This window comes from Cucumis sativus, unplaced genomic scaffold, assembly GCF_000004075.3.
Source record: "Cucumis sativus cultivar 9930 unplaced genomic scaffold, Cucumber_9930_V3 scaffold31, whole genome shotgun sequence".
Taxonomy (NCBI): Eukaryota; Viridiplantae; Streptophyta; class Magnoliopsida; order Cucurbitales; family Cucurbitaceae; genus Cucumis; species Cucumis sativus.
Window position 1 is genome coordinate 488098 of NW_022279546.1, and position 71713 is coordinate 559810.

The 71713-nt window shown below is 35.6% G+C and overlaps 3 protein-coding genes, 2 long non-coding RNA genes and 1 pseudogene across 17 annotated transcripts; 5 read left to right on the forward strand and 1 right to left on the reverse strand.

Moving 5' to 3' along the window:
* The first annotated feature begins 2907 nt into the window (after positions 1-2907).
* LOC116405817 (U11/U12 small nuclear ribonucleoprotein 31 kDa protein-like) lies at positions 2908-3763 on the forward strand. Its single transcript, XM_031889585.1, has one exon. It carries the CDS (start codon positions 2941-2943, stop codon positions 3724-3726), a length of 786 nt encoding a protein of 261 aa, XP_031745445.1. The 5' UTR covers positions 2908-2940; the 3' UTR covers positions 3727-3763.
* LOC116405818 (NAD-dependent malic enzyme 2, mitochondrial-like) lies at positions 3715-11457 on the forward strand. Of its 9 annotated transcripts, XM_031889592.1 has the most exons (12): positions 3860-3931; positions 6202-6298; positions 6374-6463; positions 6550-6692; positions 7300-7434; positions 7581-7641; positions 8171-8263; positions 8982-9143; positions 9233-9316; positions 9396-9502; positions 9743-9847; positions 11074-11321. In XM_031889592.1, exons 6-11 carry the CDS (start codon positions 7630-7632, stop codon positions 9834-9836), a joined length of 552 nt encoding a protein of 183 aa, XP_031745452.1. In that variant the 5' UTR covers positions 3860-3931; positions 6202-6298; positions 6374-6463; positions 6550-6692; positions 7300-7434; positions 7581-7629; the 3' UTR covers positions 9837-9847; positions 11074-11321. The 9 variants fall into 9 exon arrangements, with proteins under 9 accessions (XP_031745450.1, XP_031745447.1, XP_031745452.1 ...); XM_031889587.1 differs by lacking the exons at positions 3860-3931; positions 7581-7641 and adding an exon at positions 3732-3760; XM_031889586.1 differs by lacking the exon at positions 7581-7641.
* Positions 11458-15644: 4187 nt separating this feature from the next.
* On the forward strand, positions 15645-22273 carry LOC116405801 (annotated as a pseudogene).
* On the forward strand, positions 21853-26018 carry LOC116401640 (DNA topoisomerase 2-binding protein 1-A-like). 3 transcript variants are annotated; one of them, XM_031889582.1, is made up of 6 exons: positions 21853-21994; positions 22802-22966; positions 24521-24811; positions 24974-25059; positions 25787-25880; positions 25932-26018. In XM_031889582.1, the coding sequence occupies exons 1-6, from the start codon at positions 21902-21904 to the stop codon at positions 26010-26012; spliced, it is 810 nt and encodes a 269-aa protein (XP_031745442.1). In that variant the 5' UTR covers positions 21853-21901; the 3' UTR covers positions 26013-26018. The 3 variants fall into 3 exon arrangements, with proteins under 3 accessions (XP_031745442.1, XP_031745443.1, XP_031745444.1); XM_031889583.1 differs by having other exon boundaries at positions 24987-25059; positions 25775-25880; XM_031889584.1 differs by having other exon boundaries at positions 24987-25059.
* A 310-nt stretch (positions 26019-26328) lies between these two features.
* LOC116405809 lies at positions 26329-29197 on the forward strand. The gene is made up of 3 exons (XR_004218906.1): positions 26329-27025; positions 28376-28409; positions 28958-29197. It is a non-coding gene; the product is annotated as an uncharacterized LOC116405809 (long non-coding RNA).
* A 14437-nt stretch (positions 29198-43634) lies between these two features.
* Positions 43635-46937, reverse strand: LOC116405789. Of its 3 annotated transcripts, none has more exons than XR_004218889.1 (4): positions 46761-46937; positions 44893-44934; positions 44342-44495; positions 43635-43973 (listed from the first exon to the last, which is right to left on the reverse strand). It is a non-coding gene; the product is annotated as an uncharacterized LOC116405789 (long non-coding RNA). The 3 variants fall into 3 exon arrangements; XR_004218887.1 differs by lacking the exon at positions 43635-43973 and adding an exon at positions 44011-44026 and having other exon boundaries at positions 46761-46936; XR_004218888.1 differs by lacking the exon at positions 43635-43973 and adding an exon at positions 44012-44023 and having other exon boundaries at positions 46761-46936.
* Positions 46938-71713: the final 24776 nt, after the last annotated feature.

Genomic DNA, 71713 nt, shown 5'->3' on the forward strand with positions numbered 1-71713 from the left:
CATCTGCATCTTCGATATGTCGCTGTTGTCACCATCTGCATCTTCGACGTGTCGCAACCATTACCATCTGCATCTTCGACGTGTCGCAGTCGTCAGAATCTCCATCTGCATGTGTTGCAGTCATCATCATCTGCATCTCTGATGTGTTGCAACCGTCATCATCTGCATCTTCAATGTGTTGCAGGCGTCATCATCTGTATCTTCGATGTGGCTGTCACCATCAGAATCTTCGACGTGTCGCAGCCGTTAGAATCTTCATCTCCATGTATTGCAGTCATCACCATCTGCATCTTTGATGTGTTGCAGTTGTCATCATCTGCATCTTCGATGTGGCCGTCATTATCTTCGATGTGTCGCAGCCGTCACCATCTACATTTTCGATGTGTCGCAGCCATCAGAATCTCCATCTCCATGTGTTACAGTCATCATCATCTGCATCTCTGATGTGTCGCAGCCATCATCATCTGCATCTTCGATGCGGTCGTCATCATCTTTGATGTGCCGCAGTCGTCACCATCTGCATCTTCGACGTGTCGCAGTCATCAAAATCTCCATCTCCATCTTCGATGTACGAATTTTCATCTCCATCTTCGTCTTCCATGTGCTCCAGTTGGTCGAATCTCCATCTCCATTTTCGTCTTCGATGTGTCGCAGTCAATTGGATCTCCATCTTCGATGTGTTGCAGCCGATCGGATCTCCATCTCCATCTTCGATATGTGGATCTTCATCTCCATCTCGGTCTTTCATGTGCTGCCGTCGGTCGAATCTCCATCTCCATTTCTGTCTTTGATGTGCCGCAGTCGATTGGATCTATATTTACATTTTTGTCTTCGGTGTGTTGCAGTCGATCAGATCTCCATCTCCATTTTCGTCTTCGATGTGTCGCAGCCGATCGGATCTCCATCTCTATTTTCGTCTTCGATGTGTTACAGCCGATCGGATCTCCATCTCCATTTTTGTCTTCGATCAAGCTTGGTGTGCTCCACCATATAAATTGACCAAACTTCGTATAACATTTTAATCACACTTATGTCCAAATGCATAGTATGATTAAATTGACATATTAACTAGAACCAAATCCAAGAACAAATTCACTTATTTCAGCTTATCGTTTTCAAGATTCACCCATCATATAAACGTGCACAAATCTCTAAAAGGAGACATTTGTTGAGCAAGAAATTTTGACCAATTAAATTACGCCACATCATCACAATAAATATGATGATGATTATACTTTTGTTTGAGTTTGGATAATTAAGTTTACTCAACCCAACTCAATTCATATCCAACAGAAAAAATGGGCTCAAGCCCAAGTCGAATAAGCAGATGGGCCCAAGTTCAAACTCAACTCACAAATGGGCTCAAGTCCAAGCCCAACAATCAAATGGGCCCAAGTCCAAGTCTAGCAAGCAAATGAGCCCAAGTTCACCTAAAGCCCATGAAATTTCTCTATAAATAGAGACCATTGCCATTCATTTTAAAAGGGGTCTTTGGTTGAATAAAGAATTGAACCTCTGAAGTACTGAAGAATTGAAGATTCAAACTTCTACAAGCTCTCAAGACGTCAAAGTTCATATCAACCTGGAGATCAACAACTTCTGAAAGTTGGAAGATTAAACTTTCCTTGGGTTCCATAAGATCGAAGTTCAAATCAACTTGCAACTACAATATCCTAAAGATCGAAGATCAAAAAGTTATAAGTTTTAACTTGTATTCGAGAGAAAGCATCAAATGAGTAAATACTAGAGGTTGTATGCACAATATTCATCAATATATAAAGTTCAATTCCACGAAATACATTTATTCGAAATCTCGTGTGAACAGTGAGAATATGGTTAACCAAGTTTAAATATATAATGCAACAATACAAACGTAGTGACCATAATCACAAAATTTAAACCGAACTCAAACAACACATGAACATAAAATAAAAAGCAACATACCAACATTGTTTACTATCGAATAATAGTCCAAATCAAGTCATGGATTGGTCAAACATTATCTTTAGGAGAATATTACAAAGAAAAAAAAGTATGAAAAAGTGCATTTTATAAAATATTATTATAACTAAACTAAAAGTATTTTCTTGAATAACCTAAAAAATCTCATTTTTGTTTAACATTTTTTCTAAAAACTTCTTAAAATAAAAACACAATCGTGTTTTAAAATATATATTTTAAAAAATATTTATACGTACAAATTTCTTTTGTTTGTTATATATACTAAAAAATATTTTTATAAAAAATCTTCAAGACTAATCGATGACAACGGTCGTCGAAGTTGATTATCGGAAGTTCGTCGATGGAGTCACTAGAGATGATGGTGGGAGATTGGCCGACCATGATCATTGAAGATTAGCCTAAACCCAAAAGATAAATAATTTTTTTGTAATAAAAGTAAACTAACATTTGACTGAACAATTTTCTCTATTCCTTTTGACTTCTTTTGGATTTTTTTTCTTTTTCAAAATAAGAATGGTCACTTTGATTCTCAATTTTGTCGGATTATAATAATTTATACTCAAACACATAATATAATAACTCGTACTATAATAATTTACACATAAACACAAATTATAATAACTAATATTATAATATTATGTACCCTAAACACGACTATAACAACTTAAACTATAATACTATGCACCAAACTTCTCCTAAAAGAATTTGTTTATATGAATATGATGTCTCTCTAAAGATGAAGAAACAATTTATTTATAGAGAGTGATATTGCAAAAAGTTAGTGAAACTTAGGAGTGAGCATTGACTTTAAAAAAATCAATTCAAACAATCGAAATTAACCAAATCTATTTATTATTTAATATTAAATAAAACAAACCGCTCATAGTAATTGTCTCGTTCCTAGATTTGGTCGATTTCCTAAACCTTAAGTCTATATTTTCATTCTATAGGTTTTGTTTACGGCACTCGGGTGAAAAAATGGCGCCCAAGGGAAAGAAAACCAATAGCCCTACTAGCGACAGCGACGAGGACGAAACCTTCTATTACCGGTATCCCTCCGCCCCCTCTTCTGACCCGTCGCTGCCGTCGTCTTCACAGTCGCACTTCTCATCGCAATCGCACTCACACTCACACTCTTCCACTAAGTCTGGCGGTGGTTCTGGAGGTTTGGTTCCTTCGAAGTCTACTCTCTATGTTTCCAATTTCGACTATTCACTCACTAATTCCGACCTCCACACTCTCTTCTCCAACTTTGGTAAGATCGCTCGTGTTACGGTGTTGAAAGATCGACAGACTCGCAAGTCTCGCGGCGTTGCCTTCGTCCAGTTTATTTCTCAGGATGACGCGGTGAAGGCCGCGAAACAGATGCACGGGAAGATTTTGAATGGCCGTGTTCTTAAGGCTGCTATAGCGACTGATAATGGTCGTGCCGCTGAGTTTATAAGGAAGAGGGTTTATAAGGATAAGAGTAGGTGCTACGAGTGCGGCGCAATTGATGGGCATTTGTCTTATGAATGCCCTAAAAATCAATTGGGGCCAAGGGAGCGACCAGAACCGAAGCGGGTAAGAAGGGGTGGAGTTGGTGCTAGGCACGAGGAGGATTGGGGATCGGATGTTGGAGAAGGGTTTGAGGATGACAATTGGGCCTCGGTGGTGGACGGAGATGCAGACCAGAGACTCCTGACTGGCGGTGAGAACATTGTAGAGAAGAAAAAAGAGAAGAAAGCAAGTTATTTCAGTGACGAGAGCGACGAAGATGATTAACTGAGCCTGTCTCTTTGGGAAGAGTTTGTAAAAGGTGCGTGGTTTTTACTATTGTATTGTTTTTATCTGCCGTTCCATTATATTTTGAACCTCTATTTCTGGTTGATTTTGGTGCATGATTTTTGGGTGGCATTGTTAGATGAGATAAAGCTTACAGAGTTTAGATTTTGGGCTGCCGGGTGCGATAAGTAATAATGAGTTACAGGTATGTAGTCTACACTTCGTGGTAATGTCAGGAGTAGTCAGGATTGGAATACTAACTCTTAACCTATGGCACTTGCTCTCCACCAATAGGTTAGTAATTGAAACTAGAAATGTTATGTTGAATTCAAAGACTCTCTTTGGAGAGCTGAAATGTATGAGTTTAATTACAAATCGGCTCTAAAACGCTGAATCCAACCATTGGTTATTGATTACATTACATTACAATCTCATCCGATGACGGTCTACCGAATACCCCAAGGATTTAGGCACCGCTGTTAACAGTATATGAGCACTACACTGGAATTTGGAAGTGGTAATAAATACTCATCTTCCAATGCCTCCTGTTTTCTTTTAAGAGTTAAGGATTTCTGCAGTCAGAGAGTATAAGTTGCTTATTCAATCTCATGAGCATGAGCAATATTTGTATTTTTGTACATTTTGGAATTCCCATATCATGATCTCGGCGTTTAATGCCAAGGGCTTGATTTCCCAATGTGCCAAGACTTGTCCAAAGGATTCTTTGATCAAACATTATTGTTATTATTATTCTTTTTGAGGAGACATTTCTTTTATCAGAAACATATAAATAATTTCATTGATGGGATGAAATTACAAAAGAGCACATATGCTGCGAGAGATTACAAAGATTATTCCATTGTGATATAAGAGAAGTAAGATTGTAATAATGAAAGTGTGGGGTGAATTTACACCAAGTGAAGGTTGTATACAAAAGATGATCGAAAAGTGAGTGAAGTCGGATTCCTTATCTTTGAAAGTACGATGGTGGCATTTGTTTCAGATGAGCCAAAAGAGAACTCTTCACTAAGATTAGATGAAAAGCAAGGGTGGGGAACTCCAGAAAACCCAAGGGACTTGGGAGAAAAATCAATCCAATGACATCAATCGATAATGAGAGTGAAGTCATTACTTAAACCTTTAAAGTGGATACACGTTCACCAATTTTAAGGTTCATACCTTGTGGTTTGGATCAGTGTTAGGTGGTCTGCTCTCTTCTAGTTAGCATCATAGTTCAACATTTTAACCTAATATATTGTAATCCTCTTCTTCCTACTGACTATTTGTCCATTTAGGCACATTTTCTAATAATTTTGCTTTTAGTTTTGTTTGTTTTCTTCTGTTCAAAGACTAGGAAAGAAAAAGTAGTTTTCAAGAACATTTTTATCAATTGTTCAAAGAAGTTTAGTCATAAGTAATTTTCATAAGCATAATTTTGTGAAACAAAATTGTTGCCAAATAGAGGCTTAAGTTTTTTTAGCTTTCAACTTGACTTTGTGATCAATCTCTTCATGTTTGAAAGAAGAAGGCATTTGCCACATTTTAGCGAAGAAGGCATTTGCCACATTTTAGCTTTCTCCCCTTTACCACTTTGTTTTAGTGGAGCTACGTGAGGAAAAGGTGCCATGTCTCTGAACTATTTTGATTTATCATTCATATAATTTCTTACTTCTAAATCTCTGATGTACCGCAAAAAATATTGCTAATATATTTGAATCTATCTATTCTATAACTTATATTCTTGCACTTTCAATGCTTTGATCATAGTCACAAGATGTGTGTGGAAACAACAAAATGCAACCTTAAACATATTGGGTTAAAGAAATATTCGATATCACTGATTTCAACTTTTGATTATCACTGATTCATCTATAATTTTGGCTGGATCCATGATCTTCCTAACTCATAGTAGTATATGTTTATCATAACCAATACGTCTTACTGTCGTTACAACATCTTTGTGGGTTTTTGTTATTGTTTTGCTTTGTTTTAGCTGTTGGTTTATTTGACTAGTGACTTACATGAGATTTAGTCTACCTTGACATTTCTCATAACACGACCCGTCCTTGTCTTCTGAGCTAAGAGGATCAGGCTTAGTCAAGTCTACCGTCACATTTCAATTTAATGATCTATTATGTTTGATTTTTCGTGAATTTGTGTTACTTAATATGATCTATTTTGTTTCTCGCTTATCAAATAATTGGAATCAAGAGGAGATTTGTTTAACATTTGATGAGAATGGTGATGCGTTAAAGATTCGATTTTATTGCCAAGTGTCTTCGTGAGATTATGTCTTTCGGTAGTGTTGAAAGAGCTACTGTTTCTAATTTTGGTTCATTTCTTGTTATGGGAGATTGGTTTAAGATATGGAATAAATGTAGTTCATTTCAGGGTAATGATGTTGCAAAGCTTTTTAATATTCCTTCACACAACCATGGTTCCCTGTATTCAGTCACCTTTATTTTCTTGTGGCAGGCTACATTAAGATATATCAAGGTTGGAGACCAAAGTTGAGAGGCTAAAGTCGGTAGTACAAGTTAAAGATAGGGAGATTGCAACAGTTACACGAATAGTACAATCTCGAGACTTGTCTAAATTCCATGATTTCTCTCTATTTAACATTGAACAAGGAAGTTCTTTTCCACAGGAAGCCAAAGGTAAGGCTGCTTTTAAAGCTCAAATTGACAAGCTACAGTAGGAAAATGTTGAACTCCAGAGAAGGGTTATTGGCAATCAGGTTATGGTAGTTGGATGCTGTGAGATAGATACTAGTTTCTATGTAATAATTTTAGTACTAATGTTGTTTTCTGTTTGTGTGCAAAGCAAGTAAGAACTCAACAAATACATGAGATGAAGAAGAAAGAAAAGGAGTACATCAAATTGCAGGTGAGAACCTACAGGGTATAGGAATACCTACAGGAAAGCTGGATATGTATGTTGCTGCTGCTGGCATAAACCCTCAAAGAGTATGTTTTTCTTAGACAAGCTCAACGCCCTCCCTTCATCCAATGGTTGTTTATCCAACTTGATTTCAATCAGTTGTGGCTATTGTTTTAATTGTTTATAGGATTGCCTGCATTCAGATTGTTTTATCTTCTCATGTTGGGCTACTTCCAAGAAATTTTTTAAGCGAAGGGTGGATAATAGCTCGCTTGTTTAGTCTAAACTTGGGGGATTTCAAATTTTGCCCAAATTTCAAAATTTTTCAAAAGTTTTTCATTACAATAACGAGCATCATAACTTCTTAGATCTTGCATAAAAGGCATGACTGTCAACCCTTGAGCACTAAGCTCGGGTTTGTGACGTGAGATTCTGAATTTTGAGAATAAGCTTATGTCCTTTTTGTTTTTGCTAAGTTTCAACTAATACACTCGGTATTTATCTTTGTGCTTATGTGATAGATTTGTTATGCACTGTAGTGATGTGGGGTGTTTCCTTATTTTCTGCATCTTAACTACCTTATTTCCTGCATTTTAACTATCTTATTTCCTGCATCTTAAATACCTTATTTTCTGCATCTTAAATACCTTATTTTCTGAATCTTAGTTGGTACTGAAATTTGGTTTGTTTCAGTGAAAGAGGCACTATCAGCATTGACATGTACATGTGATTTTAGGCATGAACCAGGAGAGTGAGAGTTTTAGTGTGCCGTGTTTAGAATTTGCCGATATCTTTTTCCCGTTCCAGCAAGTATTCCTGATTGTGGGGGTAACTCTCAAGTCTGCAGTCTTTTCTTCATGAAATTTGTAGATTATCTAAGAATACTAATATCATTTAATGTTGACATTTTTTTAGCAACTTTTCTTAACCCCACTTTTTGAATTTCATTAAGTTTACTCTTGTTTAATTGACAGATTCTTCCAGTAATGCTAGATATTGGTACTAACAACGAGAAGTTACTTAATGATTCTCTTTGTAAGTGAAAGGGAAACCTTCATGTCGTTTATCTCCATATTTTCCATGTAATGTATTGTGCTTATATTGATCTGTTTCTGTTGTCAATGGCGATATATTTGGGTTTTTTGTTGTTGTTGTGGTGGTGGTGGTGAAATATTTTATTTAAGTCTCTAGTTAATATTTATGCTTACTTAACAGAAAATTTGTTGCTTGAGCTTGCTTCATTTGGTTCTTTTACTTGTTTAAGTCCTCCTCTAACTAATTATACATTTCGTCCTTTTACTTGTTTAAGTCCTCCAAAAAGTATTCATTACTTTAATAAATTCCCTCACCAGCATCATCACCTCTTATTCAACAAACTGTTTTTTCCCAAAAGCAAAAAAGGAAAAAAAAAAAAAAGATAAAGACAATCAAGAACAACCATCAACTACATGAAAAAAAAAAGAGAAGAAAAAGATAGCTACCGAAAAACATTACTACCCATTTTCATTATCATCATCCTCTACTATGCTTTTCCACCTTCTTCTAACCCATTTTTCCATTGCAGGATTTATTGGAGTTGAGGAGTCCCACAATCTTTATGTTCTGTTTGTTTTTCCATCACTTTTTCAAGGCTGTTCAATTGGAGTTCCATCTTCAGGTAATATTAATGTGTTTGTTTCTAAGATAATTTTGTTAAACACTTGTTTTTGTTGTCCCCATCCACCAGCTGTTTGGTGAAATGCCGCATTGAATAATTTTGTGGGTTCTTGGGAAGCGTGTGATCTATGTGTTGTGGAATTTGTATAATTAGTTAGAGTGATTTAGGAAAACTTTTGTATTTGTAGTTGAATAGATAATTCATTCCATATTTAGAGCATGATTAAGAGTTATTTTGAAATTGTTAAAATTACTTCAAAAGATATTTGGATAATTTAAATGACTTTCTATTGTATGTTGATCACGTTTGATAGATCGAAAACTTTTCTTCTTCTTCTTCTTCTTTGTTTCTTCCTGCTGCCTATTTGACCTGCAACTTTGAGTGTAGTTGCTTGGCTGTCTAATTGCCACCACTCAAAGTCACTCCTTCGCCTTCTTATCACTCTTAATTTTCTTGACAACAAAGTCAAACTGCTACAGAACAATCGAATTTTCGTTTGATTAATTTTCTATCCACAGGAGGCTTTTGTATGTTGATCACCCTTGTTTTCTTTGAAAAGTTTAAAATTCCATACACGATATATTGGGAAACTTTCACATTTCTCGGGACATTAAAAGCTCAAGAGCATTGATTTTGAGCAAAATAAAAATGAAAATCCCTTTTAATTTCCGGCAACACCATATTTGAAGTTCATTGTATTTTCTTCTTCCAACTACAGGTTGACGTGATTGTCTTGACAGATGGAAGTCGTATTCTTGGCCTCGGTGACCTTGGAGTTCAGGGAATAGGAATACCTAGATTGGAGGGAGAAGAGTATCTATCTATTGTTGATGAATTTATGGAAGTCGTGGATACATGTTGGCCTAAAGCTATTGTTCAGGTTTATTGGTTAAGATATCAAATTTTTAACTGTGTTCACTGCCAGTAATCAGTATCGTAATCTCGCAATTTGATTTTGAATGATGCCAGTTTGAGGACTTTCAAATGAAATGGGCTTTTGAAACATTACAACGTTATCGTAAGAGGTTCTGCATGTTCAACGATGACATACAAGTGAGTAGTTCATGTTGTATTCATGCAGTTGATAATTACTTAAAAGGACATTCATTTTCGTTTATTTCATTTCATAAAGGGAACTGCTGGTGTTGCTCTCGCTGGACTATTGGGAAATGTGAGAGCTCAAGGGCAGCCATTGAGTGATTTTGTTAACCAAAAGATAGTAGTGGTAGGGGCTGGAAGGTATTGTCAGCTGTTTAACTTTAACATTTTCTCCAAATAGCAATACTGCTAACTATTTAGGGATCGTAAGCCTTGTCCTCTTTGTTGAAACAAAAGTGGTTGTTTGAATGAGGAATTACTATTACTATTACTATTACGTGAATATAAGAGAAATGAAAACTTTGGAAACTATAGTTCAATCCTTTTGGTTTAACCTTCATTTGTTTCAACATGCTGTTTTTTCTCCTCTTTCAACTTCAGTGTTGGGCTCGGTGTTCTTAACATGGCTATTCAGGCTGTTTTGAGAATGGTAGGGAACAACGATTCTACTGCAAGAAATCGATTTTTTTTCTAATAGACAAAGATGTAAGAATCTTTTTCAAACTTTCATTTCTCAATTTATGCATCAGTCTGTCCAAGTTTTTCCTTCCATGAGAGTTACTGATTTCAGAAACCAATCGGATGGGGTTTGGAATTTGGGTAGCTTTATTATGGGTTAATTTGTATGACGCAGTTTCGTGTGAAAAGTATGAGGCAGTTGAAGAAGTTAAATGACTTGTGGTGGTAGTAATCAGTGTCAAACTCATGTGGTTTTTAACTTACAAAGAAAGAGGAAAAATATCAACTTAGTCCGATGCAGATTAGGGTTTTAAGTCTTCTATCTAATTGTTTGTGTGATAAATGCAGTTACTTTATCAAAAACAAAGAAGAAAAGGAAGGGACCACAAGATTCTTTAGTATTTTAATTTTATTGCATTACATTATATTCAATCTTCATTTTTCTTGGTTGTGCTGCAAATGGTGTTTCTTCTATTATGGATTTGCATTATACAACATTGCCATATTAAGTCATAAAGTTATGAAAATTAGAAACACACCCTTTGTAGGAGAGAACATGATCCTTCCTTTGAAGTAAATTGAGAGAATTTCCTCTACTGCCTCAATTTTAAGGCTTGAGGTTTGAAGAACAAGGATGAATAATCAACGAAAAAGGAATGAAGAGGTTTCTCGTTTAGGGAAAATAGCGATTTTTCGTTTTTCATACTTCCAAAACGACACAAGTATGAACTTATTGTGTATTAAATTGATCGAGAGGCCTTCCAATTGTTTGTTAATCTATAGTTTCTGTCTCTATTTTAATTAACTGCTACATGTAGAAGCCTAACTAACTTAGTTAGAGTTCTATCAAAAAAAGGAAAGAAAAAAAGGAAGAAGAAAGATCATGTGATAAATTTATAGAAATGCCATGCAATTATTTTCTAACTATTAATTTATGTTTCTGTGGTAAATTACTGCTACTAGAAATCTAATTGTGTTCGGTTAGTTAGACTTCATGGGTTTGATTTTTTTTTTTTTTTTTGTTAAAGAGGTTCCATAAGTATACCGATGGTTTTGAAATTTTGATTTGATGCATGTCTGAGAAATTTCAAGGCTAAATTATACAGAATACCCATAAACTTTGTACTTTATATAAAAATACCATTGAAAATACACCCAAAACATAAACTACCAAAAGTGTTAAAAATACAGTTAATATAATTATCCTAATTTTAGTAATAAATGAAATTGAGAGAACTTTCTTTGATTTTCAGGAACAAGGATGAATAATCAATGAAAAAGGAATGAAGAGGTTTATCCATGCAAGCTTCAAACCAAAGCCAAGGATGTCGATCCTTCCAGGGGAGTCCAAAGTTCTCCCTTATTTTTCTCCCTTTATTTTGATTTTCAAAAGTTTGCAATTTTTTAAGTGGGGGTGGGCAATTGCTTGCATGTTTAGTCTAAACTTGGAGGTTCAAATTTTGCCCAAATTTCAAAATTTCTAAAAAAAATTTCCTTACAATAATGAGCACTATACCTTCTTAGATTACTTAGATCTTGCATAAAAAGCATGACTAGCAACCCTTGATCACTGAGCTTGGGTTTGTGATGTAAAATTCTGAATGTTGATGAGTATATGTGCTGAAATTTGAGAATAAGCTGCCAGTGTTTTTTGGTTTAAGCCCATTTTTAGCGATATCTTATGGAGATGTGAATGCATGATTGAGAAAATGGTACGTGTGTTGTGAATGCTTGATTGCATGCATATAATAAATAAGTGCATGGATACTTTTCTAGCTTTGTCTTCCTTTGTTTCTTTGCCATGACTTACCTATGATGCGCTTAGTCCAAACCTAGCCTAGATAGAGTTAAAAAAGGATAGGAGGTACTCTTTAGAAATTGAGATGGTTTTAACAAATTTGTCTTGTCAAACATGAGTTTGGAGCCTCTTGTCTAGCCACAATGAACTAAATCCCTTTAGAAAGGGTGGGCATTAACAAATCTTGTTGTCACTTCGAAGGGAGCAGTCAAACTTAGAAACTAAGTGTAGAACCATAGAAAGGTTACCCCATCGGTTATTGTGTGCGTACCAAAGAAAGAAAAGAGAGACTTGCAAATGTAAAACTTAAGACAGCGAGACAATTAAGAGCTAAAAAAAACAAAGAACATATGCATTATACATCAGAAAAATCCCATAAAAAAATGAAGGGAAACTTCACTTTTGGCCTAACCAAAAGCAGACCACCTACTCTTAGCGTTCTAGACATAGCATTGAGTTTGATGAGGGCTTTGAAAATAGGAGGAATCCTCCCCGTTCCACACTAGGGGAAAAACGAGACTTGTCACTCCGAAGGGAGCAGTCAAACTTAGCATTGAGTTCAAGGTATCCTTCTTAGATTCTTGAATCATGACTACATTAGGACTACAATAGTTGATGAATTTTTTAAGTGCACGTTTAGAGGGGTCGTTCAAACTCCTAGTGCTCCAGGAGACAACCTTCATAATGACTGGGAGGAGGAAAAGGCAGTTGCACATCTAATTTAAGCCATAATGATTCCACAATCACCGACTATAGACACTAAATCATTAGGCAAATCCAGGGGAATTTTAATAGGGAGAATATCTTCATCATTGAACAAGACATTCAGATCCATCCCATTAATTTCTTGGACTAATTTAGGGTCAACTTCAGTGTTGGGGACTGCCAATTTAACTGATCTCCACAGTAAGTTGATTAAGTTGGGGAACACGAGACAAGGCATCTGCTGCTTTGTTTTCTAGTCCCGGTTTATACACGACATCAAAATTGTAGCCAAGAAGCCTAGCAATCCACCTCTGATGTCGAGGTTGGATAACCCTTTGTTCCAATAAAAGTTTCAATGATCGTTGATCAATTTTCACTACAAACCTCCTGCCCAAAAGATAAGGTCTACAACATTGCACAGCCAAAACTACAGCCATAAATTCCCGTTCATAAACTGGTTTAGCACGACCCCTCATAGCTAATGTCAGGCTAAAATAAGCAATTGGCCGATGATTTTGAATTAAGACAGCATCTACCCCGTATCCAGAAGCATCGGTCTCTATTTCAAATGGTAAGGAAAAATCTGGCAGTGCTAAGATTGGGAGAGTCATCATAGCCATCTTTAAATTCTCAAAAGTTTCAGCAGCTACAACAGTCCATTCATAAGCTCCTTTCTTCAATAATTGAGTCAAAGGAGCAGCCTAATTCATTACAAATCTTCGATAATATCCTGTCAACCCAAGAAATCCACGAACTTCACGGACATTTGTGGGCACGGGCCATTCTTTGATAGATCTAATTTTCTCGGGATCGACCTCTACACCCTTGCCCGAAATTATATGGCCAAGATACTCCACTTTCATTTTGGCAAACCCACACTTGTGCATATTAGCATATAATTTATTCTCTCGCAGCACCTCTAACACCCATTCTAAATGTTGAAGATTTTCATCCAAACTTCTGCTGTAAATTAAAATATCATCAAAAAAGACTAAGACAAACCTGCGTAGGTAAGGTTTAAAGATACTATTCATCAAAGCTTGAAATGTTGATGGTGCATTGGTGAGCCTAAAAGGCATGACAAGAAACTCATAATGCCCCTCGTGAGTTCTAAAAGCTGTTTTCTCCACATCCTTTTTACACATTCTAATTTGATGATATCCCACCTTGAGATCAATCTTCGAAAATATATTAGCCCCATTAAGTCATCAAAAAATTCCTCTACTACTGGAATAGAAAACTTGTCTGGAACGGTCACACTATTCAACGCACGATAATCTACACAAAACCGCCAACTACCATTTTTTTTCACCAACAAGACCAGGCTCGAATATGGACTAGTACTAGGTTTTTATGCCAGATGCCATCATTTCATCAACTAATCTTTCCATCTCATCCTTTTGCTGGTATGCATATCTATAAGGTCGAACATTGACTGGATTAGTCCCCTTCTTAAGATGTATATGATCTTCAATGGTACGTTGTGGTGGCAACTCTCCAGGCCAATCAAAAACATCTTCATACTTAGCTAACACGGCTGGAATAGACTCATGAATGGTAGACACTTCATCAACCCCATACAACGCTGCAAATGCCATTCCACCTTCCAAAGATCTACACTCAATCACAAATCCCTAATCAAGTTCTGTCCATGTCTTCATCATGTGCTTCAAACTCACCCTAGCCTTCGTAAGACTCGGATCTCCCCTTAATACAACCTTCTTCCCATTTTGTATGAATGTCAAGGTAAGTTTTCGCCAATCTACTTCAGTTACTCCTAATGTATGTAGCCATTGCATATCAAGAATGACATCCCCCCCCCCCCCCCCCAATTCCAATGGCAGAAAATTATCCACAACCTTCCATTCACCCAATAGCAGTTCCACTTGTTTACAAATTCCCTTCCCTTTTACAGCAGATTCAGACCCCAAAATAACCCCATAATCAGAAGTTTCCTGCGACTGCAACAACAATTGAGTTACTAACTTTTCAGATATAAAATTATTGGTCGCGTCGCAATCTATCGATACTACTACTGACCAAGCAGAAACCTGGAATTTTCCATCCGCTGCACGTTTGAAACTTGATTCTCCCATTATCACTTCTCGGTTCTCAATCTTTTGGGCCAACTTCATCATTTGAGCAAGCCCCATAGGTTCCCAACATTCCATGTCTACCTTAATCCATGGTTTCAAACCATTCATAAATGTTTCTTCTAAGACAGCCTTTTGTAGAAAAGGCAATGGTGCTACTGATTTATCAAATAAATTCCAATATTCTTCCACTGTAATTTCTTTCTTGATCTTTAAAAATCTTCCCAGAATTAATCCCTCACGACTCGATCGAAATCAAACAATAAGTCTCTTCTTTAAATCGTCCCAATTAACAAACGGTTCACGATCTTCATGAGATCTATACCAATTCAAAGCTGCTCCATCAAAACTAATAATGGACACAGTCATTTTCTCTGACTCACTCAGTTTGTGTATCTGAAAGTATCTCTCAGCCCTAAAAAACCAAGAATCAGGATCATTTCCCACAAAAACTGGCATTTCAATTTTTTTAAATTTGCTTTGGTCGCCTGCAGAATCTTCACCCTCCAACTTGGTATGTTTTTCCTCAGATTTTCCTCCCATCATCGTCCAATCACTGACATCAACCATGCTGTCAACTCACTTGATGGTCCTTCTAGTACTTCTTCCATCGTTGTCTTCCCTTTGATCATTCCTTCAATATATTTCAACAGTGTTTCTGGTTGCTGTTGTTGCTTCTCAGCCTGTACTCCTAACCTCTCAATACTCTTCGCCAAAGATGACATGTTTTCCTTGATTGTTGGCAGATCATGTAATTCTGCTCGAATGCCGGATATTTCTTGATCTACCATTTCCAACTTTTCCTCAATTCGCTTTTGAGCCATGATATAGAACTTCATAGATTCGATTTCTCCGATACCAAAATGATAGAACACCAAATAGTGTGTTCTACTAATTTATTAATCAGCCAAACATTTACAGAAAACAGGTTCTAACACAGTCTTGAAAACAAAGTACTCGACAATTTGGAAGACAGAAAGCCCTAGAAGAGTGAATATCACGCTTTGGAGAATGCGAAATGGACTATGAACTGTGCAGAAGTTTTGCAAATGAAACCTCCCTTTCTCATACAAATATGATGAGATAAACTGTGAGAGGAAGGTTTCATTTGCAAAACTTCTGCACAGTTCATAGTCCATTTCGCTTTCTCCAAAGCGTGATATTCACTCTTCTAGGGATTTTTGTCTTCCAAATTGTCGAGTATAAATGTTTTTCAATTGGGGAGGCAATGGAGAGATGGTTGACTAATGAATGAACCAAAAACTTCCCATTTGATTCTGATTTCTAGGTTCTTTTATTTTGGGAGACTTGAAATTCATATATTTCTTCAACTTTTAGAAGTCTCCTGAAATTTAGAGCCCATGAAGTAGTGGAAGAGTCCCAAAACTCCTTTACATCTCTATTATTAGAGTTCAAAGACAATCTAAATGATCTTGAAAAGAAACAACATCTGCCCAAAAATCATTCCAAAATGCTATTCTTCAACCATCACCGAACTTGAACAATGCCTAGGAATCCACTTGAAGCTAGCATCTCGAAATGCTAATCCAGGGACTATGGAGACTGCAAGTGACAATTCCTTTAGTATGCCATCCAAATTAACTTTCTCCATGGATACTCTTCACCACTTTAGCCCAAAGGGAATTCTTTTCATTTATAAATCTCCATCCCCATTTAGCAAGAAGGTTGCATTTTTTTAACGTTGCACCATCGACGCTGAGTCCACCATCCTCTTGCGAACAAGACACCACCTTCCAATTAATCACTTTATGAATCATCTTTTCTGGCATTAAGAATATAGACATATAGTGTGTAGGTATATGTGAAAAAACCGACTTAGGATTTGCTAGGTCGTTTTGAAAACTCAAGTAATACCTAGACACGTTTTGAGCACGTTTTAGGTTGGTTTGAACTAAGTTTGCTGCAATTACACACCTGGTTGCCATTTAGGGGCTTGTAGTGCTTTTTTCACAATATTTGAACTTTTTTCGTAGGGCATGAGTTACGAACCTACACGTAAGCTGTTTTAGGACATTTTGAAAGTTCAAGTGATACTTAGACACGTTTTTAACTCGGTTTAGGTTGGTTTGAAACTAAGTTTGTTGACCTTATCCAATTGGTTGCCATTTTCGGTCTTGAAGTGCCCTTTTCACACTTTTTGAACTTTTTGGTAGGCTATGGGTTACCAATTTACACTTAAACTTTGTTTAGTTGTTTTGAAAGTCCAAGTGATACTTAGACACGCCTTGACCACTTTTTAGGTTGGTTTGGAACTAAGTTTGTTGCACTTGCGCACTTGGTTGCCATTTTGGGTCCTGTAGTGTTTCCTTTTTTTCCATACTTCTTGAACTTTTTGGTAGGTTATGAGTGACAAACTTACAAATAAACATTATTAGGTCGTTCTGAAAGTTCAAGTGATACTTAAACACGGTTTGAAATTTTTTTAGATTTGTTTAAAACTAAGTTTGTTTCACTCGCATACTTGGTTGCCATTTTAGGTCTCAAAGTGCATTTTTTACGCATTTTGAACTTTTTGTTAGTTTGTGAGTTACGAATTTACACTTAAGGATTGTTAGGTCGTTTTAAACACATTTTGCGTTGGTTTGAAACTAAGTTTGTTGCACTTACACATTTGATTGAAATGTTGGGTCTTGAAGTACTTTTTTTCACACTTTTTGAAATTTTTTTAGGTTGTGAGTTACGAACTTACGCTTGAGTATTGTTTGGTCGGTTTGAAATCTTAGACACGTTTTGCACTCTTTTTAGGATGGCTTGAAACTAAGTCCGTTGCACTTACATACTTCGTTGCCGTTTTGGGTCTTGAAGTGCTTTTTTTACACTTTTTGAAATTTTGGTAGGTTGTGAGTTACAAACTTACACTTAAGCATTGTTTGGTCGTTTTGAAAGTTGAAGTGATACACACACGTTTTGAATACATTTTAGGTTAGATTGAGTTTGTTGCACTTGGTTGTCATTTTTGCTCTTGAAATTCTTTTTTCAACCTTTTTGGTAGATTATGAGTTACGAACCTACATTTAGGATTTGCTAAGGTCGTTTTGAAAACTCAAGTAATACCTAGACACGTTTTGAGCACGTTTTAGGTTGGTTTGAACTAAGTTTGTTACACTTACACACTTGGTAGCCATTTTGGGTCTTGTAGTCATTTTTTCACACTGTTGGAACTTTTTTCGTAGGTTATGAGTTACGAACCTACACGTAAGCTGTTTTAGGTCGTTTTGAAAGTTCAAGTGATACTTAGACACATTTTTTTCAAGTGATACTGTTTTAGGTCGTTTTCAAGTGAACTTTTTTCTTCTTGTATTGACTGTTTTACTATTTCTTCATGGTTTGTATTCATGGTATTTATTTTCGTAATGAATCTTTCATGTTCTGGTAAACATTGCAGAAACACATAATTTCAGCAATCTGTCAAAGAGTTGAAGGAGAAGACAGAAGTACTTAAAGGTCACATGAAGACCTAAAAGTTAGGTAATTTTTTGAAAACTTTTTTCTTCGTCTTGCTTAGTTTTAGTGGTATTTGTTAACAGGCTGAGACACACTCTTGTATGCCAAGGCTGGGTGGCCAATTCAATGGATGGCCTGAGACGGTGAAATGACGAGTGTAGAACAAAGTAGACAATCGAGCAGATTTACAAGTAGGAGGATGGTGTTTGGTCTTACTGTAAAGCTACTGCTAGAAAGGTGATTCTCCCTTTATTTACACATGTTATCTATATTTAATTACTGTTTTTATGTGATGGTGAATAAATATTTAAGTCGTTTCAAGTTTTTACATCATGCTTGAGTTAATACATTTCCCAACTCGCACTAATTTTAAAGTTGAGACTAAGTTTGTTGCACTTACACACTTGGTTTCCATTTTGGATTTTGGAGTGCTTTTTCTACATTTTTTGAACTTTTTGGTAGGTTATGAGTTATGAAGTAACACTAAAGCATTATTAGGTCGTTTTTAAAGTTCGAGTGATACTTAAACATTTTTTAACACCTTTTAGGTTGTTACAAACTAAGTTAGTTTTACATACAGCCATGGTTGCCATTTTGAGTCTTGAAAGATTTTTTTTCACACTTTTTGAAATTTTTGGTAAGTTATGAGTTATAAACTTACACTTAAGCGTTGTTAAGGTGTTTGAAAACTTATACGTGTTTTCAATACTTGTTAGGTTTGTATAGAACTAAGTTCGTTGCACTTACACACTTGACATTTTGGGTTTTGGAGTGTCTTTTTAAAAAATTTGGAACTTTTTGCTAGGTTATGACTTATGAACTTGTATTGAATATTTGTTAGGTCGTTTTGAAAGTTCAAGTGAAACTTAGACACGTTTTGAACTCGTTTTAGGTTGGTTTGAAACTAAGTTTTACACACATTTGATTGACATGTTGGGTCTTGAAGTACTTTTTTCATACTTTTTGAAATTTTGGTAGGTTGTGAGTTACAAACTTACACTTAACCATTTCTGGGTCGTTTTGAAAATTCAAGTGATACTTACACACGTTTTGAATACATTTTAGGTTAGATTGAGTTTGTTGCACTTGGTTGTCATTTTTGGTCTTGAAATGCTTTTTTCAACCTTTTTGGTAGATTATGAGTTACGAACTTACACTTAGGATTTGCTAGGTCGTTTTGAAAACTCAAGTAATACCTAGACACGTTTTGAGCACGTTTTAGGTTGGTTTGAACTAAGTTTGTTGCACTTAGACACTTGGTTGCCATTTTGGGTCTTGTAGTGCTTTTTTCACACTATTTGAACTTTTTTCATAAATTATGAGTTATGAATCTACATGTAAGCTGTTTTAGGTCGTTTTGAAAGTTCAAGTGAAACTTAGACACGTTTTGAACTCGTTTTAGGTTGGTTTGAAACTAAGTTTAAAACACATTTGATTGACATGTTGGGTCTTGAAGTACTTTTTTCACACATTTGGAAATTTTGGTAGGTTGTGAGTTACAAACTTACACTTAAGCATTGCTTGGTCGTTTTGAAAATTCAAGTGATGTACACGCGTTTTGAATTCATTTTAGGTTAGATTGAGTTTGTTGCACTTACACACATGGTTGTCATTTTTGGTCTTGAAATGCTTTTTTCAACCTTCTTGGTAGATTATGAGTTACGAACTTACACTTAGGATTTCCTAGGTCGTTTTGAAAACTCAAGTAATACCTAGACACGTTTTGAGCATGTTTTAGGTTGGTTTGAATTAATTTTGTTGCACTTACACACTTGGTTGCCATTTTGGGTCTTGTAGTGCTTTTTTCACAATATTTGAACTTTTTTCGTAGGTTATGAGTTACGAACCTACACGTAAGCTGTTTTAGGTCGTTTTGAAAGTTCAAGTGAAACCTAGACACGTTTTGAGCATGTTTTAGGTCGTTTTGAGTAAATGGTATGTATGTTGTGATTGTTTGATTGCATGTATAATACCTTATTGAGATGTGAATGCTTGATTGAGAAGCTGATAGAACACCAGGTAATGGTTCTTATTTGTTCATTAAGCAACCAAACTATTACAGAATACAATACTCAAACTAGTCTTGAAAACACAGAACAAACAAGTACTATTACAGACAATAACCATGTACAAAATAAAACATTCAAACATCAAAAGTAGTTTACGATAATGGAAAACACTTTCTAAGATTAAAGTAACTGAACAACTTCTGAAATTCTGCTCTCCAGAAAATACAGCCCTTCCACTTCCAGAAACTGATTAACCAACCCCCATCTTTCCTTCCAAAATAAAACATTCAAACATCAAAAGTATGTAGGAAGGCTAACCAGAACTGAGTTGCATAAGGTTTGTCTTCCGCCTCTAGAGATGTTATATCTTTTCATCTAAGAACAAAATTGATCACTTTTTTTCCCTTGACAATCTCTCTAGTTTCTAGGTTAGGTTAAGTGATGGGAATGACTAACCACACTCACAAACGTTTATCTGTATGGCTATTGCAAGCATGCTACTTGCATAGACAATCCATTTCTAAATAGTTGCATAGAATGTTTACTTATTGGTATTAAATATTCTTGTTTGAATAAGAGGTTTTCTTTAATGGTTAAGTAAGCTCCTGAAGGTGACAAGTACAAGGTTGCACGAACGTGGGGCCGTATCAATATTGTTACTCGGAAATGGTTTGATCAGTCCATGGCCAGAAAAGGTAGTAGTTCGGGTTGTATATTTGAAAACCGATATGATATTTGAATTGTTGGCAGTTATTTGTCTAATAATTTTATTAGTTTCTAACTTGTTTCAAATCCTTTTATTCTCATTTTTAATTGATAGGATGTTTTAATGAGGAGCTGTACCCTGTTGGTAGCGTTTCTGGAACTTCAAATAAATTGACAAGGGGTTGCTTGACTGCTCACAATAGCCAAGAAAAGGATATTGGGAACTTGGAAGCTGTACCGTCCTCATTTCTTACCGATTCAAAATTCACAGCAGTTGCTGGTCCTGGGTTTTCAGACATGGATGTTAAAGTTACTCTTTCACAGAGCACGTCTATGTTTTCAGATGCTTCTAATTTTATAAATGAGGTTGATGTTGAAGTGCCAGTCACGATGGGAAGGAATGAAGAAAACACTGTTAATTGTCTTGCAAATGACTTTTAGTCTGAAGAAAACGACCTATATTTGTCAGCATGTAGAATAAAAGTTGTTGGGTTTGAAGCTTCTGAGATGCGGAAGATTGTAAATATGATTCTCAGAGGTGGAGGCTCCCGATACATGGTTTTCAATGACAAATTAACACACATAATAGTTGGAGATTCGTCAGAAATGTAATTATCCTTTTACTTTAATCGCAACATAGGTTTTGTGAACTTTATTGCTTGAATTTGTGAGCTCGCCTGTGCTGTGAGCTTTTTGATTTCATTTGAATGGTCTATCCACCCAATTGAAAATTAGTTTTATCATATTTCAAATGGCAGGGAGAAAAAGGAGGTTAGAGATATTGCTACTTCAGGAGTTGTTCATGTGGTTAGATCCAACTGGCTTGAAGAGTGTGACCGTCAGAAGAAGGAGATCCCTATTCTTGGTAGACACATGGCATATGATGAACTTATTCCTAAAGGTTTGATATGCAGGACTCGTATTCTAAGCTATCTGTCTTTTGAATAGCAACCTTAAACTACCATCATGCAGAATAACTGCACATTTCATTTGGATGCATGACTAATATTTGTTTGGAGATCCCTAGCCTGTTTGTCTTGTTCTAAATTTTCTGGCTGTTTACTTTGCAGCATCTAGTAAAATGAGCACCATTGTTATGGATCAAAATAAAGTTCCAAATGTTCATCCAATCGTGCCATCAAATGTGTCAGAAGGAAATATTCATGTTAGCATTGGAAAGACGTCAATAGCAGTGGAAAGAATTGAAGAAAAAAGTGAAACAAAAGTGAATGGAGACAGGAAAATGAAATTATCCCAGAAAAGCCAACAATGTGTAGCAAATGGTACAAACAAGAGTTGAGAAAAGATGGGGCGTGATTTCATGGTTTCAAATGGGAAGTCATCATGTGTATTTAAGGGGAAAATATTTTGTTTTTCTAGTTCCTTTCCAGAAGATCGGGTATGTTGTAAAGATTCTTTCCTCTTATTTCAAACAGCATGATTAATGTACACTATGCACTTTAGGTTTTAGATGTATTATTGTGGTAAATAGCATCCATTTTTTTAAAAAAATAACAAAGTAGAAGCCCTGTATTCAATATCAATTGACTTGAGTAAAGAGTAGTTCATTACTGCTCCAACTCCATGATTTTAAAAGCAAGTCAATGGTGCAGATAGGATTCTAGATCTACTGTTTCTTTAACACTCCGATCCTGTTAAGAGAATGATATAAAAAAAATGGAAAAATTACCTTTTTAGTCCCCAATTTTATAGAAATAGGTTTATTGGTCCTTGAGTTTTCAAAATGTACTCTTTTAATCCTTGAGTGCTTAATGTTATACTGGAGACTCTCAAAACCAATTTTTAGAAGAAGTTATTCTACCTTAAAAATGTATAAAGTTATATTGGGGACTTTCTAAACCAATTTTTATAAACTTAGAGACTAAAAAGGTGCATGACCAAATGGGTCTATTTTTCTAAACCTGGAGACTAAAAATGTACATTTTTAAAACTCAAGAACCAAACACACGTGTTCTTCAAAACCAAAACTTGGGGAGTAATTTTCCTAAAAAATTTAAGATAGTGCCAAATGTCATTTAGCATGTGAAATAATTACGATTTTCATTTTTCATTTGAGGAATATGCCTTCAAATTTTTTTTACATTTTATTTTTGAACACTAACAAACATGCATCAACTTTTGACTTCCATAATCCCAAATATTTTTTATGTATATTTTGAGATCATATTTGAAATTCTCCTACTAGAGAGCTGAAATTGTTGAATGGATAAATCAAGGGGGAGGCGAGGTTGTTGAAGATCACATGAAGCAGAAAGTGCACTTCACTGTTGAATGTCATGGTGGGATACCAAGGAGTACAGACGTTCATAGTACTTATGTGTCAAGTCATCGGGTTCGATCATGTTTAGAGGTAAGCGATAATTAATTGTCTTATTTGTGATTTCCGTTTTAGAGCTCTACTATTGGGTTTTGTTTGTGTTTCCCTTTTTGGACATAAAAGTCCACACAAGGTTGAATAGCATATTTTGTTTCATTTAGCCACTGCAAGTTTGGATTGTGTTTGGGTTGGAGCTTTGAATTTTGAGGGACTTTAGTTTTGTGTTGAGCCACGCTCTTATAATATGAAGGATGGATACTGTTTTTTCCAAAACCAAACGCACATCAGTTTTCTAAGATTACAACAACTGTCCTCCCAGTGTAAAAAAAGGTATCCTCAAACCAACCAAAAGAAGGGGAATATGTGAGCAAGATTTATAGTTAATAAATCATCAAAAGTAAATTAGAGTTGGACTCGAGAACTCTTGCTGATGTATAGGAAAAGCAGACAAGGTATGGGAATATAAATTAAAACAGCCTTTAGATGAAAAGGGCTGCTACAACTGATCCTACCTCAAATGGCGGTACCAAAATATAGGACTTGAACCTCAGTCTTCTCCCTCGCCCGTTGTTCTTGGCAATGTTAAAGTATCTCAATTCGTACACATTCATCTCCTTGTTTGAAGCAATAACTCAAAGCCAATCTCTAATGTTGTGTTTCTTGAAATTCTTCTTAGCCAAGTATTTAAGATTCCTCTTGGAGAAGTAGCTATTGGAGTTGATGTTGATCTTGTTCTTGTCCTGAGTGATAGTGACTGAGTCATCAAGTGTCTCTGCCACCCCAGCTTTGTTGGTCTGATGAGGTGATGGCCGTGATCTTGTCCTCAACTGGCATCACACAATCAAATGGTCACATCCTTATTTTTTCCCTTTGGGCCACCAGATGCGGCTGGTCGATGACTCATTCTGCTTCTGCTCTGCTACTTGTTTCCCTAACTCTGCATCTGTATAGAACAATTGGCATAAATGGTGGATACTATTAAATTGGAAAATGGAGATTCAATCAGTTCTATCATTTTGACCTTTTGATGTTTAGGGGAAGGTGGTAACATAAATTTACCTTCTCAGACTATCCATTAAGGTTGGTCTGAAAAGAAAAGGGTGGTCTATCTTGGAAAACATATTTGGTTGTTCTCTTTTTTCTTCACTCTGTCTACATTTTGGAAATATGAGTGCTATCATTGTGTGAGAGGTTTCTTTATTGACAAAATTAATTGGAGTTCAACATTTGAAGAAGTCTTTCTATGACTGTCCCTTGAACTCCAAAGGTTTGCACTCCATCCCTGTGCCAAACAAATAGATGCTTCTTATATATTTTTCTCTGGAATTGAGAAAGTATTGATGCACACTTCTGTTAAATGCGTTAAATTACGGCTTTGAAGCCAATTTTGAATGGATAGCTGGCGTAGAAACTGCCATTATTGATGAAATTTGATACTACTGATGATTTTTAATTTTAATTTTATATTATTATTAATTTCGTAGCCTAATTATGTTCAATATCTTAAACTGATATTTGAAATGAGAATTGAATTTTTATCTTGTTTTTATTTGTTTACTGACTATTTCAAATAAACTCGTTATGAAGGATGGATGTTTGTGGGATACCAATGGGCACATTTTCTATTCTCCTCTTCCTTGCTGTGTCCCTTTGCCTGGATTTGAAAACATACGGTTTTGTGTTTCACAATATGATGACAAAGACAGAGTATTGTTAAGAAATCTGTGTTTTGTACTTGGGGCCAAGTTTGTGGAGAAGCTGACAAAGAAGGTAACCCATCTAATATGCAAGTTCACCGATGGGACAAATTATGAGGCTGCTTGTAAATGGGGGAAACAATGCATTACAGCTGAATGGATATATGAGTGTGTCAGCCAGGTACCTTTGCGATTTTGTTGCTTTTCAATTATATATGTTCACGTACATGCATATCCTGGTAGAATTCTAGACCCATTGGTGTATCCTTCTATTAGGATTGATGTTTTTTATGTTTAAACTTTTGGTTTCCTTTGCATTTGGTTTAATCCTTAATCGTACCAGATTTTCCCGCCAGACTGTTCGCTTGTTGGTCAAGACCATTCAGAAACTTCTCCAATTGGTGCTTTATCTAACCAGTGGTCAAAAAGGTAATTTTTGCCGTTGTCTCCTTGATCTTCTTATGGAAAGACCATGCTGAATTGAAGTGTTTAACAAGAACGGTCGCTGCCTGGAAATATAGTGAGACCATTCAACGAAGTCGTTATGAAAGAGTTTATTTTCACTATAAGAGAAATATTTTTTTTTATATTCTTTTAGTCTCTACTGATGAATTGCTTCCTAGAACAATATAATTTATAATTTCTTTCAAAATAGGTTCGTTTGAGTAATAGTGTTAATTATAAAACTCAAATCACACCGTTTGCAATGCTTGAAAACCAGTATTCACAAATAAATGCTATCCTTGAGCATTAACTTTTTTCATGGGACATTTGCAAAAATGGTAAAACAAGTTATAACTTTATTATTTGTGAAAATGATCAAATAAAGTCCAGCCCACCCATATAAAAGCCTGGATTTGATTATTTTTGCTATATTTTCAAAATCACAAACCTTAAAGACATTTTTACAAAATACCTAAACTAATTTGCCACCCAATATAGTTTTCCTTTTTCATTTTAGAAAAACCAGGTTTGGAAATAAAGGCAGTAGGTTATTTCTTTAAAAACTAGCCATTAAATATCCCTGTATTCTAAGTGGATCTTAGCATAATGCAAGCTTTAGTGTTTTTTCGAGAAAGACTATTATGTTCAAACACAATTCAATTTTGCCTTTGTAACTTGGTTTTTGAGACCTTTGTGTCTTGTATTTTCTCAGAGCTGAAAGAAAAGAAGATGTCGGCAATTCTACTACTGAAGATGGGACTGTGGGCATATGTGATGGCTTTAGTGAAACACAAACAGAGTCTCAGGTGTGTGCTATGCAATCCAGAAGGGGGAATGCAACTATACCCAACTCACAGGTTGATGACGGTGAATGGGAGCTGTATCCACAAGTAACTGCTCTATGCATTGGAAATGCTAAATACTTTGGCGTGGTATGAAAATTGTGCAAATGCCGATCCTTCCAACAGGAGTCTAGAGGTATAATTCGTTTCTGTGGGATTTTATTTGATCACTTTTTCCTTCCTTGTCTTCTTAACTATGTGATGCTTTTCTTTGCAGGTAGTAATTCTTCAGGATTTCAAGTGGTATGACTTTATTCTGAATTTACACAAAATATACAATGGGACATATTTGACGGTGAAAAACGTAACATCAAGAAGGTTAGTCATCTCTTTAAAAATTATAATGTGCCTAGATTTTCCATTTTGTATTTCAATTTTTCTCTCTCCAACGGTCTGTTTTATGTTCGAGACTTGTGGAAGCAGAGGTGAAGAAACTATAATTGAACTGGATTTGCATGGAGCATTGTGATTTTCATTTCTGTCAAGTTTTTGCTTGAGAAAAACTTACACTCAAACTTATATGGAGATGCTTTATTTACCTAGCAGAGAAGCCCTAAGAAAAGTAATATTGTTAAACCTTCTTACTTCTGGCATTCTGATGTATCCTCAACCAAAATTAGAAAGTTATATGATTATCCTTTTTTCCTTGTTAAATCTTTGTCAACGTTGATGAACTCAATTAATCGATATCAATGTAACTCATCCATGGTTGAACATATGATTGAGCATGATTTCACATTTCAGCTCCACCTCATTAAAATTCATTGTTTGGCAATGATGCCCTTTTCTCAATCAAAACTTCCTATTTCTGCTTCTGAGCTTGTTCGTCTGCAATGCAACTATCATCAGTTTATTGTTTTGTTGTTCAAGCAGCGTTCGTTTGATCGAAGTGGAAGAAGTTTCTTGCAGCGGCAGCATATATGTTCAATCTGATGGGGAACACTTGGGGTTTCTCCAAGGAAATTCCATATTCTACCAGCTGCCATTGAAATGATATGCTGAACATGAGCTCCCTTTTGCGGAGAGAGAAAAACAATAAGCAAAAGTTTCGTAGCCGTAGGACCCTTTTTTTCTAACGTGGACTCCTCTCTCAAATTAGAGTAGACAAAGTAAGTTGTTATTTTACTTTTTTTTGTATCGAAACCTTCTTTATACAAAAGTTTCATACTTTCATCCATGGCCAAATTAGAAAATAATGTTCACAATTTCTTGTCTTGTTAAATGAAATTTCACATTTTTTGAAAATTTTGGATTATAATTATTTGAAAAAACAAATTTTTTTTTGCTAACTTTACTGAAAATTTTGTTGCTTTACGGGTTACCCTTTTAGTTAACGGTTCTTATTAGACAATTTTTTTACCTAAGTTTTTCTCTTTGAAATTTGATTTTTTTTAGTCTAATTTTTTTTAAAAAAATATTTGTTTTAGTTCTAATTTTTTTTTTTTTTTTTGCGTTTTAAATGGGCTTTATGACAAATAATTCAAATGTTTCTTAAATGGCCTTTTCTTCTCTAACTCCTTTCTACTTTTTCCCTCCTCCCCCCTTCTCTCTCTCTCATTTCAAATTTCTTCCCCCACTTCTTCTCTAACGGGCTTTATGAAAATAAGCTTGGCTTGTCTTAGATATACGAGAGATAAAGTAATGTTTTTAACTAAAAATGCCTTAAACCATCAATGGTCTCAACTCCTCCCAAGACCTCTCAAAACCCTTACTCTCTTCTGGTCACATGTTCCATTAAAAAAAAATCTAGTGAGATATTTCACAACCTTGATCACATAAGACTACAATCGCTATTTCAAACCAAACTAACTCTAAAGGGCTCGACAAAAGTTGGAAATCAAGGTAGCAAACTGCCATCTCTAAAGGATGCGATGTGATCTAATTCCTTAAATGCTCCCGTGCTATAAATGCATGGGTGCAGTCCAAACACAAAGGAAGATTGTCCCTATATATAATCATTTTTTATAGGAAGCATATCTGATATAATCTATAATGTTAACTCCCTAACGCAAAGTCCTTGCTTCTAATTATGCCACTCTAGAAACTTGACATTCTTGGAAGTTTCTTCGTTTACCGTGAAGTGGAGTTGATAGTAATAATATTGATGGTGTTGGTTGTGTAGAAACCAACCTAAACTGTAACGAACGAAACCACCTCAAAGTCATGAATCATGGATGTTGGAATTTAATCAGTTGCTTTCCTTGTTATTAGTACAACTTCCCATGCTAATAAACCTTTTTGGTTGTTTGGATGTGATAAATTGCAGTTTTAAGTATCAAACTCCCCATGAGTGTCGAGCATTATGAACTAGCTAGTGCAACAATCTTGATGACATCAATATTAGATCAAAGTTCTCTCTCTATATATTTTTCTTTCTATGTTTTGATCTGAATTTTGAAGTATGTAGTATGTGTTGGCTGAGGATTCTAGAACTAACAGATTTCTTTTTCTTTTTCTAGGTGCTGTTTATGGTATGAGGCCATTAGATTTAAGGTAATACTATCTCCCATAAATTCAACCATGGCTCTCTAACTCTGTTATGACAATCTAAAGTTTCTCATCAAATTATCATGAATAGTTAATCTTTTTCAAGTTAACTAGTGTTTTATCTAAGCATCTTGAAACTAATATGAGATTTCGGCACTGCCTTGCTAGGAATTCTATTATCATGGGAGATTACCAAAGTTATGTTTTATTAGCATGGGATCGAAATTCGCACTCAACCAACTTTGAAGTGAAAAATAAAATACTACAGATTTTGTCCTTGTCGAAACAAATTTCATAATCTTTTCTCATATTTTTATATTCTTCTTCATGTCATTCTAAATGACTTTGAGGAGAGGAAAACTCATAGATTATAGGAAATTATTCGTATTCCTGAATATTTCTACGTTTGGTTCAATTATTCCATTCTTATTATGTTAAGTTTTAGTTTTAAAAGCCCAAAGGTTTACAAAAAAGAAAAAAAAAAGACTTGAAACAGTTTTTGATGATGATAGATGAGAATGAATTATTGACTAAACTTGTATCTATTGTTGCAGGTGTTAGGACTATTGAAAATTAGATATATTGGATAAAAGACAACACTTGGAAGTACTGCCATATTTGGCCTTTTCTTAGGGGCTGGGAGTTTGATACATTGTGGAAAGTCATATTAAATCACAAGGTCCTGTATTACAAGTTATGTTTATGTGATTATTACCTTAATCTTACTTTTAGCCAGCAAACAAGAACATTTATTGAAGTCGTGGATCATTGATGCACAACTAGGTTCGACATTATGTTTGGCTTGGCGTGCATTCCATTGATACACTTCGTCTCGTGCATTTTATGAATACTTTATGCATTCATCAATAGTAGGTATCTTGAAATCATTAGAGCAATAAACATGTTGCAACCAGAATTTGACCGCTTATGTTATGATGCGAGCTAAATTATTTGTACAGGATGGCCAAATTCTTTTTATTACCTTTCTATGTATAGTACCCGTCGTGTATTTAAATTCCAGAAATGAGAAACAAGAGTTTCACGGAGAAAATGAATGCACTGGGACATAGAAAATGAAAAGCCAACCAAAGGAGTCCAAACTACTACAAGAGATAATTAGGCCAAATAGACTAGTACAGAACGTGTTAGTGGTCGAGTCCCTCACAAAGGTGTTATATTAATGACCTCTCAAAATCTCTCTAAAAAGTCTATTGTCTCTATGTCACGTTTGACCTTGGATTGGAGACCACCAAGGATTGAACCTTTTAGAGACCCTCAATCTCTCATACCTCTATCATGTGGCTATTGAAACCTTTAATGGTCTTTAGAAAATGTATTTTTGTTGATTAGGGAGGATCGCTGTAAGGACTTTTTTTCTTTTTCCTCCCTAATTTGGGATAATGTTGTTCTCTTTAACTCTTTTTACTCCATTTGTTTCATTTGATTTTTCAAATATTGGTACAAGTTGGATTTTGTTTCTCCCTTATTAAACATAATTGATTTTTTTTTCTTCAATTCTTGACCTATACCTTTCTGGTTGCTTAAGCTCATATGTAAGTTTGTTTTTTGTTGTATGATTGAGTTTTTCTTTTACTGTACTTTTGATGTCTATGCCAATGAGCGTTCAATTCTACTTGTACCATGATTTGCAGGGTTGACATGCAAAAATTTCTTAAATGCTAAGCAACCCCTCACAGTGAGTGAAAGAGTTGAGAGTGAAGGTGAAAATACATCTTTCACTTCTAAATCAAGTACTTCGATATCCATGTTTTTTTTTTTATAGAAAAACCAACTCAAAATTTGACAACTAAAATTTTGGAATTTTGACTAATTCCTACAAACACAATATTCTTATGCTTAAAAGATCAACAAAACATAGTAAAAAAATGGAAGAAAGTAAGTTTAATTTTTTTAAAAAAAGAAATTAAAATAATTACTAAGCAGATGAAATCTTACCTTTCAAAAACATAATTAAGAGAGCTTACCTTTCAATATCATGGTAAAAGATATATGAATGGATGTGTTATTATTATACTTTAGTCTCTTGATGGTATAATTTAGTCAATAATTTGATGTAGAAAATTGATAGTAAATAGAAATTTGTAGAAATAGAGAAAAAAGAACATATTGTCTTTAACTATAACTATCCCACAAAGAAACACAGAAACAAGGTTTATGAAGAAAACAAAAATTCCACTTTAATCACATTTATCCATTTTTTTTACAATAAACTCCATTTTAGACTTTTGGCAGATCCCCACACCTTCACCACAACATTACAAATTAGTAATAATAATAATAGAGAAAGAAAGAAAAAGCTAAATTTTTTATAAAAAAAATTCTACCCAACCAAAACATGCAAGAAGTTGGTTATATAAAGAGAGTGATTTTAGAGGAAAGCTCCCAAGTACAAAAGACCACTGAAAAGAGTGGCTCTCAATTTATTTTGTTTTAATTTATGAAGTCGAAAGCTCAAATATGTGCTTAGTGAAATATAAATATATAAAGTTTCATATAACACTTGTAATTAAACTTAGGACAATACAAACCAAACCAAGATAACAAGTTCACAAAATAAAAGTAGAAAGTCATCAAATCGACAACTGGTCCAACATTATCTTTTAAGAGAACCTTGCAATACTCCAATTTAAGTTTTACCTCTATGGCATCCACCCTATGGAATATGATTTGCATAAGCTTTACCTTGTCTCGATTCCATAGTTCAGGGATATCTTGCAGTTCTTTCACGACTTTAGCACGCAATTCAACCTCTGTTACACACTTTTCTTTAAGTCAATTTGCAATTGCTTTTAATTGTCATTTCTAACTTCCATTGCATTACTTATCACATCTATCCCTTCATATTGTTGGCCACTCTTTTTTCTCTTACTTTCACTTCAATAATTTCTTCTTTCATCTGATCAACCTGCACGTATTTCTAACATCTCATCTGGTGACATATCAAGTCATTGGCTATACATTGTCGGGATGTCTTGATCATGTGAATCACCCAAGGGAACACCATCATTAAAATTGTAATGCACATTACATCCCACATCAGCAAAGGTCTCTGAACATGCTCATGTTGCCCGATCTTTGCCGAAGACATAGGACAGATCATCATAATGTGGAAATGATTTGTGTAGAAGGCTTTTGGCTCCAGGATGACTCTATACAAACATAATTCAGACATATTAGATGATGATTGGGATTATAAAAGTACATAAAATTGTACTGTGAAATTAATACCTTGACCCAACTATCAAACAACTCTCGCTCTACAACGATGCATTGATACTCTTCGTTCCATCCAAAGCTACACTTTAGAAAATGTGCAAAACTTTATTCCAAACTTTATTCCATGTACACTTTAGAAAATTTGACTTTGCAATTTCATTACAAATTATTTGTTCCGCATATCAACTATGTAGAATTAAGTTAGGAAATAATTTTCAAACACACATGATTTAGTATTGCACAATTTCCGTGGATAATAATAAGTTACAAATAATAAATGCGAAATCATTCCAGGAAAGTAATGAATTACAAATATGGTCGTTAGAAAAAAAAATATTAAAAATAATTTGTAATGCATTTTAGGGGGTGTTTTTCAAATATTTGAAAATGAGAATAACACTTTCAATTCAATAATTTACTTTCAAATTTGAACAATTAGACTATGTGATAAATTTAAAATTAATTTAAGTATTTGAACTAAAATTGTCATTTGAAAGTATAACACACAAACTATTTTTTTCAACGATGATTAATTACAAAAAAAAAATTAATTAGAAAACTTTACTACACATTTTTATCACACATTATAGAGTCTACCTTTTTAAAAGGGTAATTCATAGGTTTAGGCAATGTAATTCTTTAGATCAACCACACATAAACTTACTTTGATTACACAAACTATTCTAATCTTGGGCTATTATAATTTGGTATAAAAACCATGAATAACACACAAACTATAGAGTGTTTAAGAAGTTTGGCTAAATTAGATTATATTACTGCTAAATTTATAAATTTACTAATAAATTCCCATAGCAATATTATTATAAGCAAATGGCCAAGTAAAATAAACATATTTTTTCTTGTTTGTCGTCTTGCGATCTGTCTTTGATGTGTAAGGTCATCAGTTGTCACCACATAATGGATCCACAATAACTAGTTATGATACTTACCGTATTTACAACTTCCAAACATGAGTTACTTATGACACTTTAATTATTATTGGATGATCATAAGATGATAGAACATACATCATTTGATAGTAGACAATTATCATATTTTCGACTAATCCATGAGTATGATCTTTCCTGTTGTCAAAGTACAATAATGAATAGAATATGTTTTGCCATTTTATGCCATTTACTTAGGACGACTGCTAGATTAGTTGGAACATAAGTTATAGATGTAGAAGAGATGATTGTCATGTTCTTGCATATATTAGCTAATGACTTGAAAAATCTAATAATACAAAGGGAATTTGTACGGTCTGGTGAGACTATTTCTTTTGAATTTTCTGATGGCATTACTGCTTCCGTCCCCTGTTCGTACATCAAGTTTGTCGAATATTCGTTACTGCCTTAGTATAAAGGTAACCAAAACAAAAAATTGAGATCATTGAACTTTTAAAAATTGAGAAGAATAGAAAAAAGAACATCATATTCCAAACTTGTACAGGTGAAGGAGTATCACATAAGGGATGAGTTTGAAGTAGGGATTGTTGTGAGCATCTTTGAAAGTACATCCAAACAACAACAAATGGAAAATGGTTGAAGCCAAATTGCTACAAATAGAAGGACAATTAGAGGTTTAAATGCGATGTGGAAGTAGGAATTCCACACCCTTTAAAATAATTTCCAATTTGAATAATTGGTGCAAATCTAATTAGTGTGTCTGATTGTCAATTCTATCTATACTTAGATATATGTATATATAGCTGAAACACTTACTAATATAATATCGAATATATCTAACCTCCTCCCTAGAATGTTCACCGAAGTTGGGCATCGTTTTTTTTTTTTTTACAAGCGGCATCATTAGTAGTTGATGTATCAAATTTGAGAATATATGCAATTAAATATTGTGATATCAAGGAAGAAATGTCCAAAAGAGAAAAGCCCAACTGAAGAAGCATGTAATATTTTTTTTCCACGTTTACTAACAATCTCCTCAAAACATTCCTAACTTAATTATTACATGTGCAATATCTTGGCTTCACATGAACCTTGTCCTTTCCTCAAGGTTGTACCATGAAAATTGGGGGCAAAAATCATCTATGTTCGTTCATATGGTTTCATGCTCCAAGAGCCCTTGCAACTTACCAATAGTTCTTTGGTGTCGGATTGGGGGTATCCGACTATGTTGGCTGGTTTTGCTATCTATTCAAAATATTTAGTTAGGATTTTGTTTCTTTAGGGGATGATTTTGAAACAAATGACACCAACAACATCAAATAGGGGCAAACACAATTAGATCAAGAAAATAGCCTCATAGGAAAGAGCTTTACTGTCAAGATTCAAACCAATGTACCACTTAAAAGGTGGAGCCTAGAAAAATAACTAATTGTATTTATTAGATAAAAACTTATGGGGTAAAAATTAGATCAATTATATCTATAAATATATTATTATAGCTTCATAGAACGAGAGTCATTCTCCACTTGTGATCTCTTCACTTGTTGCATTTAATTATTTTTTGGCTTGAGCTCGTGAATTCAGTCCTTGCTTCCAATCTTTTTAGACTTATTTGACAACTAATCACTTTCTGCATTTTCAAATTTAAAGAAAATTTATAAAATTTGGATTGAACTTCATAAACTATGGTTGGATTTGGAACTCATTGATTGACTTCAACGTTTAAGAGTCATAAAAGACACAACTTACTTTCTCACCTGTCACCACTAAGCCTACGACAACATCTTTTTATAAGATATTCAGTTAATCTTTAGATTGTTTACCGAATAATCGTCTATTGTTTTGTAATTGATCCCACCAAGCGCTTGCGCCACCTTGAAGTTTGAGAGCAACTAATCGGACCTTCTTGTGTTCGGGTGTATTGGCATAGTCGAAAAAAATTTCTACGTTCTTGATCCAATCAAGAAACTTCTCCACGTCCATTCGACCATTGAAGGTAGGGAGATCCACTTTCATACGTATTTCTTGATCTTCTTGAAAGTATGGTCGAAGTCCAAGCCTTTGTTGAGGTTCTTGATGAATGTTCAGCAAGTTGTCTTCATCGGAAGAGTCAGAATCGTTTAAGAAATGTCCAGGTACGTTGTTTCCATACAATCGATTATTGTGGATGTGAATAGATTGATTTCTTAGTAGTTCTTGGTTTACAGCAGGGTTTCTTGGTCTTTCTTGTCTTTCTTGGTTTGCTGCAATTGGGTTTCTTGATCTTTCTTGTCTTTCTTGGTTTGCTGCAATTGGGTTTCTTGGGGGCTGAATTGCTTCTTCTAAACGTTGGACATGAAATCGGGTAAAAAGGTTTGTTAATTCTACTAACGATTGTTGTATATCTGACTGCCCTTTTCGAAGTTCTTCAACAACTTGTTCTACCAACTGCAAGCGTTGGTTGAAGGAGGCTTCCGCGTCCATGGATAAGAGTGGTAGGATCCAAGTTTTTTGAGGGAAGAGTGAGCTAGGATCACGCTCCGATACCAATTGATGCAGTAATTGCAAAGCTAGAAACCTTTATGTATAATGCCTCTTTTTTTTTTATGTCTTATTAATGAAAATGAGAAGCCTTTTTATAGGCTGGAGATTACAAGAGTTGTTAAACTAACTTGGGGTTGAGTTAGTTTAACTTGGAGTTGAGTTAGTTATAACTAACTCAAGATACAAAATTGGTAATTCAAATAACTAATCCTAAACTATAAAAATGGTAATTCAAACCCCTCCTCTAGGATAAAACTCAAGAAACATCAAGAAGGGAGATGTTCTACATCAAAGTGTAGAGAACGATTCAGAATCCTTGGTGAAAGGAATGAATGATAACTAATGTGTGTTTATGTGAAATTGTTATGTTATGAGTATGTTAAGGATAAAGAAAGGTTTATGCGAGATAAAATTATTTGATGCTGTTTATGCGAAATAATGTTTATGAAAAGGTATTGCGAAAAGGATTTCATAAAACCTTAGTCTTTTAGACATTCTTTCAAAAATTCATCTTCCAAGATGAGGTGTTTAGGCCAAGTAGAGAAGAAGGCTGAAGGATTTGCAGCGAGATGACCAGACGTTTTGAAAATAGTTAAGCATTGGTTGTTTGGTCAAAGTGTTGTAATTATGTATCAAACACATGTTATTAATAAACATCTTGGTAGGTATTTATTATACTTGCTGTTTAGGTTGACCACCGTTGCGTTTTGAGTTTTGTTAATAGTATAAAAGGAGTTGAGAATAATATTTTGCGATAAGAAAATTTCAAACTTGTAACAAACTCACATCCTATTCCTAATACTTTGACATTTTCGTTGCAGTACGGTTTGGGATGTGACATGTACACATGACTGCCTAGCTTAAGTCATCTCGTTGAGTAAAGCCATCTCGCCTAAGCTCAAATGGCCACTCATGACAACTCTTTATATAGAGGTTTTCTTGCCTACACCTACAAATCTTCATGCTTGGCGCCTTGACATGTTCTTGGAGGTTCTTACCTTACTACTTGGCCACATAATTGAATCCTTAGAGATTCTTTTGCCTTTCCTTTGGCCGCCTATTATGTCCATCTTGCCTAGCGTTCCTTGTGTGCTTAGAGGTTACCTTGGCAACACCACACCTCTCAGCCACACACACACACACACACAACCTTGGCCATCCAATACCTTTCTTTAGAGGTTCTCATGCTTTTCTTAGTCGCCTAGAAGTCTTGCACGCCTACTCTCACATTTAGCCATATGTTGTACTTTGTTTTCCACCTTGACTTTTAATGACACACAAACCAACTTTCCAAGGAATTCCCTTTCATTTTCCTATTAACTCATATTCTCTTTTTTTTTATCAAGTCCTTGCTAGAGAAAGTGGACTTTGAGTTGTTGGACTTTAGTATTGCATGGACATTCAATTTTGAATGAAAAATCCTTATAAATGGGGCATTTGAACTAATTTGATGGGTTAACTATTGAATTTGGGCTTTCACACCAAATGGAATTTCTTTTTCTTATTTACTTTTTTAAAACAAAGAAAATTAACCACGCCCATTTTTTTTCATCTATTTCTCTCGTCCGGTTCTTTCATCCAATGGGTCCCACAACTCGATTATGAGTCTAGAGGATACTAAGTCAAACTTAGTGGTTGTTTGAATAAAATGCAGCTTCGAATGTAAGTATTCTAAAAACCTTTTTTTTGGTTTAGTCTTGTTAATTAAGCCCAATTAGGGTAGAATTTCGATTCTTTTTCTGTTGTGCATGTCTTAGTTCTATCAGTAACTCCCTTCAGGGTGATAGCTCTCATCAGCAGACTTTCCATTGTTGGTTTCTTCCTGAGTCATCACTGTATTGTTGTTTTCCACAATAGGTAGGGTGAGTTGCAGTTTTACATGAAACGCATTGCTCAACCCACACTCTTTTCTCACTAGTTCCTTATTCTCAATCTTCAACGCAAATTTCATCATCTGGGCCAACCCAATCGGTTCCACGGTTTCCACTTCCATTTTTATTCATGGGCTAAGCCCATTCATCAAAGTCTCCTCTAACACTACCGTTTGAAGAAATTCTACCAGAGCTAAATAGCGATCAAATCGGTTACGGTATCCTTCTACATTCGTTTTCTGTTTGATTGAGAAAAATCTTCCAACCAAAGTTCCTTCTCGAATTGATCGAAACTGTACAAGCATTCGTTCTTTCAGGGCTGCCCAATTCTTAAAAACTTCCAACTCTTCTTGTGCTTGGTACCAATCCAATGCCAGATCATCAAAACTAATAACGCCTGTGGTTAATTTCTCTGAATCGGTAAGATCATGTATCTTAAAGAAGCGATAGGCTCTAAATGTGAGACCCATTTCTAATTTGAGTAATGAAGTAAAATTTGGCTAGGTATTAAGAACTTGGCATTTGAATAAATCCATGAAAAGGATTAAGTGATAAAAAATTTTATGGTTAAGTATACGTTATTGCGATTCAGTGGGTAGTTCGCGAAGGAAGTTGTGCGACTCATTTCTAATTCGAGTAAGGAAGTAAAATTCGGCTAAGAATTAAGAAGTTGGTGTTCGAATAAATCCATGGAAAGATTAAGTGATATGATCTTTTACGGTTAAGTATACTTTTTTGCGATAAGTGGGTAGTTCGCGAAAGAAGTTGTGCGATAAGAAGCGAAAAAGTCTTTGCGTAAGTTAAGAAATGAAAGTTTTGAGTGTTAGACTAGGAGTTTTGGGTGGTCTTCGTGAGAAGAACCAAGTGTTTCGTGGAGAAGAAGTCTACGAGGAAGCCTTGGAGTTTAAGTTCACGATAAGAGTTCTATGCGAGTAAAAGTTGGTTAGTTCACGTGGAACGTTTCTTATAATAAAAATATAATCAAGAGATAAGGTTATTCACGAGAAATGTTAAGTGGTTGAATTTATTCACGGTTTGGGTTAGGCGGGAAGCAAGGTCTGTAAAGAAAATGTCAAATCTGATTTGACATGGGTTAACATGTAAGATAAAGGATTTGAGCATGACTAGGTTAAATATTAAGGATTTGCATGACTAAGTTAGTATAAGGGATCTATAAAATAAGAGAATTTAGGTAACTAAGGAGGGGATGACGAGAGTTTTGTTGAAATGTTAAAGTGTTGTTGGTTTAGCCATGCAAAAAGATGGTTGTGAGAAGGACTTCTTTAGTAAAGTTTGGTGAGTGCTTTTCAGTCAAAAGAATTTATGTTAAGAAACTTTATTACGATTTCTCTTTACTCATTTGAAAGAAGAATTCATATAGGAATGTTTCAGAAAGATTTCTATGAAAAGTTATGTTTTCAAGCATTATTTATAATGTTAAAGCTTGATTTGATGACTATGATTTCAATATTATGTTTCTTTGAGATGATGCTAACTTTTATGTGCACATAAAGAGTGAAGGCCACTATGGAGTGTACGAACTACATGGTAATAAGAAGCTGACTTATGCATTGAAATGAGCGTATAAAGCTTAGCGGTATGAGCAACAAAGACGAATTTGTATGTTCTCAGATGTTGTTGATACAGTAGTCTAAACGTGAGGTAATGAGACCAAGCGTAGAGAACGATTCGGGATCCTTGACAAAATGAAATGATTTTTTAAGCATAAAGAAAGGTTTATGCGAAATGAAATAATTTTTCGGTATATTTAAATGATTTGATATTATTTTTACAAAATGATTATGAAAAGGTATTTATTGTGAAAGGTTTTCATAAAACCTTAAAGGATTTTTAAAAAAAAGTGGACCATTCAACTTAGTTCCCATCCACTATCCTTTTCTCCAACATGAAACTTTATCTTAGTAAAACTTCTTGATCCACTATTTTACAAAAATATTCAAAACAATACCATACTACACCAAATGTGATATTTTGGTAACACTTAAAATGGTCAGAAATACCATTTTCCTGACTTTTTTTTCGTCGATCATTAAAGAAAAAGTATAGATGATGTTTCACAAAAACTTCCAAACCATTGTGTTAGTTATCGTTTTGGATGAGGGTTGGGGTAGAGCATCAATACTCAAAGGTTGTTAAGAATTAAGAACTAAGACTTGAAGACGAAACCGCCTGCCTGGTTGACAACAACACCATCCCACTAGAGTGCACAATGATGATTTATTGCATTAAGAAGAAGATGGTAGTTAACCTTAGTGCCATAATAAGAACCTCAATCCTCCCTTTGATGAAAGCACCTAAAGGTGTCATGCCTTTCCCCTCGACCACATTGAAGCTCTCTGTCTAACACTACAAGAAACGAGGGCTCTCTCGATGCATAAAATCATTGAGAGATATATAAAAAGCGTCAGAAAAGGCTTTTCTGACGCATAAATATACGTCGGAACACAAGTCAGGAAAAATTTATCGGGAGTGCGTCGAGAGTTTCTAGAGTTAGTAGATAGGTTGTTGAGGAAAAATTTATTGTGATGGTCATGGAGGTGCTTTCTCGCATGTTGAATAGCCCGCCTCAAAATTTTCAATTCCACCAGTTTTGTGAGAAGGTCAGATTAACTCATCTTACTTTTGCAGATGACCTGATGATCTTTTGTGCTGCTGATAATCATTCTATGAGTTTCATAAAAGAGACTATTAAGAGGTTTGGTGAGCTTTCGAGACTGTTTGCTAATCTTGCTAAAAGCTCAATTTTTCTTGTGGGGGTTAATAGTTTGGAAGCTTCTCGGCTTGCTGCTAACATGGATTTTTCCATTGGTCATCTCCATGTTCGTTATCTTGGGCTTCCTCTCCTCTCTGGAAGATTTCGGAGCTCCCCTTATTCAGCGTATTACGAGTCGTATTCGGTCTTGGTCTGCTAGAGTGTTATCTTTTGCAGGTAGACTTCAGCTTGTTCGCTCAGTCCTTAGGAGCCTTCAGGTTTATTGGGCTAGTGTGTTCATGCTTCCTATGAAAGTCCACAGAGACGTTGATAAGAGCTTGAGGGCTTATCTGTGGAGAGGTAAGGAGGAGGGAAGAGGTGGTGCTAAAGTTGTCTGGGATGAGGTTTGTCTTCCTTTTGATGAAGGAGGTCTTGCTATTCGCGATGGATCTTCTTGGAATATAGCAAGCACGTTGAAGATATTGTGGTTGCTACTTGTTAAATCTGGTAGTTGTGGGTTGCTTGGGTGGAATCATATATCCTTAAAGGGAGATCGCTGTGGGAGATCGATGCTGGGGTGGGTCGATCTTAGTACTTTAGGGCAATCTTGCATAAGTGGGATATCCTTAAAGCTCATGTTAAGATGGAGGTGGGCAATGGAAGGAAGTGTAGAGTGTGGTTGGATCCATGGATTCAGGGTGGGCCGATTATCCAGCAGTTTGGGGAGAGGGTGAACTATGATGCGGGTAGTCGGCGGGATGCGTGTTGGAATTTTTTGTCCTAAAACTCGTAGTTTGTAATCATATTCTGTTTCAATAAAGTTGTTATTGAGAAATTAAATATTATAATCCTAAATCCAATAAATCAAGTTCCAAGGCTATTTTTTGAATAAACTTGAACTTTATGTGTAAACATAAACGTGGATCAAGTTCGAGTATATATAGCCTAAATAGTCTATAGTATATGAATTAAGGTTGGGCGCCTTATTTAGAGAAACTATGGATGCGGCCCACTTTGTAGTACAAACGAGGTGATCCTGAATCGTTCATGTAGAGACATGAAAGTGGAGGCATCCTATGTAAAGTGTTTACATAAGACTGAACCATGAATTAGTCTTTTTTTTAAGTTATAACACTGTTTACTGTTTAAAACTGATTATCTCGATTATTGATGACCTAGGTAACTTAATCTTAATCCTGAGTTAACTATGAACTCCTGTTCACACGAGATTATCCTCAGATCTGCATAGGTGAGGGCAGCCCATCAGCGTTGGCCCAATAAGCCTCCCATTTCAGGGGTAAGATCGGGTGGATAGTTGAGAGCATAGGGTACAAGGTGGAATTCACTCCTGCCCGCTTTAGGGTTAGTAGATAGGTTGTTCTCTTAAGCACTGAATCCAAGTCTTGAACAAGGGGCCCACCCTCTCATTGGCCCGAGAGGGATTAAGTTTATAGGTTGAACCTTAAACCAATTGTTCAATAGTGGATTAGTGGGACTTAAGGAGCAAGATGTAATCTTGGGGGTAAAACGGTATTTTGACCCAGCCAAGGTTACGAGCAACCTGTGAAGGATTAACTTACTGATTATGGTTTTATCAAATGGACACAAATATATCTATAGTGAGGGGAGTGTAACTACGAGACTTTAGTGGAATGACCCGTTAGTTAACGAATGTTGATTAACTCGGTCTAAAAGAGTTTAGCTAGTTAATCTTGAATCGTTGGAGTCCATGATCTATAGGTTCATTAGGTTCCCCTGCTAGCTCATATGGATTAAACTTAGAACAGTGTGATGAAATAAGTCGAATTGTTCGAATTGGGAGAAGAAAGAGAAACCGACAAATATAGTGATATAGTCGTCGGTCTTCTAATTAGAAATAGAGCTTTATGTTTTACATACTATAAGTATGAATCCGGATTCATACTAAGAAGCTCGGAATTGATGGAATTGGTCAAAAATAGTAAAAAGTCAAAATGTTGACTTTTGACTTTGAAAAGTCAAACTTTGACCGGCCTTATATTCAAATGTGATTTGAATTTTGGAAAAATGAATGCGGATTCATGCTCGGGAGGTTGGAATTAGTCAAGACGGACAAAATGGTAAAAAGTCAAAATATTGACTTTTGACTAAGAAAAGTCAAAGTATGACTTTTGACTTGAAATATCTAATGACCATTTTACCCTTGGACTAAGTTAGTGGAAAAATCCAACATTTTGTTGGATAATCCCACTAACTCTTAGTGGGATATGTGGCTATATGAGATGTAGACACCTAGCCCACTAAGTTCCACTAATAGTTAGTGGAACATTAGGTGTTGAGATTTGGCAAATTAATTACATGCATTTTTGCATGTAATTAGGTTATAAATAGGGGAATTTTCAAATGGTTGAAGACTTTTGCCTTTTTTATTATCCTCCAACATCTCAACAAAAGAAAAAAATTCTCTACCATCCAATCCCATTTTATCTCCATTTCTTTCTACACCAAATTGGGTCCCACAACCCAGTTCTTTGTCCAAGAGGATAGTAGTTGAGTACTAGTGGTGGTCTCGGTTTGAATTGACAAGAAGGTATCAAAGTTTTTTGAAAGCTTCAAAGGCAATATTTCCTAAAACCCTAACTTGATTAGTTTAGGGTTACATGTTAATTGTGGCAATTAGGGTAGAAATTCGATTCCTTTTTCCGCTGTGCATGTCTTAGTTCTATCAATGCGAGGCTGGTGGATTTCATGGGTCAGGATGGTGATTGGAGGTGGCCGTTTGTTTCTTTGGATTTGATGGACATTTGGGATAGGATTCAGGGAGTGAGGCCGAGTCCGAGTGTTGAGGATAGGTGGGTTTGGGTGCTGGGGAGTCATGATAGTTTTTCGGTCGCCAGTGCGTGGGAGACTATTCGTCCTCATAATAGTAGGGTTGGCTGGTCGAGTTTACTATGGGGTGGGGAAATATTCCTAAGCACTCCTTCTGTGCTTGGTTGGCCATCAGGGATAGGTTGGGTACTAGAGATAGGTTAAGTCGGTGGGATAGGTCGATTCCTTTATCGTGTTTGCTTTGTGGAGGGAACTATGAGTCTCGTGATCATTTGTTTTTTTCTTGTCATTTTGGGTGGGAGATTTGGTCGAGGATCCTTTTGCTTATGTCATCTTCTCAAAGAATTGGTTATTGGGGGTTGAGTTATCTTGGATTTGTAATCAGGGTATTGGGAAGAGTGTGAGGAGAAAACTGTGGCACCTTCTCTGGTGTGCTACAATTTATTTCATTTGGCAGGAGCGAAATCATCGTCTTCATGGAGGTGCTGTTCGAGAGCCTATGGTTGTATTCCAGCTGATTCGGTCGTGTATTAAAGTGTGTGCTGCTTCTTGGTCCGATGGTGTTCATGGTCTTATTTAATGTTCTTTTCGTTTACTTGTCCCCGGGCTGTGGGGTTTCTCTTCTCTTTATTATCTCTGTTGTCTTTCTCTCTTCTTCTTGTCCTTTTAATGTTTGGAACACTAGTTGGTTTCTTTTGGTTTTAGTTCTTGTCCCCGAGATGTGGGGTTGTTTTGGGTACTTATGGGTTGTTTTGTCTAACTACTTGTTCTGTGAGTGTTGTTCGCTCTTGTGCCTTGACCTCAGGCTGTGAGGTCCACCTTGTTGTTGTATAATATTATCATTACCTTTAAAAAAAAAAAATCAAACTCAATGCTAAGTTTGACTGCTTCCTTCGAAGTGACAACAAGCCTCGTTTTCGCCCTACTGTGGATCGAGGAGGATTCCTCCTCTTTTCAAAGCCCTCAATCAAACTTGACGTTATGTTTAAAACACTAAAAATAGATGGTCGAGTTTTGGTTAGGCCAAAAGCGATGTTTTCCCCCAAAAGCTCTAATAGCTAGGGAACTCAACATGTTCTACTTAACCTAACCGACTTGACTCTGTATTTTTTATGAGCTTTTTTAATGCATATTGCATGTGTTTTTTTTTTTATAATTGTTGATTGTAAAGTGGTCTGCATTTACGAGCCTCTTTTCTTTCTTTGTTATGAAATGCGGTAACTAGGCGTTGCTAGAACCGATGGGGTAACATTTCTATGGTTCTACACTTAGTTTCTAAGTGTGATTGCTCACCTCTAATTTTCAAAACACTTAATTTCTAAGCACATACAATGTTCACCTAGAAAAAAATGAAAATTGTTGTAGTTAAGATCAAAACTAAATAGTTATGAAATAAGACATAAGAGATTCGATTTTAACAACCTTCCCGTTGTACTTGGGATCCACTCTGGCTTTGTGCTGGAAAATTGGTTTAGAGCTGATCATAAGCTTTCAGTTGCTCTTCTGTAACCTTTAGATACTCTTCAAAGCTATAAGCTTTGCTTCTTGACAAAGAATCTTCTACTATTAATACATAAGAAAATTCTATTTCATAAACCCTGTATCATAATTGAGGCTGTAGAATGATTATTCTATAACCCTACCGATAGTTTCATTCTTAACATTCATAGACACGATGCATGGCAGCTATCCAATTCTATTTCATGTTCTCGAGAATGGCTCGGTTTAACAATAATGTTAATTTTTGTTTTCTATTTTAAAATAATAACGCTGCTTACTAATCTTTTTTTTTTCCATTTGGCATTCTACTTTTTCTACTCAGCTTTCTTTCCCTAGTGATAACAAATAATACGGGTGATAAAAAACTTAATCACTCACTTGGTTCAGCCACCGAAAGCCCTTCTGCTTTAGAAATAGAAGATGGGTTTGAGTAGGTAGATTTACTTGCATTGTATGTGCTGTTCATTGAACTCTCAATTTCATTGAGACCAATTTCTCACTCAAACATGGTCTTGCATTCTCTAGAAACGTCCTACAAACAAAAATGAAGAACAAAAAACTACAATAAGGTCTATGAAAAAGTTATAAAGGAAAATCTCAAAAACTGATATGTAAGTCATAACAACCTTAAGTTCTCTTATCGTGGGTTAAAATGCACGTAAGGTTTTTCCAAGAGTCCGAGCAACCAGCATGTAAATATGAGGAAGTTAAGTCAACTAAATTTGTTTCTATAAATTTACTCGTATTAACATTATCATTGTTATAGACTTGACAACTTCAAATTTATCAATATAAAATATGCTTTAACAAAACGTACCTTGAGGTTCCTCCAACCTTATTAAAAAAGAAAATAATCCAACAATTTAACAAATTTATAGTGCATATTATGTATATCAATTGATCACAACAAAATAAGATCGAACAAATACCCATGAGTAATATTTAGCCACCAAATGAATAATGATGAAAACCTGAAAACAAAACCGAGAAAAAAAAAGGAAACAATTCATCAACAAAACAAATTTAGGGGACTAAAAAATTGCTTACCTTATTACACACTTCAAAATATTAAGAAAAGTGGAGGGAAAAAACCAACCAATAATCAAAAAATAAACTTCAACACAAATAGCCATAAATTTTCTTCTTTAAAGGTATCACAAATAAGTCCATCAGTAATAACAAAATAAAAAAGGGCAATGTGCAATTGAATTCTGCAGTCGTAAAGCTATGCTAAAGGCAGTATGAAATCAAACTTGAGCACTAACAAGAAAATTTGCAAAACAAAAATTACTAGACATCATTAACTAAAGTACCAGCACAACAATGAATGTGTAACCTCCGCAAGAGCAAACCCGAATGGAGAAGAACATGAAGAAATATATAAATAGAAGAAACATAAAAGACAAACATGAAACACATGGAAACATACAAAGGGGATAAATAAAAGTACAATTATGAAGTGATGAAGCACAAATACAGGTACCAACAGAACTAGAATACAAGTCTTACCCTATCTCGACTGTCGAGGAGTGTTAACCAACCGTCAGAAGGTTGGTTTTATTTTTTAGAAAAAATTAATGTTGTCTGAATTCTTTTTCAAGCCACTAACCAGCCCCTCCTTATCTATGATCGGCGATCAACTCCTCAACCTCTAATTACATTTAAAAGAGTGATGCGAACATTGTGTGAAATCCCAAACCTTTGATGGATCCCACCATCACTCTCTTTCTATCCCCTTCAAAACCTCATTATTTTCAAGAGAGGCCTCAAAGCTTCTTCCAATTAACATAAAAGAAGAATGAAAGAGAAGGAGAGAAAGGGAAAGTGGTTCAAAAGCTATGGAAAAAAAAGTAAAAGAACATGGTCTACTCATTGGCACATCTTACACAGATGATAATGTTAGGGCAAGGCAATGAGAGACAGAATGCTTTTGGAGCCTTCTCCTCTACTTTCGAAGATTTTAATAAACTAAAATATGCAAATGTTACAAGAAAGATCTTTGGAGATTTGAAATAATCCAAAATAAAGAAAAAGGAAAACCCCAATATGTACAAATTTCAGAATCTAAAACTTGAAAAGTGATTGAATGATGAGATATGTTTGTACAATCAATTATAGAGACAGTGAAATATTAAAAAAAAATGAAACGTACCAAGATAAAAAGAATAGCAACTAGTATTATGACCTTTGTATGTCTTCAAAATACAAACATCAAAATGAATCAAGAGATCTACCACACAAATAATGGTATCAACACAAATAAAGCAATTGTTTTATTGAAAATATTTGAGTACAATTAAACTAAGCATGCTATTGTCCTTGACAAATTTACATTCTTCTAATCGAACAAAATCTGACCTTTAAATAGTGATAGAAACTGAAGATGAAAGCAAGTTCAGCTACAACTTCAGACCGTGATATATATGGCAGAACCTATAAAAAAAAGAAGAATACCTAACTATATATACACAGAGGAGATCTGACGCTTACTAGCACATCGGAGGCTCAATCGATTTATATTTAATTGAAAGACAATACCTATATTTTAATGCATACACATTGAATAGCCCCTGTTTCAATCCAATTTACAAAACTACCTCCATAAAATTACATAATGGGGGAAGTTCGACCGGATGCACTGTGCTTTACCAGAACCACATGAAATTATTAGAACATAGTTCATTCAAGTAACTTTCTATTCAATAATTGAAACAAATGGAAAGAGGACAATTGAATATTAAATAAAGATGGAATTAATTGGGAACTCACGGAGTAATGCGATTCGTTCGGGGCTCACCGCTGGAGTTGAAAGAGAGACAAGGATTAGAAAGGAAAGGAAGAGGAGCGTCTGATAATCCAGCGGATTCTTTGATGAGTGGAGTAGTAGTAGTAGTAGTGGAGGTTCCAAGGACATTGAAGTCAATCCGGTGAGAGTGACGGAATCCAGAAGGTTGAGGTTGAAGAGAGTAGAAATTGCAACCAAAATCGGTGAGGATAGTGGATTCGAAATTGCGAGGGAAGAAGAAAAGAGCATCACAAGTCGAAGTAGAGGAGGAATCAACACTGGTTAAACTGGTTTTGGTTGTACGAACAAAGAAGAATTAGGGTTTGAGAAGAGAAAGGGAAAATGGAGTGTACGAACAAAGAAGAAGAAGAAGAAATGGAAAGGACGCGCTAAGAGAAGAAGATGGAGAGTGATGGGTGAAATGGGTATGATAGGGTTTCGAAAATGGAGTGTACGAAGAAATGGAAAGGACGCACTGAGAGAAGAAGATGGAGATTGGATCCGCGACTGAGAGAAGAAGATGGAGATTGGATCCGCGACTGAGAGAAGAAGATGGAGATTGGATCCGCGACTAAGAGAAGAAGATGGAGATTGGATGCGCGACTAAGAGAAGAAGATGGGGATTGGATCCGCGACTAAGAGAAGAAGATGGAGATGGATCCGCAAAATGGGTATGATAGGGTTTCTTCCTTACAGAAACGGAAATTGAGAGATAGGCCAAAGAAGACAAGAGAGCAAGAGAGAAGGGGGGAGGAGAGGGAGACTTGGCGGTTAGAGAAGAGGGGAAAGAAATTTGAAATGAGAGAGACTCTACATGTAGGGTTTTTATTATAATTTTTTTTTTTTTTGAAATTTTGCTTAATTGGATCTAGAGAATTTTGCGTATCCGGTTCACCGACTCATATTAGCCGTCCATTCGTCCATTGTTTTGTCATTTTTTTTCAACAAACTAAATGTTTTAAGCCATTTGCAAATTAGATTTTGATAAATCGATAATCATATTTTTTTACAATATAGGACTAAAAAAACTAATTTAATATATATATATATATATATATATATATATATATATATACATAGAACAGTATTTAGTTAAATTACAAAAAAAAAGAAAAATTCTTTTGAATTTTGTAGTTTGTGTAAAAAATTAACCTTAAACTTTGAAAAGTTAAAAAAAAATTGTTTTGAACTTTTAAAAATTATTCATAAATACATCTACATACGTAAGATGAAGGTATTGGCATGCTTCTCTAAAAAAAACTTTCCAAAAAGATGTCGTGTGACTTTTGAAAAGAAAAATTACAAACGCGGTCGTTTTTAAACAAACTAGATATATCAAGTTTTTTTTTTTTTTTTTTTTTGAGGTGAGGGAATCAACCTTTCTTCTTCTTTTTAATCCCTTTTACTTTTAGTTTATTTCTTTATTTTTTTTCCTTTTTTCACAATTTTGTCATATTCGTAATATGCACAAAATATGTGTCATGAACTTTTTTTTTTTTTTTTTTGTCATTTGATGCAATTAGTCTTTTTCTTTTAATGTTTTAATTTCTTTATATTATTCGTACTTCTCAACCAAATTTATTTTAATTTTAAAAATCCTAATTTTAGAACTAGAGTCAGTTTCGAATACATCATTTAAAAATGAGTCATTTTGACAAAGTTAGACTTAAACATGCTAAGTAAGCTATTCACCACCCCCACTTAAAAGCTAAGCACATATTCATCAATTATATCACAAATATATCCACAAACCCGAACTCAATGCTCAAGGGTTGACAATCACGCTTTTTATACAAGATCTAAGTAAGCTAAGAAGCTATAATGCTCATTATTTTAAGAAAAAAAATTTTAAAAGTTTTTAAATTTGGGCAAAATTTGAAATCCCCTCAAGTTTAGATTAAACGTGCAAGCTAAGTAAGCTATTACCCCCACTTAAAAACATGTTTTGTCCTCAAAACTTTTGAAAATCAAAGTAAAGGAAAGAAAAGTAAGGGGGAACATTGGACTCCCCTAGAAGGATTAACATCCTTGACTTTGGTTTGAAGTTTGCATGGATAAGGCTCTCCATTCCTTTTTCAGTGATTTGTATTAATAAAATGAATTTGTATATATATATGAATGAACACAAGTTTTCCTTATTTGAACCCAAGTGCAAATCCAAATAAGGTTTCTTGGTGAGTCTAGAGTCGAACGTGAGGACTTATACTAAAAATATATTTGTATTTTAAAATGATCTTAAGGTGATTAATAACATACGCAACTTCATCCACCTGCAAGGGGGGAGGGGAGTCATCCACTATAGATAAGCTCCACTTGTCTCCCTCACCCAACTTCATAAGGCTGCCAAAAGAGTTAGGCATAATCACATCCACATGTTTACCCTTCTTTCGAACATAAACCAACTCTCTTTTCTTCCTAATAACGAGTAATTTCATCTCGATTACCTACCTTCTTTTCCTTAATATGCCTAATGGGGGAGCTATTAGTCTTACTTTCCTCCAACTGTTTAAAGTCTAACACCACATTCATAAGACACAATTGTCAGTTCCTCCTCTTTGTTTGAAACCACCTTGCTCACATCCTCCTCTTGATGAACTTTGTTTTCCACAATCTTAGGACACTTACCACTAGAATGCCCAAAAGACCGGCATAAATTACACTTTCGAGGCTTCCACTCGTAATTCACAGTCATAACGAAATCCTCTCCCCTAAGTTGAATTGTAAATTCAGCAGCCATAGGAGAGTCCACATTTGATTCAACACATACTCAAGCATGTGACAACCTTCTCTTATCGAATTTTATGTTGTTGTTGAATTTAAAGAAATCAAATGATTATAAATCAACTTTTAAAAAATTAAAAATTTGTTTCTAGACATCCATATTCTTACCGATTAAAATTCAACTTACATATTCTCTTTTTTACTTAATATCTAAAATTTACATATACTTTAAAATTTATTTCTTGTCTTTTCATTTTTTTTCTCATATTTCATTTTTCAAGATTTAAATAGTTTTTTTGTTTTATCTGTACTTTTTTGATAGGTTATGAGTTATGAGTTATGAGCTTATAGTTTAGCATTGTTAGGTCGTTTTGAAAATTCAAGTGATACTCCAAGGTTATTCTTGGAATATTCTTTTACATTATATTTGTTAAATCACTATTTAATTTATTAAGAGCTTGATAAATAACCACTAAACTAAAACCATAGAGGATAATTGATAGACCACTAGTACATGTTCTATCACTAACTAACAGACGGTAAAACTTTGTTATATTTGTGAATATCTTCAGCAATTTTATCATTTAAGACAATTTTTCGTATAATATCGACATGAACATCGTAAGAAAACTCAAATTAAGTAAGTTAAATTAAAAAAAAATTGTATGAATGTTTCGAGAACCATTAATTATAAATTCAACATTTTTGAATGAAAAATTGGATTGGTTTGTGGTGACGGCTAACATGCATGTCTAACAATTATTTTCAATTTCTAATACTTTCATCCATTGCCAAAGTTGGAAACTAATGTTTTTATCTTATTAAATGAAATTTCACATTTCTTGAAAATTTTGGATTATAATTATTTGAAAAACAAAAATATATATTTTTTGCTTTATCGTTACTGAAAATTTTATCTCGTAAAATTTGATTTTTTTAGTCTAAATTTTAAAAACAAAATATTTGTTTTAGTTATAAAGAAATTGTTTTGGGTTTTAAATGGGTTTTATCACAAATAATTCAAATATATTTTAATCCCTCATCTCCCCTTCTCTCTCACTCACGTTTCAAATTTCTTCCCCTACTTCTTCTCTAACGGCTCTCTCTCTCTCTCTACTTTCTCGTCCTCTCCCTTCTCTTATCTTCTTCGTCTTCCTCAAAATCGCCCTAACAGCGTCGGATTTCTCAACTGTCGATCGAGTGACAATCATGCCTGCCTGCTTGACAAAGCCTTTTCGGTCTACCAATAAAGGAAAAACGATTGCTGGTGACACGAAAGCTGTGCTCAACGCTCTTTTTCCTATTCCACTGCGCGTCGTGGTCTTTCCCTTGCTGGTTGGATGACTACTATGGACGAAGAGCACAACTACTTCCAGTCTCTGATCGATAAGTACCCAAGGAAGGTAAATTCCAGCGGAGAAAGTCGAGAGCTCCTTAGTTGATCACAAATCCTTCCAAATTCTTTGTTCGTAGACTAATTTGAAATCCTTCCAAATTCTTTGTTCGTAGACTAATTTGAAATCCTTCCAAATTCTTTGTTCGTAGACTAATTTGAAATCCTTCCAATATGGATCCATGCTGTCTTTTATATCCATAAGATACCAATTAGATTGTGTTAATTATTGTTTATAAGAAAATATTTGTGTGCAGAGTTGCAGTGGGTAAATCTTAATGGCTGGCAGAAAATTGGTTCGGGATATATTACTCTCAACACAAAGTATTTTTTATCAGTTTACTTCCCATCGGGTATTTGCTCTTCCTATGCTTTATCCTTATCCCATCTTTCTCCGCTCTAGTCTTCATAGGATGGATTTCTGTGGTGTAAATTTATTCATCTACTTTGTTTGATTTATGGTTGCATTTAGGGAGAAGGTAAATTACATAAGCCAAAGTAGTTATGGAAAACATCTCCAATTTACAGCAAGTTAAAGAAAAAAAAGAAAGAGAAAAACAGCAGTTCAAAAAAACTGGGCATCTTGCTTCTTTCTTATTGAAAGTTCTGCCGTTCCTTTCAAGTCAAATTGACCACAAAATGCTCAAATGAGATTCTTCAATAGTAATATGTAACAAAAATATAATATGTAAAAGAATTTTTTTGAAACGTGGGAGAGAAGCGATAACATTATCCTTCAAAAAATTCAGGAGTAAATATTTATGTGAAAGGACATATTATTTGGCCATTTGACCTTATTTGTTATTGAATTATTTGGTTGGAAATGATAAACTATACATTATTGTTTGCTTCAGTTGTGATCTTGATTATGGGCTATTTGGTATTTTGCCTACAAACTGTATAGTTAATTATCTGTTAGCTTTTGTTTTCCTGTCACAACTTTATGTTTATGTGGCTAATTGTAGCCGAAAGTTTTATTTATCAATCTTATTTTTCACAGCATAAATGAAACTGTGTTTCAAGAACAAGGTGCCGCTACATCATTCAAGGAAATTCGTCGTAGAGGTCCGTAAGTTTTTTCCTTTGGAGATGTGATACTAACCTGTTTGAATAAAGGAATCTGACTTGGTCTTTTCCTCTTTAACATTATGGATTAGGTCTTTCTCTTTACCAGATTTCGTAGCTGAAGTTTATGAAGTAATCAAACCGGTGTTAACTTCTTATATAAAGGTTAGTGCTAACTGCTAAGCTTATTTCTAAGATGAAAGATGCTTTTATCCCCTCCCCAAAGAATATCATTACTATTTATGTTGTGTTTCTGCTAACTAATTCTTGCATAGCATCTGGTTTGATAATTAAAATAAAGTTTCTGACATGGAGGTTTTCAAGTTGTAATATATATTTTTATGTTTTAGATAGATTCTCAAACTTTGAAGAAACACTACAGTACTGGGGTAATTGAATGTTGTAAGGCAGAGCATCGGGCTTTCCAGAGCCAAGGTATCTTCTTCGATAACAAGGTAAGGATAGTCCTGATACTACCTTTCTTTTGTTATTGAAGTTTATTGTTCCTTTTGTTGGGGCTTGGTGGTTGTGCACCTATATTGATTTGTACTTCTGTTAATTAATTATAGTCATTCTCTCTTGTCTGAGTAATTATTGTCAACCATTTTGTTAGCAAAGGCTTCCCATGGATATTCAGTTTGTTGTGCTGCATGTCCACGATGATTTTCGTGATTTTAGTTCTAGATACATAAAAAGGGCCTTTGCATCACGACATGAATGACTATTTTTTAATATGAACCTACAATGCCCCAAATGAATGCTGGATTAAATTAGATACAGGGTAGATAGAGAGTGAGATGGAGAGTGTTTGTGTGCTTTAGAGCCATCTGTCCCTAAAACATAGTTTCTTCCCCCCCCTATAAGAAGTAAGTTTATTGATGTATGTAATTTACAAAAGGTTTGGTGGAACACCTACAACAATCTTTTTGAACTTTTTGGTAGGTTATGAATTACGAACTTGTATTGAATATTTGTTAGGTCGTTTTAATAATTCAAGTGGTGCTTAGAAAATGCAACCGAGCTTAAACAATTCTGCACATTTTTCTAAAATTTTTAGTTTAACCTTTTTAATAAAATTCGATGGAAAATCTTGTTTTCTTTTTGTAGGAATAAAGGAAAATGAAATATAACCAAACTTGGGATCTTTGCAAGCAAGCTTCCATGAAGAAACTAGGTTACAAGGGGAGGTCTTCTGTTCTCCTTTTTCTTTTTTTTTTCCATCCGTAGAATCTTGCTTAAAATGCTTTGAGGACAATGCATATTTTTAAGTGGGGGGTGGGGTTGTAGCCTTGCACATTCCATGTCCTTTGGGAAATTTTCATTTTGCAAATTTTGCTAAAAATGTCAAAATTTAGAAACTTTTGCAATGCTCTATGCTTAGAATAAGTACCATGTCTACTTCGCTTTTTAGCATAAAAAAGCATGTATGCCTAACGCATGAGAACGGAGCTCAGATTTGTGATTGTATTTGTTATTTGAATATGTTACATATGTTGAAAATGCATATATTGATAGCTTAGAAATGAGTAGAACACTTGGTTCATTTTCTGAATATTGTGAATTATGTACATAATATATGTGCGGTTCTCTTTTTTATCTCAATTTTAATCCCCTTTTTTGCCATATTCTAATGCCTTTTTTATATTAATTTTAAATCCCTCTTTTGGCCATACACATTTGTATAAGATTGTTTGAAAGCAAAATATGATTGTTAGGTCAGGTAGAAAGCAAAGTCGGCAAGTTCTTAGAGTTCTTCACCCAACATAACAGCCGATAAAAACAAAACAATACGACAAAGCTGCTAAGGGTTGCAAAACCCCCCCCCCGCCTAGTGGGCCACTAGAGTTCCCAGCATGGCAGCCGGTAGAAAGGGAGCGAGAAAAAAAAAGAGGGAGCCAAGCCAGCCGCTTAGGTCAAGTAAAATGCGTGCCGAGATCCCCCGGTTTCAGAGTTTTCGTGGGGATCCTCTCCGCTTTTATTGCCTAAGCAAAACGATCCCGCCTAGTAGGTCCTTAGATTTCTTCACCAAGCATGGCAGCCGTAGAGAGGGAGAGAGAAAAAAAGAGGAGCCAAGCCAGCCGCTTAGATCAAGTAAAATGCGCGCCGAGATCCCCCGGTTTCAGAGTTTTCGTGGGGATCCTCTCTGCTTTTCTTGCCTAAGCAAAACCTGACCCCCGCCTAGTAGGTACTTAGAGTTCTTCACCCAGCATGGCAGCCTGTGAGAGGGAGCGAGAAAAAAAGAGGGAGCCAAGCCAGCCGCTTAGGTCAAGTAAAATGCGCGCCGAGATCCCCCGGTTTCAGAGTTTTCGTGGGGATCCTCTCCGCTTTTCTTGCCTAAGCAAACCCGATCCCGCCTAGTAGGTGCTTAGAGTTCTTCACCCAGCATGGCAGCAGGTAGAGAGGGAGAGAGAAAAAAAAGAGGGAGCAGCAAGCCAGCCGCTTAGGTCAAGTAAAAATGCGCGCCGAGATCCCCGGTTTCAGAGTTTTCGTGGGGATCCTCTCCGCTTTTCTTGCCTAAGCAAAACCCGACCCCGCCAAGTAGGTCCTTAGAGTTCTTCACCCAGCATGGCAGCCTGTGAGAGGGAGCAAGAAAAAAAAGAGGGAGCTAAGCCAGCCGCTTAGGTCAAGTAAAATGCGCGCCGAGATCCCCAGGTTTTAGAGTTTTCGTGGGATTGATCATTCAATTTCAGCAAACCCACTTGTTATAGTCAAAAGCATATTTAAGTTGACAATGGTTAGAAGATATAATATTACATTTACCTCATCACATCTCTTTGTTCTTCCAACAACCATTAAGAAAAATCCCTGTAAACCGAACCCCATGTATTCCCTTTTCTCCTCACTCGCCAGAATTTTGCCCACTCTCCAAACAAAATCATTTCATTTGGGATGTGATGCATGTTGGTTGGTAGGGAGCTAGTTACATTGTTTTTGAAGAAATGAAAGTTATGGGATGTGATGCATGTTGGTTGGTAGGGAGCTGAATCCTTTCTTAGGAACGTTTTGGGGAACATGGAGGCTGTTTATTTGAGTCGGAAGCCCGCTGCAAAATCTGTTTTGGAGTTTGTTCGATCTGTCCATGACGATAAATTTGTTATGATCATACTGCATTTTGAAGTTTTGGGGTATTTTTCTTCCAATTCTTTTCTTCTTCCAATTTCCACTTATCTTTTTATTCTTGCTTCTGTTTATTATTTTCTAATGGTCACTTGTTGTGCAATATCTTTCTTTCATTTCGACAAAGTTGGTTAGTGTTCTTTTTCTGTTTTTTTTTTTACCTTGAGTTAGTTACATTGTTTTTGAAGAAATGAAAGTTATGGGATGTGATGCATGTTGGTTGGTAGGGAGCTGAATCCTTTCTTAGGAACGTTTTGGGGAGCATGGAGGCTGTTTATTTGAGTTGGAAGCCTACTGCAAAATCTGTTTTGGAGTTTGTTCGATCTGTCCATGATGATACAAATTTGTTATGATCATACTGCATTTTGAAGTTTTGGGGTATTTTTATTCTTTCTTCTGTATATTATTTTCTAATGGTCATTTGTTGTGCAATGTCTTTCTTTTAAGTCATTTGCTACTTTATAAAGAGAAGAACAAAGTGAACTATGTTATCTTTCTACTTTCTACCCCATTTCCGTAAAGAAGCAAGAAAACAACTAACAGGCAGATCAATCTGCTTAAACATTCAATTGGCCATTTACTCTTTTGGGTTTTAACATTCTGCCATTCTTGTCGTTGCTCTTAAATCTCCTCACAATCTCTTTGTTAAATCCCTGTAAACCGAACCCCATGTCTTCCCTTTTCTCTCAATCGGCCATAATTTTTCCCACTCCCCAAACAAAATCGTTTCAACCTTATTTTTCTTCACCACCCATTTCCAAAATTATCATTTCCCTCCGAAATCCTTTGTCGATGCTGAAACCTGCTGATAGGAATCCATTGTTCTCGATCTTGTCGAGTGCCGAACCTTCCAATCCACTGCAAGGATCAAGGATCAAGGGTTAAGGTTTATTTTTTAGTTATTGTTCTGTTTTTTTCTGTTTTGATTTCATTGCATTGTTATTGAATAATTTAAAGTTATGGGTTGTGATGATCCTTTCTTAGAAACGATTTCCCAGTCCTGGAGGCTGCTTATGTGAGTCAGAATCACACTGTAAAATCCATTTTGGAGCTTGTTCGATCTATTGATGGTGATACTAATTGGTTATGATCCTATTGCACTTGCAACTTTTAGGGTATTTTTCTTCCATTTCTTTTCTACTTCCAATTTCAATTTCAATTTCTGCAAATTTTTTAGTTTTCATATGTATATTGTTTTCCAATGGTCATTTGTTGTGTGGTGTCTTTCTTGTAAGTCATTGGTTACTTTGTAAAGAGAAACACATTATGCACTATGTCATCGTTCTACTCTTTCTGCAACATTTCCATAAAGAAGCAAGAAAACAGCTAGCAGGCATATCAAACTTCCTTAAATATTCAATTGGCCATTTCGCCATTTTGGATTTAACATTATGCATTTGTGTCGTTACCCTTAAATCTCCTCACATCTCTTTGTTCTTCCAACAATCGTTAAGAAAAATTCCTGTAAACCGAACCCCATGTATTCCCTTTTCTCCTCACTAGCCAGAATTTTCCCCACTCTCCAAACAAAATCATTTCAGCCTTATTTTTGTTCACTACCCATTTCCAAAAATTTCATTTCCCTATGAAAATCTTTGTCGATGGCCAAACCTGTGGCTGGGAACCGAATGTTCTCGATCATGTCCAGTGCTGAACCTCCCGATGGACTGCAAGGATCAAGGGTTAAGGTTGGTTTTTCTATTTTTGTTGGTTATAGTGCGTGTTCTGTTTTTCTTTTTTACTTTGAGTTAAATCCTTTGTATTTGAAGAAATTAAAGTTATGGGATGTGATGCATGTTGGCAGGGAGCTGATTCCTTAAAAGTAGGTTAGTGTTCTTGTTCTGTTTTTTTTTTTACCTTGAGTTATTTACATTGTTTTTTGTAGGGAGCTGAATCCTTTCTTGGGAACGTTTTGGGGAGCATGGAGGCTGTTTATTTGAGTCGGAAGCCCGCTGCAAAATCATTTTTGGAGTTTGTTCGATCTGTCCATGATGATACAAATTTGTTATGATCATACTGCATTTTGAAGTTTTGGGTATTTTTCTTCCATTTCTTTTCTTCTTCCAATTTCTGCTTATCTTTTTATTCTTGCTTCTGTTTATTATTTTCTAATGGTCACTTGTTGTGCAATATCTTTCTTTTAAGTCATTGGCTACTTGTTGTGAAATGGTGTCACTTCTTAGGAACGTTTTGGCGAGCATGGATGCTGTTTATTTTAGTTGGACGCCCACTGCAAAATCTGTTTTGGAGTTTGTTCGATCTGTTCGTGATGATACCAATCTGTTATGATCATATTGCATTTTGAAGTTTTGGGTATTTTTCTTTGGTTCTTTTCTACTTCCAATTTCTGCTTATTTTTTATTCTTTCGTATGTATATTTCTTTTTAATGGTCACTTGTTGTGCAATGTCTTTCTTTTAAGTCATTGGCTACTTTGTACAGAGAAGAACAAAGTGAACTATGTTATCGTTCTACTCTTTCTACCCCATTTCTGTAAAGAAGCAAGAAAACACCTAACAGGCATATCAATCTGCTTAAACATTCAATTGGCCATTTAGTCTTTTGGGATTTAACATTGTGCCATTCTTGTCGTTGCCCTTAAATCTCCTCACAAACTCTTTGTTCTTCCAACAATCATTGAGAAAGATCCCTAGAATCGGAGCCCCATGTCTTTCCTTTTCTCCACGCCGGCCAGAATTTTGCCCACTCTCGAAACAAAATCTTTCCAACCCTATTTTTCTTTACAACCTATTTCCAAAAAATTCATTTCGCTTTTTGGAAAATCATCGTCTATGCCGAAACCTGCATCTTGGAACTGATTGTTCTTGATCAAGTCCAGTGTTGAACCCCCGAATGGACTGCAAGGATGACGGGTGAAGGTTTTATTTCTTTCTTATCGTTGGTTAGAGTTTTTGTTTTGTATTGTACTGCCTTGACTTAATTCCATTATTTTGAAGAATTTAAAGTTATGGGTTTTGATGATCCTTTCTTAGGAACGTTTTGGCAAGACTGTACACTGCCTATCTGAGTCGGAATCCCACTGCAATATCCATTTTGGAGCTTATTCGACCAGTTCATGTTGATACAAATTTTTTATGATCATAATGCATTTGGAAATTTTGGGGTATTGTTCTTCGTTCCATTTTTTTTTCTACTTCCAATTTCGTTTTCAATTTCTGCATATTTTTTATTCTTTCTTATAATGCTCATATGTGGTGCAATGTCTTTCTTTTAAGTCATTGGTTTTTTGGTGAATAGAAAAAACAAAGGAACTATGTCATCGTTCTACTGTTTCTACGACATTTCCATAAAGAAGCAAGCCAGATCAAACATTCTGCCATTCTTTTGGTTCCCTTAAATCTCCTCACAACCTCTTTGTTCTTCCAACAATCATTAAGAAAAATCCCTGTAAATCGAACCCCATGTCTTCCCTTTTCTCCCCACTAGCCGGAGTTTTTCCCACTCTCCACACAAAATCCTCTCAACCTTATTTTTCTTGACTACCCATTTCCAAAATTTTCATTTCCTTGGAAATTCTTTGTCGATACCGAAACCTGCAGCTGGGAATTGATTGTTGTCGATCATGTCCCCGGTGCTGAGCCTCCCAATGGACTGCAAGGATCAACGGTTAAGGTTTATTCTTTTGTTATCGTTGGTTTGAGTTCTTGTTCTGTTTTTTTCTGCTTTGATTTAATTGCATTGGTTTTGAAGAATTTAACGTTATGGGTTGTGATGCATGTTGATAGCAAGCTGAATCCTTTATTAGGAATGTTTTGGTGAGCATGGAGTCAGTTTATCCGAGTCGGAATCCCACTGCAAAATCTGTTTTGGGGCTTGTTCGATTTGTACATCATGATGCAATTTGTTGAGATCATATCGCTTTTAGAACTTTTGGGGTATTTTTCTTCCTCCCATTTCTTCTACTTCCAACTTCATTTTTATTTTATGGACTGATCATTCAATTTCAGCAAACCCACTGGTTATGGTCAAAAGCATATTTAAGTTGAAGATATAGTATTACATTTACCTCGTAAGTTTTTGGATGAATTGGTGATTTAACATGGTCTAGAGTGGATAGTTTAGGAGGCTGTTAGGCCACCATTGTTGTTTACCTATAATAGAAGAAAGAAAAATAAGGCACGTTAGGAACCAACAACAGTTACTTAAAAAAGATGACAGTTATCTAAAACTGGAAGTTAAATGGATGAGAGGGAGGTGGGAAAGGGCAGGCAGTTTTTAGTAAAAGGAAGGGCCTGCAATACTCCATGAGAGATAGGGGAAGTAGAGGGCTCACGATCTTGTTCTGGTTTTAATTGTAGTATTTTGAATTGTGTTTATTTGTGTTTTGGATTAGGAGGGTTTCTTTGCTTGTTGTTTGTAATTTCTCTGTAATTTTCTTTTTATTGTAACTTTGAGTTTCAAATATCAATATAATAGGAACAGTACATCAGTGTTCTATCAAGGTTGTATGTTCAAAAGTGAGTAGATAGTTGAGGAGGTCCAATGTTCAAAAGTGAGTAGATGGTTTAGGAGGGTCCTATGTTCAAAAGTTTGTTGGTGTGTATCTTTGTTGGCTCGACATGTTTTTAATTTATGACTGTTGTTGGTGGAGAGAGCGGAAGATGTCGGGGACAGTTTGGAGAAGATCAAGCGGCAGCTGGCCTCTGGGTCTGGTCGGAATTTGTTGCAGGGTCCCCTTCTAAAGCGATCTGAAACAGTAAACTAACGCATTGCAACTCTTTCTGTCTTTCCTTTTGTTTTGAATTGATGGTTACTGCTTAATTGCGCTGCCTTTAGGTCTTCCATTTAAATCGTTCTGACTGTTTTAGTGATGTTTGAAGACTTAATTAAATCACCTAGAAGTACTTATTAAGATTAGGACGTCGGGATTTGTGATTTCAAGGAGATTAGAAATGTGAGAAATGCCCATGTTCATGATCTAACTGTCGGCATATTTGTGTTTATGAATATGGCCGTCGATGTGATAGTATTCTCAGACTGTTTTGTAGTGCGCATATGCAGAATTGTGGTCACATTTGATCAGCCTTCTACTTTCTGCGTTTCTGTTCTTAGACAGCATTTTTTATGGCAATGAGCCTTCATTGTAGCAAATCTGATTTTCTCTATTACAATGTTTGCAGTTGAGGAAATGGAATGAGCGATGGGTAGTTTTGGACCAACAACAAGGAAAATGGAGTAACCATACGTCCCATTTACACTGTTTTTGGTCCTTCCTTGCTTGGTTCAATGTAGTAATATGTTGGTGGAAACAGCTCATTTCTAATGCTGCTGCCGATGGTGATGGGGTCAATGGACCTCTGCCAAGAGTGTTCATATCACAAATTGTTGTGGATTAGTTGAGTAAATAAACTCAGGTGCGTTTCACCGAATTCTCGATATGCAGAAATCTGAATATATTTTTTCCTTCTGAAATTTGGCTACAAGCTGTATCTTGGTGCTGCAGTAAGTGTATTGTTAGCGATGTAGTAGGCATAAGGTGGGAATAGGATGCATTTTGTGTTTTATCCATTTAAGTTTTTGGTTTATGCAACAAAACCTTAGCTTGAATTACAACTTCATATCATTTTTCCTACTGCATTCAGTACATGTTCTTGCATTGGGAAGAAGCATGCTGCTTTGGCTGGTTCTCTGGGTTCCTTCACATGGGAAAAGCCTTTGCATTCAGAGTTTGAGCAATTAGCAAGGCTTTTAATCTCCCATGACTCTAAAACTTATGTTATTTAGGTCACCATATTATCGTGGAGAATGAACCAAATTTCATTTCTGAATTGTGATTTCACCAAGAATTTGAAAACAAAAATGCATATTGTTTTCTTTCTGATTCTTTTTTATTGCGTATTATTTTTTATGGTCATTTACCTCCCACAGATGACATGAATAGCGCCAAACAACTACAAAGAGAACTGCCACACTCCTATAATTGCTGCTAACCTACCTAACTAAGAATATACGACAATCTCGAAAATGTGCCAATGAGAGACATCATCAGATCCAGAGATCAAGTTTGCCAAGAACTACTCATAGTAGAATTTGCAAATATGTGGTGCAAACTGAGCCAAGAATAGACAACTCCAACCTTTTTGGAATAGACGTGGTTATCAACCTTTTGACTCTCTTCTTCTTTTCTTTCCTGACTTGGATTCACTGCCCTGATCATTGGATGAATTTAGTGACTTTCCCTTTGAGTTCTCCATTGTTTTCCCAGAAGTTGATGAACGCTTCACATCTCCACTTTCTTTTTCTTTTGCTTTTGAAGATGTGAACTTAACCTTGGTGGAGAGATTGGTATTATTAGACTTATCGCCTGTTTTGGTAGACTTGCCTTTTGAAACAGGAGTTTTTGGGGTTTCTTGTTTGGACTTCCCCGTCTTCGATACATCTTGCTTGTTGGACTTTGCAACAGCGGCAGGTGTGGATGTCTCATCGTCCTTAGATTTGCTAGTCTTGTTGGATTTGGCATCATCATTCTTCGACTTGCCAGCGATTTTTGGACCTGTGCTACCAAGTTTACTTCCAATTTCAAGAGTGCCTTGATCCTTTGATTTACTTCCAATTTTTGGAGGCTGGTTTCAGCACAGGTGTGGTTTCCTTTTTATCATCATCACCTGACAATCTTTTCACGTTTTTTCCAGAAATAGATTTAGCTGATCCCTTCTTTCTCTTGACCTCTGATTGTTTTAAAGAACTCCCCCCACTCTTGCTGGTTCCATCACCCTTCCTAACAGACTGCTTCAATGTCTTAGTTTCAAAATCACTTGTAGTGTCATTAGTTTACATTTACATTTACGTTGAAGATATAATATTACATTTACGTCATTAGTTTTTGGATGAATTGGTGATTTAACATGCTCTAGAGTGGATAGTTTAGGAGGTCTGTTAGACCACCATTGTTATTTTACTTATAATAGAAGAAAGGAAAGTAAGGCACGTTAGTATTCAACACAGTTACTTATTCAAAAGGATGACAGTTATCTAAAACAGGAAGTTAAATGGATGAGAGGGAGATGGGAAAGGGCAGGCAGTTTTTAGTAAAAGGAAGGCCTGCCAGAATTGTTCTGGTTTTAATTGTAGTATTTTGAATTGTGTTTATTTCTGTTTTGGATTAGAAGGGTTTCTTTGCTTGTTGTTTGTAATTTCTCTGTAATTTTCTTTCTATTGCAACTTTAAGTCTCAAATATCAATATAATAGAAACAGTACATAAGTGTTCTATCAAGTTTGTATGTTCAGAAGTGAGTAGATAGTTGAGGAAGTTCTATGTTCAAAAGTGAGTAGTTTAGGAGGGTCCTATGTTCAAAAGTTTACTGGTGTGTATCTTTGTTGGCTCAACATGTTTTGAATACATTTTAGGTTAGATTGAGTTTGTTGCACTTGGTTGTCATTTTTGGTCTTGAAATGCTTTTTTCAACCTTTTTGGTAGATTATGAGTTACGAACCTACATTTAGGATTTGCTAGGTCGTTTTGAAATCTCAAGTAATACCTAGACACGTTTTGAGCACGTTTTAGGTTGGTTTGAATTAAGTTTGTTGCACTTACACACTTGGTTGCCATTTTGGGTCTTGTAGTGCTTTTTTCACAATATTTGAACTTTTTTCGTAGGTTATGAGTCACGAACCTACACGTAAGCTGTTTTAGGTCGTTTTGAAAGTTCAAGTGAAACTTAGACACGTTTTGAGCATGTTTTAGGTCGTTTCAAGTAAATGGTATGTATGTTGTGATTGTTTGATTGCATGTATAATACCTTATTGAGATGTTAATGCTTGATTGAGAAGCTGATAGAACACCAAGTAATGGTTCTTATTTGTTCATTAAGCAACCAAACTATTACAGAATACAATACTCAAACCAGTCTTGAAAACACAGAACAAATAAGTACTATTACAGACAATAACCAAGTACAAAATAAAAATTCAAACATCAAAAGTAGTTTACGATAATGGAAAACACTTTCTAAGATTAAAGTAACTGAACAACTTCTGTAATTCTGCTCTCCAGAAAATACAGCCCCTCCACTTCCAGAAACTGATTAACCAACCCCCATCTTTCCTTCCATCTCTCCCTTTTAACCTCCCTCCTGTAACTAACTGTTGTCCCCACTAAGGTGGTTTCCACTTCCTCCAATTCCATCACCTGTGCACGTGCAATTCCACTTGTCTTTCTTCTGCTATATTGTATTGCAATTGGTGGTCTATCATTACTCTCCCTCTCCAAAGACACCTTGTTCTCAAGATGGGAAATGAGGAAGCTTTTGGGTAAATTAACACAATTCTCCCATGTAGCCTCATGAGGTGGTATTCCTTTCCAACTAACAAGCACTTCCCACTTCTTTGTTGCTGGATTTTTAGGATAGCCAAAATTGTCTGCTGGTAGTAACTCTTGAAATGTAGGAACATTATCAATTCCATATAGTTCGGTAAATGTCATTCCTCCCTCCATAGCTCGACATTTTGTCAAGAAACCGTAATCAGATGGTGTCCATGTCTCCATCATGTGTTACAGACTCACTCTAGTCTTTGTCAAACTCGGTCACCCCTTATAACAACATTCTTTTCATTTTGTATGTAAATTAAAGTGAGTTTCCGCCAATCCACTTCAGTTACCCCAACGTGTGCAGCCATTGCATTCCAAGGATGACATCATGATAGAACACTGATGTAGTGTTTCTATTATATTGACAATTCAAACACAACTTACAACATAAGCAAACTGTGAACCTCAGAAAATGAGTCACGTTACATATAATTCACAAACAGCAAACAAAGAAAACCTCCTAATCCAAAATTCCGAACAACAAAATACTAATAAGCAAACCAGAATATAGAACACCAATCTTCTGCTTCCCCTGTCTTTCAAGGAGTATTGCAGACCTTTTCCTTCACTCCAAAAACTCACTTTAACAAAGAGGCAGCCACATTTTCAGGTATAGAAAATAAAGTAGGTAGTATGTAGGAAGGCTAACCAGAACTGAGTTGCATAAGGTTTGTCTTCCGCCTCTAGAGATGTTATATCTTTTCCACCTTTCAAGTTTCTTGTGAATTCGATCAATGACTGGTTGCCAAAAAGACTTTTGTCGAGGGTAGCCTCCCAAAAGGAGACCTAAATATATAATCAGAAGCTTTTCTACCTTGCACCCTATCAGATTTGCTGTTTGAAACAAATCTTCCTCTCCCACATTAACGTCGCTAAGGGCTGATTTTTCCCAGTTTACTTTCTGCCCCAAACACCATTCGAATAAACTAATGACGTTTTAAAGTTTAAGGAGCATCTTAACATCATACTTACAAAAGAGAAGAGTATCATCGACAAATTGAAGCAAAGGGAGGTGGATCAAGTCTTTGCCAACAAGGAAACCGTCAAACTGGCTGTTAATATAAAGCTTGTTTATGATTTCTCCTAAAACCTCACTTACTAGGAGGAATAAAAAGGGGGGAGAGGGGGTCCCCTTGGCGGATACCTCTAGATGTTGTTATCCGGCCTCTAGGCTTACCATTGATGAAGACTGAATACTTTGGAATTTTTAGGCAGCCCATTATCCATGATATCCATTTTGAACTAAACTTTTTCAAAGATAAATTTTTTTCTAAAAAGTTCCAATTCACCCTATCGAAGGCTTTTTCCAAGTCAAGTTTTAAAATCCATCCTTTTTCCGTTTTGCCCTATAATCTTCCACGGCCTCGTTAGCAATTAATATTGGGTCAAGAATTTGCCTACCTTCAATAAAGGCGCTTTGAGTGGGGCTTATAATTGCATCCATAACTTGTTTTAGACGTTCAGATAAAACCTTTGCAACGACCTTGTATGCTAACGTAGTAAGGCTGATTGGATGGAAATCCTTGACTAGAGTCACATTCTCTTTTTTCTGCACTAAACAAATAAAGTTTTCTTGGATGCAAGCATTTAATCTTCCATTTCTGTGGAAATCAGACATTAGTGATTTGAAGATATCCTTGAAAATAGACCATTGGGTGATTAGGAACTTCACTGTGAAGCCATCCGGGCCCGGAGCTTTATTGTTGCCAAGTGCCTTTAATGCCTTAAAGATCTCCTCCATTGAAAATTGGGTAACAAGAGCCTCATTCTGAATTGAGGAAACACAAGACCAATTACTGTTAATAGGGATGAATCTGTCCCCCAGAATTCTGGTATAAAGGGACTCAAAAAATTCCACCACAAGCCTTTCAATGTCGCGGAATGAAGTCGAGACAACCCCATCATCATTTTTTAATTCAGTTATGAGGTTCCTTCTTTTTTTCGCATTTAGAAACCGGTGGAAGAAGCCCGTATTCTCATCACCCAAAGAAAGCCAATTGAGTTTACTCTTCTGAATAAAATTACGCTCTTCGTTTTGATAAATACTAAGTAATTCTGCTTGCAAAGCAGCTCTAGAATTCAACTTTTCTTGATTTAATCCAATCAACTCAGCCACAGAATCATATTTTTCTAATTTTGACATCAAGGATTTCTCTGTTTTTTTTTTTACCTTAGCTTGCGCAGCAATATTCCAAGCTTTTACTGCCAATTTAACTGATCTCAACTGCTCATGAAGAATGAAACCAGCCCATCCCTGGAAGTTAGAGTTGCTCACTGTTTCAACAATAATCTGATTAGAATCACTGGACACCAACCAACTGTTACAAAACCGAAAAGGAGAGGGACCCCAAAGAAAAGAACCAGCCTCCAAGAATAAAGGAAAGTGATCCGAGAAGATGCGTGCTTTTCGAGAAACCCGAGAATTTTCAAAACAAATATCCCACATCTGATTTATGAAGAATCTGTCTAATAATGATCTTCAAGGAGAATTACCGTCTCTAGACCAAGTGAACCTTCCATTTTGCAATGGAATTTCCATGAGAGAAACCACTATCTGATCGTAATTCTAATTATTTACTTGGCCTTGTTTCTGTTGGCTTTTTGGCCCTTAATCTCAAATTAATTTATTTTAATTATTCAATTAATTTATGTTTTGATGATAACAAATTTGATTTTTTTATTGACAATTTTATTAATTTGAATAGACCATACCGTAGAGCTTGGAAAAATGATTCTAACGCCTCTTGAATCACCCAAATCGAAGTTTAAATGAAGAAAATATTGCTAAAAGAAGCTTAACGAAAAAATACCCGAGATGGTGACGTGGCGACCAAGCATTCAATTTGAACCAATTAGAGAAAGCCACTTGGAGCAATGAAGAAGTAACAAATGTGGCTTTTTGTTATGTTTTATTGGCTTTTATAAAGAAAATGAATTTAAAAGAAAAATGATTTTAATATTATTATTTTTTCTTGTGTCTAACGGCTAGTTTTTTTTTTAAAAAAAGGGTGAAGTTGCTTTATTGATTTCTTTTTAAACAAAATATTTTGAAAAGACATATTATTATATTATTATTTGTATTGTGTCTAACGGCTAATTAAGTTTAAATCTCAACCATTCATTTTTCTTTTACTTATATCTAATGACCCAAATGATTTTGAATTTATCTTTCCTCTCTTTTTAAATACTTCACATTTACACAAGATCAAACATCTTTACAATCCTCAAGCAAAAAGCCAACATTGTTATTCTCTCTAAAGCTTCCAATTTTTATTCTTTTCATCTTATTCTTGAGAGCTTCTTATTGTATTGTGAGGATTAAATTTGTGAGCTTCAAATTGTATACTCACTCTTTTAGAGAGTTTTCTTTTGTGTGATTTAAAAATTTCAACATATTGTAACGGTTGGATCCTAATCCGTGGAAAGGATCGGGTTTGCTCTTGAACCCGAAAAAGGAGCAAGAATCGGTTCAGCTCAAATCCGTGGAAAGAGTCCAAAGAAGATTTTCAATCAAAATCCCAAGGGGTGCTTGAGAAAGTGGATGTAGGTTGAGTTTAACCGAACCACTATAAAATTACGGTGTCTTCTTCTCTAACTCTTTTCTAATTATTTTTTAATTTAATTTTAGTTACATATTCTTATTGGTTGAGTTTGATTGCATACTTCCATTCATATCTTTTTATCAATCTTGTTATTTAACAAAGTTTACAAAGTTCTTTATTTAAATTTTAGAAAATATCTAATTAGTTGATTTTACTTTTTATTTGTCAAAAAGTTTATTTAAACCCTATTCACCCCCCTCTAGGGTTGCCATACCGATCCAACAGTTTCTTTGTAGGCAGTGATAGAAAATACCAGAGCAAATGATATACACAAGCGAGTTCCCTTTTTAGTACCGTTTACTAGCAGGGTTAAGATTTTCACTGTAAGCAATTTATTTTTTTGGTTTCCTTATCCATAATATTGAATTTCTTGGATGACTGTTAGTTATAGAAATATGTAAGATATTTTTTATTTATGGTTACTTTCTCTATAACTCATTTCACAGACACAACTAGCAGCAGCTAGGCAAAGGAATGGATCTCTTGCTGTTTTTGCCAGAAACCGATTTAGAATTCGACGAAATCATATATTGGAAGATGCTTTAGTCAGATGAGTGCATTGTCTGAAGTTGATCTTTGAAGATCGGTAATTTCAGACTTCCATGATTTATGAAAAATGAAATTGTTATCTTACTTTTTTCTATCTTTTTCTTTGCCCTCGTGAAAACGACCCTTTCCCTCTTCTGCATCATATAGTTGCAGAGTTACTTGTAATTGTTTATTAGTTTTTTCTTGTTTGTGTTGGGTCAATTGCTTCAGTTTTCTGCATGCAGATACGTGTGTCTTTTGTTAATGAATTTGGAGTTGAGGAGGCAGGAATTGATGGTGGTGGTATTTTTAAAGATGTCATGGAGAACATTACACGGGCAGCCTTTGACGTGTAGTATGGTTTATTTAAGGTTATCACGACATTCCTTATTATTAGCATGGCATGGCTTTGTTAATCCTGTAGTATTATTGGATAACATAGTTGTGAGATCACATTTCAATATAAAAATTGGTTGCTTGAAATCTATTTCATAAAATTTCAGTAATATGTGGGTATGTATTGTTCATTTTTTCTAATATAAGTTATTTTCTGCATGGTAATCCAGCAAATTGCTGACCATTTGCTCTACCCCAATCCTTGTTCGGGAATGATACATGAGCAACATCTCCAGTTTTTCCATTTCCTCGAAGTTCTTTTGGCAAAGGTATGGCCATAATTCCCAATCATACATGGAATTTACTTTGGTTGATTAGTTTTTTCTTTTTTTGGATAAGGATATCCTGGTCTTGGCCTTATCATGGAAGATTCTTATATATCTTTCACCCCATACTTTGGTTGAATTTTGGAACATTAATGTATCGCCTGACATTCATAAATACAATGTCATAATTTGAAATCTGCTGTCTTCCTACATTATGCATGTTTTTCTGTTATTGAAGTTGCTGCCCGGTTGTGCTAAAAGTTCTCAAGCAGTCATGCTAAAAGATCTCAATCACATTAAATGATTTTTGACAGGATGTTGTTGTTTTACCCTTCTTCCTGTAGGTCATGTTTGAAGGAATTCTTGTTGATATACTTTTTGCAACATTCTTCTTGAGCAAGTTAAAACAGAAGTAAGGTTTTTAAAGATTTACTGTCTTACTGTTTTGTATTTTGTGCTGATCCACTAATCGTAGTATTGATGGTCATGACAATGACTAGTTGCAAGTTACTTGAATTTTTAGGGTTCTAAAAATCTTACATTTTATTATGGGTGCACTGCCTACTAATGAGATTGTCAATTGCTAACTTCCAAATGTTGAATTTGGGATTTCCATGCTACATTCACTTTCTTGATCTGCAATTACAGAGCTACTCTATACTGGAATAAAGTCTGATCTGAACTATACACTGTTTTTTATGCTGTAATTGCAAAGCTAGGAAATCTTTATGTATAATGCCTTTTTTTTCATCATTTATTAATGAAAATGAGAAGCCTTTTTATAGGCTGGAGATTACAAGAGTTGTTAAACTAACTTGGGGTTGAGTTAGTTTACTTATAACTAACTCAAGATACAAAATTGTTAATTCAAATAACTAATCCTAAACTATAAAAATGGTAATTCAAACACCTCCTCTAGGATAAAACTCAAGAAACATAAAGAAGGGGGATGTTCTACATTAGCTTTTGTCAAGGCTTTAGCCAAAATTTTATTTATCAACTGTGGGGGAGGATTTGAGAGCTCCCCAATCTCTACACACTTCTCTAATGAGAGTCTATACCAAAATCATATGTCCAAAAAGATACCCATACCCTCCCACTCAAGAAACTTAAGTAATTGCTTAGAGAAATAACAAAATACTTGGCCCCACTCTAACAAACACATTCCTAAGGGCCCACACAAATAGAAAAATATCAACTAACTCTCAATCATTCTTTCTTCTCCTATTCTTGTCTCTACGGGAATACACCTTTACTATGGGAGGTCTATCATTACCCGCCCCCAAATAGCCACCTTGTCCTCAAGGTGGAATTCAGGAAACTGTTTCTTGAATAAGAGCAGCTTGTTCCCACGTTGCACTTTCAAGTGTCCCCTCACTCCAACGGATCAAAACTTCTAAGTTGTCCTCCTTTTCTATTGTTTTGCGAACTCCCAATACTTCTACCGGAGACACTTGCATAGACAAATCAGCAGCCAAATCTTTTGAAATTGGGAATAATGGCCTGTTTGAACCCACGACCTTGCGAAGAACAGAAACATGAAAGACCGGGTGTATAAGCGATTCCTTGGGAAGGGCCAAACGGTATGCAACGAAACGAATTCGTGCCACGATCATAAATGAACCAATGAATCTTGGGGCCAATTTGGAGTGCTTAAAACGGCTGAGAGAGGACTGTCGGTAAGGGCGTAACTTCACATAAACCCAATCATGAACCTCAAACTGCACCTCCCGTCTTTTAGCATTAGCATATTTGACCATTCGCTGCTGTGCTTTCAGTAAATTGGCCTTCAAAACGCCCAAAATTTCATCTCTTTCTTTCATCAAATGGTCTAACTTCATCATTCACCCGGCTCGAGCCCTTCACATATGGTAATATAGAGGGGGGTGGTCGCCCATAGAGGGCCTCGAAGGGGTCATCAATGTGGCTGTACGGACTGTTGTATTATAGCTTAATTCAGCCCAAGCTAGCCATTTAACCCATTGTTTAGGTGTGTTCATAGAAAAACACCCTAGATACGTCTCCACCCCTCGATTGACAACTTCCGTTTGACCATCTGTTTGGGGGTGGTAAGTGGTGCTTCGTCTCAACTGAGTTTCCAACAACCTCCACAACTCTTCCCATAATAGACTTGTGAAAATACGATCACGATCCGACACTATACTTCAGGGCATCCATGCAAACGAATAATCTCTCGCATAAAAACAGCAGCAACCACTTTTGCACCAAATGGATGTTTCAAGGGGATGAAATGTGCATACTTGGAAAGAAGATCCGCAACTACCAATATAACATCATAACCCTCGGATTTGGGGAGGCCCTCAATAAAATCCATACTAATATCTTCCCACACACGGTCCGGAATGGGTAATGCTTGAAGGAAACCAGCCGGAGTTAAAGACAAGTATTTGGCTTGCTGACACACGGAACATTCAGCAACATAGGTGCGGATATGGGCTGTCATACCTCGCCAATATACCTCCCTTGTTAGACTTTGATATGTTTTCAATGCACCATGATGTCCCCCTATCTGGCTGTTATGGAATTCAGCTAATAATAAAGTAATATTAGGTGAATCCTCCTCCTTGTAGCGAATATCCCTCTGGAGCTTGTTGTCCATTTATCAAGGATAGTCGAATATTGTTAAGAGATTCATTTCCAGCCACTTGATCGATGAAAACTGAAGGGTTTAGCCGCCCACAATACTTACGAGGCCCAATTCAAATACGGTGGTAATCTCTATAAGGCATCGGCCGCTTTGTTTTCCAATCCTTTCTTGTACTCAATCACAAAATCATACCCCAATAGTTTAGCGATCCATCTCTGATATTCTCCCCCGATAGCCCGTTGTTCAAGAAGAAACTTCAAACTTTTCTGATCTGTACGCACCACAAAAGGCTTACCCAATAGATATGGTCGCCATTTTTTAACAGCCAGCACTATTGCCATAAGCTCCCGTTCATAAACAGCCTTAAACCTATGGGTAATAGGTAAAGCTTGACTGAAAAAGGCCACTGGTCGTTGATTTTGCATTAGGACAGCCCCAATACCCACACCCGAAGCATCAGTTTCCAGCACAAAACTTTGTGAAAAATCAGGAATACCTAGCACTGGGACAGACATCATTGCTGACTTTTAACTGCTGAAATGCGTTCTCGGTCGTTTCATTCCACTTAAAGTTACCTTTTTTTAACAGTTGTGTCAAGGGGGGCAGCACAATAGAACCGTAGTTTGCAACGAATTTCCGATAATACCCCGTTAGCCCCAAAAAAACCCACCTAGCTCCTTCACGTTCTTGGGTGCTGGCCATTTAACCATCGCTTCTATTTTTGTTGGATCCGCTGCCACCCCCTCTGAAGAAATAACATGGCCCAAGTATTCAATTTTGTCAACCGCAAATTGGCATTTTTTAAAGTTGGCTACCAGTTGATGAGCTACTAGAGTTTCCAAAACCATTGCCAATTGGTGCAAATGCTCGTCCAAGGACTTGCTGTAAATTAAGATGTCATCAAAGAAAACCAAAACAAACTTGCGTAAATATGGGCGAA

What these genes read in the sequence shown, in the direction of transcription:
- LOC116405817 (XM_031889585.1), top strand. Translation starts at nt 2,941, where the DNA reads ATGGCGCCCAAGGGAAAGAAAACCAATAGCCCTACTAGCGACAGCGAC.
- LOC116401640 (XM_031889582.1), top strand. Translation starts at nt 21,902, where the DNA reads ATGGGGCGTGATTTCATGGTTTCAAATGGGAAGTCATCATGTGTATTT. An exon ending in GTTCCTTTCCAGAAGATCGG is followed by an intron (nt 21,995 to 22,801) that starts GTATGTTGTAAA and finishes TTCTCCTACTAG; the next exon opens with AGAGCTGAAATTGTTGAATG. An exon ending in TATATGAGTGTGTCAGCCAG is followed by an intron (nt 24,812 to 24,973) that starts GTACCTTTGCGA and finishes TAATCGTACCAG; the next exon opens with ATTTTCCCGCCAGACTGTTC.
- LOC116405818 (XM_031889587.1), top strand. Translation starts at nt 7,345, where the DNA reads ATGAACCAGGAGAGTGAGAGTTTTAGTGTGCCGTGTTTAGAATTTGCC. An exon ending in TGTTCAACGATGACATACAA is followed by an intron (nt 9,317 to 9,395) that starts GTGAGTAGTTCA and finishes CATTTCATAAAG; the next exon opens with GGAACTGCTGGTGTTGCTCT. An exon ending in GTAGTGGTAGGGGCTGGAAG is followed by an intron (nt 9,503 to 9,742) that starts GTATTGTCAGCT and finishes TTTCAACTTCAG; the next exon opens with TGTTGGGCTCGGTGTTCTTA.